The sequence below is a fragment of the Ascidiella aspersa genome, chromosome 8, assembly GCF_963924565.1.
Source record: "Ascidiella aspersa chromosome 8, kaAscAspe10.2, whole genome shotgun sequence".
Lineage (NCBI taxonomy): Eukaryota > Metazoa > Chordata > Ascidiacea > Phlebobranchia > Ascidiidae > Ascidiella > Ascidiella aspersa.
Genome location: NC_139454.1, coordinates 5,322,318 through 5,394,020, shown reverse-complemented (window position 1 = coordinate 5,394,020; position 71,703 = coordinate 5,322,318). Strand labels below are relative to the sequence as shown.

Below are 71,703 nucleotides of genomic sequence, written 5' to 3'. Positions count from 1 at the left end.
TCTGAAAAAATTGAAAAGCAACGTTTTATTCGATAAATATTTATTTTTTTCATTAAATTTCTAACATGGATAACTTGATTCTCTAAATACAACTTGCGACGACATGCTGGAGTGAACCTCTTTTTTAACAGGTTCGGTTTCGGTTAAGGTTCAGGTGATTTCAAAATATTCAATTCAGTTCCGGTTTAGCTCCTTAAAATCTTACGAAATACGGTTCAGGTTCAGTTACGGCTCGGGAAAAAATGACCCAAAACCGGTTCATAAAGTTCCTGTTGGGGTTCGAGTTCGGTTCTGGTTTTAACAAAACGTTTTAAATCACTTATCAGTTGCGGATCCAGGAGGTTTGACAAATATACCATGCCGATTTTGGCATGATTTAGCCAAGGGTTTCTCAAAACCTCAGTATATTTCGAGGGTGCGCGAGCAATTTAATTTCAGTGAAACTGTGACCGCGTTTAAAGGAATCGTTGTTCACGTTGATGTGGTGAGCGATATAAAAGTGCAGCCTTTAAGTTAAAACATTGTACAGGTCATACGTATGACCTGCTGCTAGACATCAACAAATTACTGTCATTGGAATCCATATGTGAGTAGCAAACTATTAAATTTTTCCACCCTAACGACCCTTGTTTGGACACTACTTTTTAGCCCAGGCAGTTCCTATTGTCTATTTCGTAAAAAACGAGTTTAACATTGGAGCATAATGGTTGGAGGTTGTAGTCAGACGTAATAAGAATATCAAAGAAAATGAATAAAGAGTTATTCGAAACGTTCAAAATGATACCTACTTCTGTATGGGCTTTGATATTCTTATTATGAGTTTAACATTGTTTTGTGACGTTGATCGCTGTAATCACAGTAACGGTAATGAATTTATGTTTATCTACTGGCGTACAGATGATGGAACCCAGGGTGTTTTAGAAAAATTCTACATGCGACATCCGATCGAAGATAAATTCGGGCAAAGTTTATATGCTGATTACACTTTCCGAAACCTGCTACACAGCAGCCACAGCATATTTTTGCAGTTTATTTTTGTTGATGTTTCACAGTCGTGTGGAACTATTTCCTCTTTCTGCTTCCGTCAACCATCGAATTATGGTTTTTGTTAACTCAAAATGAGGAACTCTACGAACTAACTGTTACTATAGCTAGCCTACTGCAGCATTTGTTCCATGGCTGTTTTAGGCTATCGTTTAAGGCGATTTTAATTGGTGAGGAATTAGAATTTGCTTTAAGAATTTTGCTTTAAATGTTAAAGTAATTCACTCCTACCTCTCACTGTGGTTATTCTAATAAACTAAAGATTTACATGCCAAAGAAAAATAGAAAAAAGAAAGAAAATAGAAAAAATCAATAAGTTTCAATTTTCTAACAATTACCTATATGTGGAGACATAAACGATTAAAAATTAAAAAGTCAAAATTACCTCACTGACAATTCTAGTGCTAAGATGACAGCACTAAATTTGTCATTATTGTATATATGAAAAGAATCCTCGTCTTCCATAAGACAACAGAAGTAATCGGCCATCATACTAAGGTTCCACCGGCTTTGGACAGTCAATGCCTCTATATATTTATCGTTAGAAATAACTTTATCCTACTTCTGTTGTTATACAGTCTGTTTATCATCATGTCCGAATTATTACCTCAAATAACAAAATGTTACACACAAATTATTAGTAGTGCGATTTAGCTATAAGTTAAATTTTATATTAAATATTTATCCAATAATTTGCACAAAGGTGTTTTTTTGTAATAACCTTAATTCGTTAAAGGTTGTATTTGTTGGATTTAAAGGTCGGATCTCCTTGCGGTATTAACATTAAACCAATTTGGCATGCTGTGTGTTTGTTGAAAAGAAACGACTAAACGCACAACCTTGGCTTCGTCTCACGTCTCAAATATTTTACGTAAAGGAAACAGGTGGCATTTATCGATCGGAAAACTCGGTTAGGGTTAATGGACGTTATTTGTGTAAGTGTATTGATGGCTGATAAAATAATGTAAAAAAATGGTGCAATAAACGCAACAAAAAACGCAAATAAAAGCGAACGTGGACTATCGTTTAAGTCAGGGGCGGGCAACTTCTCCAATCAGCGGGCCTGATATGGGAAAATAAAGTACTTGGCGGGCCGGATTCCTGATCGTGTATTGCCATAGCCTACATGTTTTGTCAAATAATGACGACCAATGCTGTACTTTTTAAATCAGGGCGGCGGAGTCGGGACTCGGGACTCGAGTAAGACCTTGTAAAACTACCCGAGTCCCGAGTCCGACATGCGCATGCACAGTATCTAATTTTAAAACTGATATGGGCGCCGATGTTTGACACACTGATTACTGGTCAATATGTAAAGATGGGTATATTTTACTCTTATATCAGAGCATCGTCAAGACATCGAACCAAAACAAAACAATACAGCAAAAGACAGGCAATTAGAAAATAGTCGGAGTGAAAATTCTATAATATAAACCTGGCAGAGCGTCACACAAATATCAAAACAACTTTTATATAATAGGGGGTATGCTCATATGCTATTCAGCCAATACCTATAAGTTCATCAGAGTAGCCTACCAAGTCCAATTCAAACGCCGGGGGATAACGTTGTTTATTTAAAAGAAAACGCGTTTTTTTCCACGATACTTTTTATATGTTATACAGGATTTAAAAAATGGGGTTTACTGCAAAACATTTAATCCGATTAAATAAAAATTCATATTAAACATTTACAAATTTGTAAACTTTCCTTATAAAAAACTTAGTTATACCTTGGCTGTTACTGGGTGTTGGGTAATACGCAACACGACACAAATAATGTACGCTGTATAAATAATTATAATACGGGAAATATGGAAGTCAAATAAAATGTACAATACACACTGACCAATAAACAAACAAAAAAAACACTTGTTATTGCTTTTCATACCGTGCAAATTCAAATTAATTTGTAATTGTTTTTTAATTTTCATCAAATTTAATTTTTCCTCGTTGAATTTCTGTTTAAGGGATTACACTGTTAACGAAGAATAATGCTGCCTCAATAACGCGGTAAAATATAGTCGCAATACGAAATATCACTCAAATGTCAATTACAATGCACAATACACCGTGGTCAATAAACAAACAAACGAAGCTTTTTATGTTTTTCATACTGACAAATTCAAATTAAATTGTAATTTGTGTTCAATTCTTACCAAATTTAATTTTTCTTTGTCGAATTTCTAGTTTAAGGGATTACACTGTTAACAAAGAATAATACTGGTTAAATAATGCGGTAAAATATAGTCGCAATACGAAATATCAAATACAATGTACAATACACACTGGTCAATAAACAAACAAACAAGCAAATCTTTTTCTGTTTTTTCATACCGTACGCGTTTAAATTAGATTGTAATTTTTGTTTAATTGTTACCGAAATAAGTTTTCCCTTGTTGAATTTCTCGTTTAAGGGATTACACGGGTAACAAAGATTAATATTGGCAAAATCACTTTACACCCTACAATGTACCGATGTTGGGGGATGTCGTCTATGAACTACTTCCGTGTATTATTCTATTATTGTTGTTGGAAGAAGATGAATCATCGGAACTCGAACTTCCTCTTCTGTAACTTGGCTTTGGCGACGAAGTTGATTTGCAAACTAAAAGCACATAAAAGGATACAAAATTTGATAGGGTATACAAACAATGAGAAAGTCATATTAGTGATGAAGGTGGCAATACGTAGAAAGACTATCAAAGCCCATACAGAAGTAGGTAACGTTTCGTTTCTTTATTAATTTTCAACATAATGATAAGGCACAGCTTCCAAGTAAGTATATACTGCCGAGGCGGACTACCAAAAATTAGGAAACAAGTATGAAAACACACTTTCTAAACCGTAGTATTTACTGTACAGAGATAAGAATATAGGTGGCCGATAACAGATAATGCCCATCGACGTAACTGACCCAACCAGACCAAGCCCTAATACCACAATTTCTTTTCAATATCTAAGTAAGGTGAATGTGTTTTTTAAGAAAGTGCTACCTACTTCTGAATGGGCTTTAAAACTCCTAATACGTCTTACTACAACCTCCAGTCATTATGCTTTAAAGGTGGATATAGTTTTGTTTGTAAAAGGTTGTACTTTTTCTGGCAATTAAGATTGGATTCCGACGCAGTTCATATTTCGACTTGTGTCTTATTCTAATTCAATCTTATACCAACTTTGTATTTTGACTTATGTTGCTAGCTCAGTGTTTCGCAGCCTTTTTTTGGCTTGCTCAACCTTACAGAATTTATGCAAAACAAAGGTTGACATTTTTTTTGCGTTTTTATCATAACAAAAAATTGTAACAAGATGCTCACTAATAGAGCAAAAAGTAGAATCTTGAAGAATTTAAAATATCTCTCGGCACCCTTGAGCGTTAAAAATGGCACCCTAGAGTGCCGCGGCACCTCGGTTAAGAACCACTGTGTTAGCTTGTATACAAAGTATTCTCACCTTGGGTTTCTGACAGAGCAGGGCATTTCTTGCCGCTTCCCTTCGGGGAGATTTTCATCCATCTTCTGCGTCGTCTTACGTTCGCGTATTTTCCGTTTCTTTGCCTCTGACGAAAGCAGCGTGAGAAACGGGTCCAGCTCGACACTCGGCAGTCCACCGAATTCGTGCTCGGACACCCTGCGCGAAATAGTTGGAAGGTTTAGTTACGGCACAAAAGCTAGTTTTTTTGTGTTTTATGGCGTTCGCGTTGCATTTTGCGACCATAACGGCCCAGTCTTCACAAAATACCTAATAATATTAGTTGTAATGCTAAAAATGCAGTCTGAGAAAGTTAACGCATCGCTTACAAGAAAAGTGCATACGAATTGTTATTCTACGTAAAGGAGAAAATCCATTGTAAAAAGGATGTAGAGAAGTGTTTTTACCTTGTTTACAATCCGTATTTTTTAATTGAATTTTTTCCCTTTATTAACTAAAAAAAAAACTAAAAAAAAAAGCTAAAAAAAGAATCGTTTTGCAATATTTTTTATTTTTAGCCTATTATGAAACAGATGTTTTTGTAGATAAACTATAGACTAACCCTGCGTATTTCAACAAAAAAGTTATAGTGTTTCTGGATAAATTCTTCAGAACCCAATACTGAATAAGAAAACATACAAATTCTGGATAAGACATAGAATCATCGGCTATATTTAGAATAATTCTCAATCAATATAAAATCCTGCTTACTTTGAACCTCAACAAGTTTCGGGCATTTTTGTCCGCCATCTTTAGCGGGGACTATCACCATTCTTTTTCGCTGTCTGACGCTCAAAGTCCTGCCGTTCCACCTCTTGTTATAGCACCGGGACCAGTTCCACCATTTGCTCACCCTGCAGTTTATTGGCGCCTTGGTTGGCACTGGAGTCGGGACAGCGCATTCTGGTGAAACAATTACATTAGGCTACTGAAAGTGCACAATTACTGTATATGCCATATACTGAGAAGTAGTTTACTCTACACCAGTGTTGTAATGACTTTAGATAACGACTTGACTTAAATGCACTTAAGTCACTGTTTTAAAAGACTTGATTTGACTTAAGTCTTTTGGAAAAAATAACTTGACTTAACTTAATTCTTTCGAACAAATGGACTTGACTTGCTCTAAGTATGACTTGACTTGGCCAACCGATGATTCGGACTGGGACCTGGAACTGTTCTTTATGCATATTGACCTGATTAGACTTAAGTTATTTTACGAATGACCTTACTAGGACTCAAGTCATTTCAAAATTACTTGTTTACAACACTGCCCAACGCTAATTCTTTCCTCGGCATTTTTCCTTCGTAAATCACTAAATACGACGATTTGCGACGTTTGGGATTTAAATCGTTTTGACTAAAGTTTCTAAACACTATTTCCACCTGGAACTAAATACTGCATGGCAGATTGGCACTTACGCTACCAAAAAATGGTTTGTAAATGAGAAAGTGTAGTATTTCTACAGATTAAAACACTATAGCCTACCTTCGGTTTCAATTAGCACTGGACATTCAGCGCCGCCATTTTCAGTCGGCACCTCAATCGTTCTCGATCTTTCTCTAGCCTGGATGACGTCACCGTTATCGATGGTCTCTGCACGGCATTGGGAGAATTCGGTCCATTGTGATACTTGGCAGTCGACGGGGGTTGGTGGGGTCGGTATTTCACATTCTGGGTAAAAATAAGCAGCTAAATAAAGTGCGATACCTAACTGATATTTTCAGTGTTGTAAACAAGTCATTTTTAAATATCCCAGTCAAATCATTAATAAAATAACTGAAGTCATGTCTTTTTAAATAAATAAATAAAAGTCAAGTCATTATTAGAGCAAGTCAAGGGTCATAAAAATTAAACTTTAAACTAATACTGGCCATAAAAATTAAACGTTTTACTAATAAAATAGGTGAACTTGTTTAACTATGACTCAGCAACTAAAAAAATATTTTATGTGCAAAATTTGAGATAAATTACTCAATTTAATGCAAAAATTCCTTAATGAAGCCCTTCGTTTTAACACAAGTCATTTGTTCAAAAGATTTATGTCAAGTCAAGTCGTATGAATTAAGTGCACTCAAGTCAGTACAACACTGGATATTATAATAGATGAGATATTTTTTTCTGTTGAGTGTATAGGGTCCATGTTTAGCATCCATCTCTTCAAAATATATTTGTTTTAAGCATACTGTTACGGTTAAACAAGGAATATCCTATTTTTTTCACAATTCAAGCAACAACATTGTAACAGGTGATTCAGTAATTACGCACAACAGCAATGATTTGATTTACACTGTTGAAACGCATTAAAAATTAGTTTGTGAGGTTTTTGTCTGGCTTTACCTGGAATTTTTTTAAATTTATTTAAGATAAATATGTTTACAGCTACTAACTTTTGTAACTGGACTTTTTCTAAAAATAGTTGAGTACCCTGAACTAAATGCTCTTTCCACAAAACTAGATGCCGTACGGCAGATTGGCATTTACACTACAAAAAAGTGTTTGTAAATGAGAAAGTCTAGTATTTCTATTGTTTAAAAAAAAAAATATATATATATATATACCTTCGGTTTCAATCAGCACTGGACACTCGGCGCCGCCATTTTCAGTCGGCACCTCAATCGTTCTCGATCTTTCTCTAGCCTGGATGACGTCACCGTTATCGATGGTCTCTGCACGGCATTGGGAAAATTCGGTCCATTGTGATATTTGGCAGTCGACGGGGGTTGGTGGGGTCGGTAGTTCGCATTCTGGGTAGAAACGACGGAGTTTAAGTACAAAATGTACAATCCTGTAGCTATTAGCCCATTGAAATGCTGGCTACTCAAAGGCCGATTTTTGTAATAAAATAAATATTTATCGATTTAAATTGATTCTTGTTGTTGCATCTGCACTGCGGCGTTTTTTTCTCTAAATTTACGTTTGTTTTTTGTGCACGTTATACCTGTCAATTTAAATACGTTGTCAAACGCCTAACAGGGTGGTAAACTTATAATATTATAAATTATCCAGTTTAACAGTAATTTTTTAATTTTAGTTATATTTTTGGTAATTTGATTAAAACATTTATGCAAAACACGTCTTTTAATTGTTGAAAGCACTCCAAACCATACAATTTATGTCTATATTAGCCATAAAATATTTGATGTTATAGAGAATGGTTGTTTGGCCACAAGGCTTTTCAGGTTGTACCTTGTTAACCAGCTATCAACATTTTAAATAACAGCTTGATCCTATACACGGATCTCTAATTGTAGTTTGATAATAAATAGCAAAGCCCAAAAGGTCGAGTAGATCGACAGCATCTTGATTGTTAAGACGTTTCGATACGAGCACATTAACTGAAGATGACACAAGGTCGTATCGTAAAGTCTTATTTAAAATGATGTCGATCTACTCGACCTTTTTGGCTTTGTAATTTATTATCAAGCTTTATCTGATCAAATACGAACCATTTTATTAAATGAAAACTACCCCGAGTTGTTAAGGATGCATCTTTTCGCATTGACGGTGATTTGCTTTTTTTTTTGTTGGTTTGTTTACCTCCTAGCCTTATTAAGGCGCTAAAATACTATCTTGGTAAAAGTGGGTTTCTCGGTAGAAAATCGGCAATAGGGGACCGCGATGTAAAAAAGAGAAGTATTGCTTCAACGTTCATGACCAAAAAACGGATTTTTGTTCAGGTAAACTTTCTCGTCGAGCGTATACCTTCAGTTTCGACGAGAACCGGACATGGTCGACCTTCCCCTTGTTGGTTTACAGTGACCAGTCGGAATCTCTCCCTCGCGCTAACCGCCCTGCCGGTGTCGAGGGTTTGTGCAAAGCAGGTTGACCACTGCTGCCATTCAGCCACTACGCAGTCCTCAGATATAGGTGGTGTCTGAAGGGTCGGTTGCTCGCATGCTGTTTGAGAAAGGGTTGAAAATAATGTGTCAGGAACGCAAAACAACATCTCCGTTGATACTTGATTTAAGTTTGTATTACATGAAAATGTCTATATAGCTATAGCAGAGGTCTAGCCAGGGTATTTTGCGCCCGGGGGCAAACTATAAAACTTGTTCCCCCCTCCATGTGTAATCACATTTTATATTACATTAACATAATATACCGTACTTTATGCAAAAAAACAATTCAAATTTTAATACAACGTTGTATTTAAAGAAGAAGAAGTCTCATTTTGGCATTTTAAGGCCTCATTTTGGCGCCCCATGTACCTTGGCGCCCGGGGACATATCTACCCCACAGTTGCATATATAATTGCGCATGAAATCAAAAAATAATTTCAGTTTCCCCAAAGACGTTCCGATATGACGTAACTTTGTGACGTCATCTTTCAACATTTTTAAGCGTTTATAGAAAAATAAATCATTGTTTTGGTGATACTGCAATAAAGTCTAAATACTTCATAGGTTAAAGCGTTTTTTCAATAATCTCATTTATTCTTCTATTTTTTAAATTATTCACCAATATTTTTATTCGGGTGCTATGGACCCCTAAAAAACGTCCAAGCACCCCCATGGGGTCCACGAACCCAGCTCCGGAAACTCCAGTATTACCCTAAGCTAATCTATCTGTCGCACACCTTAACCCTTTTTTACCTTCTGTTTCGATAAGCGCCGGGCACGCTTCACCGCCACCATGCGGCTGAACTGTTTCCCCTCGAAACCTTTCGCGGATGTTGATTGCATCTGGTGAGGTGGTTTCCCTAAAGCAGTAACTCCATCCAGACCATTGGCTGACTTCGCAATCGACCGGCGCGGTTTCGCCTGCCAGACATTCTGCACAAAAACAAGTTCATTTTTATTTTGAATACGGGCTATGCCATTTGAAGGTGTATGGATATACGTCCAGCCGGCAGCCTGCGGGCAATTGCTGCCCAGTTAAGCTTGTCTGCGACCTACAGTTGATATCTTGACACCGATAAAGATTTAGAAAAAAAAATAAAAAAAATGTGCCAACAGTTAAAGTTTGTTACTAATTATTAGGGCGGTCATCTTTAGACTTGGCCAAAAAATTCAAAATTTATGCGTTACCGTTATTTTAAAACTATTTCAAGTCAAAATCGTTTCCAAAATGCACAACAATGGTTTACAAAGCCAAAAATAGCAGTGATCTTTTTGTATTGTCGTTCATTATATTTTTCCTTTAAATTTGGTTTTGAATTATATCCAACCACATTTTAACGCTACTATATATTCATTGGAGCAAAATAATATGTACGTAAGTGTCGGCAGAATTAACTATACACAGGCCTGGTTTATCCTGTTAGGTTCAACCCTACTTTATTTTTTACCTATAATGAATCTCTCATTTCGGCAAATATTTTGAACAGTTTTTGCTGTGTACTTTTTTCGGTGGTTATTTGCAAATATCCTATTTGCTATATCGATAACATGCTAGTTCAAAAAAGTTGCTCATAGATTTGCAGGCTGTTTTATCCCGAAATACAAGGTATGGCCTTATTACTATTTCTTTGTTATTGTTATTTTTCTTACCTTCGACCTGGAAAATACGGGGACATCTCTTTCCCTTGCCTCTTGGCCTCCTAAACACGGGCCTTCGTCGGGACCTCAACTTAATATTAAAGAAAAATGGGTCCATGATGTCGAACTCACACTGGCTCCAAGGCCGCCAGTCGCCCACAACGCAATCAACTATTAAAGAGAAAAACATCGCTTCAATTAGTGGTAAATCGAAACACTTTGAAATGGATTTTCGAATAGAAAGTTATAACTAAAACTAAATGACAACGAACGTCTGTGACAATTGGCGGCGCTGGTCTAGAATCCTCACACAATGCACAATATTTGTAAAATTTGGTTGGGGACTTAGGGTGTGGGTTAGCGTTTGGGTTTGGCGGGTTAAACAGATTATTATTAAATAATAATACTTGACCAACCCACAGCTAAACGATAACCAGATCCCTAACCCAAACATTATGCCATGATTTAATAATTGTTTGAACGCTGTGGTAGGATTCTAGACCAGCGCCAAATTGGCTGCAGTTCCCGAGTCGATTGTATAGTCACAAGACGCATGCGAGATAAGCACTTGATTTCAACGCTTTGAAACAAATATTGCAGTAACACATTCTTACCATCTGGTGCTTTTTTGGGAGTAGAACCACGAGCACTGGGAGTAGAACCATGAGCAGTGGGAGTAGAACCATGAGCATTGCAAGTTGCAAGTGCTACCAAAAGGACTGACAACAAGGTCAATTGGGACGCCATCTTTGGTCCGGCGCAGAACGTACAAGATTTCGATTTAAATAACTACTAATAGAACTGCTATACTTGGTTGTAAGTTTTTGCTTTTTCTGCTGTACTCTTTCGAGTGTGATTTACTAGAGGTTCTGTGGGGCCTTATATACTGTTTCGTGTAAATTAATTAGGGAAGAATTAGCAAAAATCGACAACCTACATGACACGAACTAAACAATTCGATAAACGTTTTGTCGTGGGTTTGTGTATGTCATCTCGAATAAACCTAAACAATTGCATTGTTACCGGACAGAAGGTACTCAGAACTGAGCCTGTAATTACAACGTTGCGCGCGTCTAATTGTCACGACCATTTCTCCATTTGAGAATGTGGTAACATCGACTACGTTGTCACTTAGTTGTCAAAAACAACCATTACAGGTGGAGACGTTTAACAAGGAAAATATTTAAAGCCGTTAAGTAAAAAGGGTGAAACTATATTTAAAAAGGCTTCGTCACTTATTGACAAAGTGAAACCTTATGAGAAATGTTTAGTGCAACTATGGACAAAAACGTAGAACAACTCGAAGTGTTTCTTGTTATACAGCGGTTGTCTGTCTAGGTTCGACTGAGCTAGTTGTTAAAAAATTACATGAAGCTTTTTTTACGCGATAACAACTTTTACGTAAATCTCTACACTTGTAAATATTTTATTTAGAATATAAACATAATAGACCTAGTATTTTGGGGCAGCTTTGTCGTTTTTTATATGATATGTTTATCCTGGGCCATACGTATCATTTTTATTTTTCGAAATTGTTGCTTTTTGGTAATAGACTTACAAAAGAACTATTTAATTGCAATTATCTGCATTTTTGGAAACGTTGTACATTAGAGAACTTTGTTTTTTAGAAAGAGAGAAAATTGTGTTAACTGTAAATATTATTATAGAACGCCGGATTCCAAAGGGGTTAATCCAGGGGGGAAGTCTACACTTGGCCATTTCCGCCCAAGACTGTATTTTTGCCCGTTTGAACTATCCTAAATACAAAACTTTTTATCGCCGTCATGCTAAGAGTGTTTTTATCACACATTTTAATAAAATCGTTTTAGCCCAACGGCGTCCTGTGCAGCGCACTCAAAATGAAAACTTTGTCAACTTAAAGATAGGAAATCGATTCTGCTTTGTGCTAATCGACAACTTTTTTGTGAACGCAGTGTCACAAGGCTAATTTTTTATGTCGTCCAGTTCGAACGTATCTTTGTGACGCAACAGCACTTCTGTATTTTTCATGCCAGATTTTGCACGTGGCTCACAGTAAGGTGAGACGGCAAACAGCGTAAGACAAATTTAGTTTAGTATTATTAAAAAAGTGATAAGCTTGTGTATACTAAACTCAAACTCTTTCTTATGTGAAGGAATAGGAGTGCAGTTACCTAAATAAAATATTAGGCCTATATAATTTACATAAATGTTTTTTGTTTGAATTTTTTTTCTTTGCGAAATATAGTAGAAAATAAGTCGGAAACCGTTAATTAAAAAAATGAATCAAGTGTCAACCTTCCCATAGTACACGGTAGAGATGTCAATCGCGAAGCGTTTGCGGCCGCTTGCTCGGTTTAGCCAAGTAAGTGCACAGCGGCGTGTAAATAAATCTAAAAAAATTTGCGCCGTGCCGCATGTCGAAGTTTTACTTTTTGTTAATTGAAAGGAAATAGCAAGTAGTTTACTCATGGGTGTTTCATTCCTAAAAAGTTGTTGTCCGTACTTTTATGTTTGAACTGGCTTTCTAGGAGTTTGTTAGTCTTGTTTGTATAAGTGTTGGAATATATATTGCTTATATAGTGCTCAAATTTTGCGATCAGCGCAGCTTAAGATTTCGAAATTAATTTGCGGTGCACCGCAGCTTGCGAACACCTTATTAAAGTGCGGTGCGGGCAGCGAACACAAATTTCATATTTTTTACCATCTCTAGTACACGGTCCACCTTCAGAGCAAGTTATGTTAGGTCAGAGTTTCTTACGCAGGGGCGCGAGAACTGTTCCCAGGGGAAGCGGGGATGCTGAATGGGACACAGAAAATCTACTACTGTAATTTATTTCATTGATTAATTAAATGTAAAACAAACCTACATTTTGGCGTTGTGTTCTGTGTAATTAGTTACCTTAAAATAACATTGGTTTTGTTATTTAAGCAACTCTAGAAGGGGTTGCGAGAATTTTTTGGTGAAGTGAGGGGTGCAGCGAGTTAAGGAACCACTGTGTTAGGGCTATCGTGTTAAAAGCGCTGCTCGAACTATTAAAAACGTTGTTTCTTCTGTTTACATGTTGATAAAGCTTGTTCTAGTCTGAAGTTTTCACACTCATTATTATTAAACTAACTACGGTGCCAAACTCAAGGGATTTATATCAGCCTACCAACTTGACTAAGGATTAGTCGTCGTATGTTCTTTATGTTTCTGTGAATTTCCTGGTATCCAACAACAAACACACAAGCTGGAGCTGATTTTTAATAATTTTACTGTGCCTGGTAGCAACAGTTTACAAATAAATACACAAGCTGTCATCCCAAAAGTTTATTTCCCTACCGCGGGACGCATTTCGACGGCGCGTGGTACAACAATAGCAAACGAGGAGCACAAGATAGGGAGAGTAATCCACCTACATAGCCGATCATCTTCACTGATCTTCTTGCTCCATAGGGTCGCTCCTCGAAACGATGTGTTTCGCTCTTTCGGGAAGGTGAGGAACAGAGCCTGGCCGGCTGTGCGCGCGAAGGTTCTGGATCCTGCGAGCAAAATCATGAATCTTTTATCGACTGCTGGGTTTGGGAAGGTTGTAAATAGAGTTACATTGAATATCAACGAACTTTTAAGAGCCAGTGATGAAACAAAAAACGGCAAAATCTTCGCATAAAATTAGCGTCTTTGAACAACTTAAAAAAGGAGAGAGTCATAAACTTACTTCTTTCTCTGTGATTCCTTCATTAGGCGCTTCTCTTTCAGAGCGTTGTATATCGACTTTGGCACGTGTCTGACAATGGCAATACATTAAAGTTAAATATGAAAAACAGTGTTGTTAACAACTACTTTTAAAATGACTTCAGTCCAAGCCAAGCCAATGGTAAAATAACTTAAGTCTAGGTCAAGTCTTTAACAAATAGATGTCAAGTCATAATTAGAGCAAGTCAAGTCCTTGTCATAAAAATTAATCGTTACACTTTTAAAAACTGGTAAACTCGTCCGATTATGAGTAATAACTCAACCGAAAATATAAGATAATATTTTTACAAGCACAAGTTAATAAAAAATAACCCAATTAAAAAAGCACTTAATTTTACCACAAGCTTAGGTAAAGTCAAGTCAATTGAAAAGAGTGACAGTTAAGTCATTACTTCATTACAACACTGATGAAATATATTTCAAGTAAAAAATTCAATTAGAAACCTGTGTTTTGCTATTCTCCTGATTTGCGGGTGGTGGGCGAACTTTTCTCGCAATCTCGTGTTGTATAACTTGGCTGTAGTTTCGCGAGGCGTCAGCTGTGAACAAAGAACAAAATATTTTAGATACTATAAAGAAGTGGTTCGTAAGAGGGGGCGCCAAACAATTCTAAGGGGGCGCGAGCTCTACTTTAATATTTAAATGTTTCACTTTTTTCTGGCTTCGTGCGATCGCTTTATGGGAGTAATCGAGAAATGGAGTGATAGACTATTCTTTACGTTCCATGTGTGTAAGACAGGGCCGGACTCTGGACTCGAGGGGTCGGTTTATTTTACTGGTGTCGGACTGTAAGACCACGTAAAACTACCCGAGTCCCGAGTCCGACATGCGCAAGCGCAGTACCAAATTTCAAAGCTCATGCAGCCAACGGAAAATTGTAAAAGTGGAATAGCATATGGTGGAATTTCCAACCAAGAATTGTGAGTGAATGAACACGTCACCCCGATAAGTGGATTTTAGTTACGTAAATTGGTGAAATAAAGGCTGTAGAATTTGAGCCGGACTCGTAACTCGACGAAATCGCACATTTCACCACAGTCGGACTCGCACTCGTGTTTATTTTTTGGCTGGATTCGGACTCGGGTTATTTTTAACCGACCCCGTAGCCCTGGTGTAAGGTGTGGCTGTTTGCGGTTAATCAAGTGAGGAATGCGACTCTTGGTATCTCACTGGCTGGCCATCCCTGGGCTATACAGTGGTGAAATAGAAAGACATATATAGTATTGAAGTTGCTAACGCAAGTCGACAAAATAAAAATACTTACCTTTCCTATTTTCTCAGACGCTTTCGCCTTCCATATTCGAACGTTGGTTTCATCCGATCCTGACAGGATGTAACTGAAAAAAAAAAATCGAAGTTTTAAAACTTGTGCATAATAATTTGTTATGGTAAAACCCTATGGCACACAGACCCGGCTATCAGTAAGAGTATGGATGTACGATACTTGGTATTTTATACCGATAGCTCATATTTTGGGCAAAAAGTATCGCGATCTGATCAGATACCAAATGACGTCATAACTAAGGTCAAACAAGCAAAATCGATTAATATAAAAATATAAACGGGAATGATTTTCAGGTTATTTGGCTGAAAATTACTTGTTTGATCTCCGGCTTTTAATAGAATATTTTCTTAAATAAAAATAAAAATTTATCTTTTAAAGTAGAAACTCTACATTAAACCATAAAACATGGCTATAAATCCCAGATTAATATGGTATCGGATCGGCACCGCTACGATCCTAGTATCGGACGAGTACCGCTACGACCACTGAGTATCGGACATCTGATATTATTATCGGACATCCCTAGGTAAGAGCATATCTAAAATGAAAACAAAAAATATATATGACCAACAAATTAGAAAGTTACGATCTCAAAAAAAAAAATACCATACATAATACATATTTGACCTCGACCAATCGGTTTATTATGCGGGTTACACAAAGCCTAGTCCAGTTAGGAGTAAGAAAATATAAAGTAGCCAACCGATTATCAGACGACCACTTGACGCAGAACACCCTTTGCATTCGTTTTGTGTGATAAACTTCGCGACTTCTGTTAAGATTGCAAGGGAAGATTCTGACTGATCTGTGTCGAAAAAAAGAAAATAAATTTTTGACATGAAGCAAACCCGGCTAATAGCAAGTTGTTTTTAGCTACCTGTCGTAACTTCCAGTCACAAATTCTTTTCCCGTTGGTGCGTAATCAACATCAAGTACGGCGTCAACGTGGTCTGTGTGGACCTTCATTGCAAAGTCGAGGTTGCGCATGTCAAATGTGTATAAACTGGAATAACAAACGTGCGTGTATAAATTGGTTTTTACTTGCATATTTAAAAAGTTTTGCAACGATTTTTTTTTCACATTGGTACAAGAAACTCAAAAAAAAAACCAGCTGGAAATAGTTATAAGCAATTCAAAACAATATTTGTTACAACTCTAAAGTTAGAACACTTCATGTTTAATGCAATACTGTACATTAAAATATAAATGTTTTATATGAGTTTAATTGAACAACTATTTTAATTTGATTTCAATATTGGCATTTAATAACTAATAAATATGATGTTGAAACTTTTAAAATAATGCAAATAATCAGTTAAATTTGAAGTACATTTTTAAGACAATTTACTTCATATCAACAGCTATTTAAAAGATATATAATTAGAAAAAATACTTGTGATCTTCATTTGCTGCAGTGAACACAAATGCCTCCATAGGATTCCAAACTGCGACGTTACTTCGCATCTTTAGAACAACTTTGTTTAAAGGCACTGGTGCTCTAATGTCATATAAGGCAATGCTCCTAAAAAAACATTTCCTTCAGCTATTAAATTGCAAATAGTTCTGATTTATATGTTAATATTTTTGATTTTAGCGAATACACAACATACAAAAACAAACATTTATTTAATATGAATTTGCATTGACAGGTTTTTCACAATGCAAGCAGAAATCACCATTCTTAGAAGTTATCTTGACTACCAATCACTAGTATAAATATATACATATAACTCTAAGATTATCATGTATAGTCAGAATAACCTTCTGACATACTTTACCGATAAACATACACAGAGATATTTTACCTGTCCGATATTGTGCTAATACACAAGTTGGTTTCAACAGGGTTAAATTTGACACTGTTAACAGTGTCAGTTCCCAGCTGGTAGGAACGAATCGGTTCTGAACGCTCGTCTGTCCATATATCAACTGTTTGTCCACATGTGGCGAAAATCGGCTCCAGCCAATTGTGATCCACGCCTGTGTATAGGGACTAAAACATGTCAAGGTTAAAACAACAAACCATATCACAAAACAAGTGTTGGTTTCTTACTATTAAAAAAAATGTTGTTTTTTAAACCTTAACAAAATTGGCAGTGAAATCTCTAAGATGAAATAACTCTTTGTTTAAGTATAGTTTAAAAGTTTCAATAATTTTGATGAAATTCTCTACAAAAATTTGCAGATTGCCAAGTTAAGTCTTTATAATTGCAAAAAACAGGAAGCCAATGATTAGTAATCTTAAAAAAGGCTACAAAATATTTCTGAAATACCTTTGTGACAATGGTGTTCAGTGGAGTGTTCCTTTGATCACTAAGGGCGTCAGTTGTCCAATATTTTATTGTTTTGTCATCGCCAACAGACACAAAGAAGCTCCCGTCACATGAGCAACTCAAGCCTCGTACAAAACCAGTGTGAGCCTGCACGGTTCTGAGGCAATGACGGTTGGTGAGATTCCACTGACGAACCTGAACAAACAATTTCAGGCATTTAAATATTAGCCGGAAAATGAAAGTAACCTATTAGCTGGAAATTCAGGCTGCTTTTTGTCAACGTACTTAAAGTTGGGTTGTTTTATGACCAGATATTAGTTTTATGTCTTGGTTTGTTCTGTGAGAAATACCCTTTGGCTGTATAACTTTGATATTTATAAGTTCTATTGGAAAAACCTCACACTGCATAGCAGTGTTGTAATGACTTCAGTCAATGTTTTGACTTAAATAACTTTTTTCAGTCAATGTCTTGACTTAAATAACTTTTTTCAGTCAATGACTTGACTTTAAATAACACACATAATTGTAAAATGACTATTACTGTTTTCAAATGACTCGACATGACTTAAGTCTTTTGGGCAAATGACTTGAATTGAACTTAAAATTAAGTGTTTTCATTAAGCAGATTTTTGTAAACTTGGGTTGTTTATTCAATTTTTGCACATAAAATAATCTGTTTGCGGTATCCATATACATTATACATATTTTTAACACAAAATAATGTTAATTAAAAGCAATACCTCTCCATCGCAAGATCCCGTGAAAATTGAATTCAATCGCTTCTTGCTTTTGCTCATGCAGCAAACCCCATCCCTGTGGCCGTCCAATGAGGCTATGAAGGGCTTGGCAAACACACGATCAAGTTTTGTTGCGTTTAGCGCTCTCACATATTCTCGTGGTGCCTCGAATGGATGGAGGGCAGGATCATAGTTTCTGAAAACTAACAGAAACATAATTTTATTACTTGATGGTCTGCATTCTGCGGAAGGTGCATCCCCGAAATTTTTAAAGCAATTTGACTGCACACTTAAATTAGTAACTTACACACAGCTTAATTTTAGTAGAAAATTGGGTTCTGTTAGATCCCCAACCCCAACTTCAGGTGTGCATAAAACTTTTATTTATTTGTCTTAGGATCTTATATTTTAATACCCTATCTTACCTCTGTGTACATCCCGTTTCGTTTCTCTTATGTATTCGTCCGGGTTTCGGGATAAAACCTTTATTTTCATTATATAGTATGAATAAATTCTTTAACAAAATGGTAATGTAAACAGAGTTTTTTTACTCGTGTGTATTTCTAGTGACGAAATAAAAAATATGGAAACGGCACCATTTTCAGTTTACCACATTGAATATATTTTCAAAAAATACTAACATTGAAACATATATTCACATGAATAAATACAAATTAAACAGTCCTAGGTTTGTATTTTCCTAACAATATTTATATTTAGTAGTAATAGCAACATTTCTTATTCTCATGGTAAGTGGAAAAAGTTTGAAAAACAAAATGTTAAGCCGGTATGATTTAGTCATGCGTAACGATAAAAACGTTTGATTTGCTAGTAGCACCTTACCAATATGTTTCGTTCTACGTTGTTATTTCAATGTCTAGAAAGCAATGCCGTTTTGCGAAGACATTTCGGTAAAGCATGTATGACAACGTCTAGCCAACACTTTCTTACAGACAAAAACATTCGCCATTCAACTTTAAGCAAAACTGTTGCACTGCGGCAGTGTTTGATATACAAAGAACGTTCATCAGTTTTAAGGCAGTTTTCATCGAGCTTACAAAATGACGAGTCGGAAAGACTGTTATACGTTGGACCCGATGGAATACGCCTAAAACGTTTGTAAATTTTATTATTTCGCTCAAGTTTAGTTGACTATATAAGAAACACAAATATATTGATTTAGCTGTCATATTAATTTGCAGCTGATCTAGAATCCTTCCTGATTTTCTTTGGGTGGGTTTATGTTGCTGACAGTAGTTGGGTTATGGTGAAAGCGTTCCAGGGTGTCAAGTATTATTATAAGAATTATTCTTAAATATTTATGCCTTCCTTGCTATTTCAACTTATCTCATTAGTGTTAAAATATATGTGGTACGATTCTAGGTCAATGCCATAAACTTTGGTTATTTTTTGGTAAGCGGTATATTTCATCAAACTTTTCGGTTTCTCCCTTAAAATTAAATAAATATGTTGTTTCAGGAATGCTTGGATGCTTCTATTTCTTTGGAAGTGTAGTTGGATCTTTTTCTTTATACCACTTTTGTTATTCCGAATTATCTACAGCTGCAGTAAGTGATGAAATTCAGGTTGTATTGTTGGCCTGTGCAGGGGATTTATTGTTGGCACTCCCAGCCACCGCTGCACAATTCATAAAAAATGCGATGAATTGCATTCAGTCACGAAAAGTCACTCAAAACCTGCAAAACTTTTCGTTTTTTTGTACCAGTAGTACTTCATTGGATTATGTTTCCAAAATTTGTCTAGTAGAAATCCCAAGAACCTGTGAGTTTTTTCCAAAAGACTAAACCTGCACCCCGATATGGCTTTCTGGGTAATAATAATGATATGTAAGCCATAATCGTTGGCCAAAAATCAGCTTCAGAAGAGCTAGATCACAGTTGTTGAACAACTATGTGTGTAAATGCAAATGTAACTTTTAATGCAAATTAAAGAATATTTGTTTCTTTCGGTTATATTTAGATTCTAAAATAAAATTTTAAGATTTAAGATATATATATCTGTAGATTAAGTGGTAACTAAATTAAAAAATATAAAATACTAGTTTTTACAAGCATCTGAAGCTTGTGATATGTGCACAATGCACATTGTAGAAAATTATATTTTGAGTATATAATAACATTAATATCAAGGAAATCTCACAGTAAACATGCTCTTTTGTTTTCAGATGATTCTAATGGGAATTAATGTTTCGTGCTTCGTTGTCTTAAACCCACTTGGACTGTATCAGTTTGGAAAACGCTATGTGAGCAAACTTTACCACAATCACAAAACAGACACGTACACAGTGCATCTACTTTCACCACTCCTTTTACAGGACAAAATGTAGGAAATGCATACTTATTGCTTAATAACATGTTTAAAAATGATTATAAAGTTGGTGAGTTTTGTTACTAACTAGGGTGAATCATCAACAACTACCTAAAACTTGTGCTTGTTAATTTTTTTTAACCATTCACCATCTAGTGTCATTTTACTTATGCTGCATGCCATTTGGTTTTCTTAGTTTTCTAAAATTAAATTTGAGATAAAAAAACTCAAAACAAATTACCAAAAGTATAGCTCTAATTTCTATGTAAATAAGCAAGATTATAAGGTATTACGGCTTATTTTTAATGACACAAAAATGTTTCACTGTTGTAATAACTGGACTGCATATCCACTCACTTTAATGATGTGGGTTACTGTTATATTATTTTAATATTGTGCCATTTTTACTTTAAAGAAATCTACCCTAAATTTGGCATACATTTATTCAAGTTTGCTTGTTAGTGCAAATTAGTTGGTCAATTTAACGTTTTCAGTGTTTCAAATTAATAACAAAAAAATGTTTCGTTATTCTTATTTCTTTTATTAGGAGCTATATACTAATTTAAATGCTATTACAGGCTTAGCTATTCGCCAGAGGACTGTAAGATGCCACCACATCCAACTATGTTTACCTCCTATTTTGTCAAAGGCCACCCGTTATTTGTAAACTCAGATGAAATGGACTATACAGCTTATGCCAAGATGCTAAGGTGGAAAAAATCAGTTAAAATCCACTCTGTGTTTTAAATTGTTATTCAACAAATTATATTTTAAGTATTTATTAAGGTTCATCATGAATGTTGTTTAAATAAACCTATTGGAAAAATATAAATTTGCTAGGTGCAAGTTTATGGGTAAAGAAACCTAATGGTGTTACGTTTTTGTTTTAACTTAAGTTCTATTCTGCTTTATTTTCAGGTATGCGCAAGATTTAGATTATGAAAATCCAGAGCGACAACAAGAATATAAAAAAACAGTTTCTCAAGCAGTAAAGAAAAAACAATCTCGCACGGACAACCCCGAGTCAAATTAATAAAAGTGTTGTTTTTAGACGTATTTATATTGAAATAAAACCATTATTTAAGCGTTTTGTTATTGGTTATTATAACAAACTAGGAACACCGTAAAACGTTGCATGGTGTTTATTCTGGATATATTCGGTTATAAAAACAACAGTAATATTAAGTATTTTATTGGCGAGTTAGAGGATTGGGAATGTTTTAAAGTCAACAGAATGCCTCTAAGTAAAAAACATTTTTTTAGTTGTTGTCATGTGCGATAGTTGTAAGAATGGACTAATTTTATCTTCAAACAGTTCCAAACGTTGTTTAATGCCATTGACTTTAGTATGGCGAAGTCAAATAATTCCTACAAATAAATGAGTTGATCAACTTATTAGTTCAAACATTTTTACGCCAATGAGTTAACTTACTACACAGCAATGTCTTTACTTCGGTAAAGAGAAATAGGTAATAACATTGTGTGGGACTTTTTTATTTTTGAATAATGCCTTACTCCGAACTTAATTTATTGTAAAGTATTTTTTTTAAAACACTGTTCATACTACGTGCTTATTTAAATTATGTTAACTACGAAAAAGAAAGTTAGCGCTCCTCCGATTTTTGACGTTTGCATCTAGCTCTGATCCGATTTTACATTTATTCTTCCGACACTCCCAGACTCTGCGCTGTTTCCGGAAAAGCTCGATTGCAAATCTGATTTGTGCCAACTAAAAGGCGATCAAAATGATTCTGTTGGAGACTGAAAATCGAATTATTGCCGATACCTTGACGTACAAGTTCGAAACTGCCGTTTCCGGCGGGAAACAGGACTCCATCGAAGTTACAATAGCTGACTTTGACGGTGTGGTCTACCATTTTTCAAACCCAGATGGCGATAAATCTAAGCTTCGCCTTAGCATTGGCCTGAAGTTTTATAAAGATCTCGCTCAATACGGCGCTGAGGATAAACTAAAAAATGTCTATGGATCCCTTCTGCAAAGCAACTCTGAAGATGGTTTTAGTGCAACTCTTCTTTACGATTTGACTAGCATTCCACAGGATTTTAAACCAATGGTCGAGCAGGCCAGCCACTTAAAAAGAAACTGCTTTGCATCAGTTTTTGAGACCTACTTTGATGCCCAGCAAAAAGGTAAGCTGTTGTATGATTGCTTTTAATGTAAGGAGAGTGGTATAGTCTAGTGGTTCTTAACCTTTTGACACTTGTTGAAAGGTTAAAATGCAAATTTTTTTTCCGGGACTGGTAACCAGAATCTTGACACAATGCTTTACTGAGACAACAATAAGGCTATTAATTTATAAACAACACTTTTACAAAGATTGGGAAGTAAGGATTTATCCCCCGCACAGTTTCCCACTCGGCCACCATCGTAGCCGTGCATTTTTCAGTATAGTACTCTATTTTCGGCCGTGCAAAATTTACCATTAACGTTATATGGCTGCGCAAATTCAGGCAGAAATGTTATTACAGTAACGCAATTTTAAGCTGCAACATCGTCTCCCCCGTGCAAAATCCATAGTTCCAACCTGCTCCAAAGGAATATAGTATTATAATACAGTGTTTCTAGATAGCTTTTAAATGGTGATATGAAATTGAACATTTTAGAAATACTGATTTTATCATAATCCTTGTGAGGCACCACAAGTAAGCTAACTTTTCCTGGTGCGTGGGCAAAATCTCAAATACATTTCTATATTTTATGTATAAATATCTTCTAAGAATGCCAACAAAAACTTTCCTGTAAACTTTGCTTATGCTGATTGGATCAAACACTTAAACAGCTTTCGCAGAAAATCCCACCACATTTTTGTCAGGGCTTGTATTTTGCCAACATTATGATTGGTATAATTATTTTATTCTCCATAACTGTGAAGCAGCATAGGAATACAGCAAAGGAAGTTGTGTCCTTGTAAGTTGCAAAATTTTAATTTAGAGCTAGGATGGCACGAACTACTGATCACGCTTGCATGCTAAACAGAATGAAGGAAATGGGCTTAACACACTAAGAAGCGGAATTTATGCGGAGCGCTAAATTTGTTGCTTTTACATGGCTAAAGTTGGCAAAAAGCCAGTTTGCGTAGCCAAATAAAATATAAATGTCAAAAAGTTGTAATGCACATATCGGCAATTAAGAAACACTGTTTTATACCATTATTGACAGTCTTTTGCATTTTTATATGGGGTCGAAAACAATGGGATAAACCAGGGGTGGGCAAATGTATTCAATGGAAGAGCCATTTGCAGAAAATATAAGCACCAAAGAGCCTCAAAATTATTTCAATACGAAAATGGTTAATAATGCAAGGCCAGTCGCAATACCAACAGAATTGTAATATAACAAAACGGTAATATTCAACACAATAATAACGGCAAAATAATACGCACAATATTTATTAATATCAGTCTTTTATTGTTAACTAACTCTTAGGCCTCTATGTCTAGTGTGACGCCATAAACGAAATGCTGGCCTAAAATAAAGAAAAGAAAAAGAGAGAAACATTTTTGTATTCTTGGTAACCTTTAGATTTTTTTGAAATATTACGATTCAACTAGAAGAGCCACAAAAACATGCCGGAGAGCAGCATATTGCCCACCCCTGGTATAAACCCTGGACTGAAAATATTATGCCTTACACCTGATATCTCTGCATAAAAAGGCTAAGTTCCCCCCCCCCCCCCCCCAAAAAAAAAAAAAGGAAATAATAAATATGTATATACAGAGAGGTACTAAATTACAATCAGACTTTGAAAGATTCATGTCAAAACAATACATAGTATGCATATCCTACCAAAAAGCATTTTGGTTTATTCTGCCAATAATTCGTTACGCAAAATGTGAACGGTTGTAGCGTTTTGGGTAGGCATTCTACACCAAAGTTGTTCTGTATATGTAGACTGAAATGCAATCAAAATATATTGATAAAATCATTTGCTGATCTCATTTACCACTATCACATCTTTAAACTTCTGCCTAGGCCCAGGGAGATGTGTTGGCAATTGTCAATTTTCCAAACATTTTAATACACAAACTCTCTAATATTGTTTGCTTAAAACAGAAATAGGCTACAAAAGCTGTTGTTGGAACTAAAATAGAAAATAGTAATCGGGATGTTTAGTTCCTAATTGTACATTTGTATACATTTATTTTAATATAATATATCTGTGAGAAAAACACATGATACACAATGCAAGCCAAGCTTAAATATACTAATGCAATTCTTTAGTCTTGCAAAAAATAGAAATTTTTATCAATAATTTTCAGGCGAAGTGGGGAAGCGTGCAGTTATTAATTATCGCGATGACGAAACCATGTATGTGGAGGCAAAGAAGGACCGTGTTACAGTAATTTTCAGCACGGTATTCCGGGATGAATCGGATGTTACTTTTGGCAAGGTGTTTATGCAGGAGTTTAAGGAGGGACGTCGGCGTAACCAGACGGCTCCACAAGTAAGTTTGTGGCACTTGAGAAGCTGTTTATTTTTTAATATAACCCAACAAAAGTCTTCTCTTTGTACGTATCACTAGTGGGTTTTTCAGGTGGTAAGCGAGTAGCTTCCGTATTTTTACAAAACCCTGGATTCACAGCTTTATATTTTGTTTATGTGGTTTTGTTTACATAAAAAAAATTGACACTACAGAGCGTCCAAGTGCTGCGACACCATAAAAAGGTTGGGAACCCCTGAAAATGGGATATCCAATACTTATCTGGAAGATAAAGTATGGCTGTCTATTCTGATAACCAAATAATGGTCTTAGCTTGGAAAGCAATATTATAAAAATTGTGACATCCAACGTATTGTTTTCCAGGTTGCTCGGGCGAAAAAGCAAGTATTTTTTTGTGCTTTGCGTTAATCTTGTTCCTTCATCGAGTATATATTGCAAAATACCCTAGTTTTATCCCTGATGAACTGACGTTGGTGTCATTATAAGATGCGTTAAGTCTACACACCTGACATATAACGGCCGGGGTTTGGGCCCGCGACTAGAAAAAGTTGCCCACCCATTACATAATGCTTTTCTCGTGTCAACGCAGGTCCTATACACCCACAAGGAAGCACCACTGGAGCTACAAGGCCAGGACGTGGCAACTGGAGAAAATATCGGCTACATCACCTTCGTGCTCTTCCCACGGCACATGACCGCCGCCGCGCGCGACAACACTATCAACCTGATCCACATGTTCCGCAACTACTTGCACTACCACATCAAGTGCAGCAAGGCCTACATGCACCAGCGCATGCGCGCCAAGACCAGCGACTTCCTCAAAGTGCTCAATCGTGCCAAGCCAGAGGACAAGGCCAAGGAAAGGAAGACAGCCTCCGGGAAGACCTTCTCGTCTCGCTAGAGTTCTTACTCTTGGCGGCACAGAACCTCTATCTTGTACGTAACAAACCGAAATAGATATTATACCGCTATCTGTTTTATTCCCTCCGCGTAATGATTTGATTTGGATACGGTTTCGTGCTTTTTTGGAAACAATTGAATTACGTCTCCTAAACACTCCTTTATAGTCAGATTCTTCTACGAAAGAGACAAAATGACAATATAAATATTTTTTGTAATCGCACTATCGATTAATATAAATCTGTTTTTTTTTGTGCTTTGACAAAGTACCAAAGCCTACGTTTTGGGTCAGATCCTTGTTTAATATAAACATTGTACAACTATCTTTTTAAATGCCAATGCAGTCTTAACTTAAGCTCGAATCATGTTCTTTTCGCACCGCTCGGTATACAATTTCGCTTTTGTCGTCAACTTTAAGAAACCCTTTGCAGCGCATTAAAAAAAATCGCGATAAAACACTTATTTTGTGTCACTGTCCGACGCTTTCAAAATTTTTACGACAACCTGACTGTTACAGTTAAGTTACACTTTTAAAGACTCTTTCACTTTAAAAGGAGTTACTTGCTGCTATTTCAATTCGGGCAAATGCACTTATATCATGCTGTGGCACAAATCATAATTGTGTGTGTGTGTGTCTGTTTGTATGCCACGAAAACACTACCCAAATATGAAAAGCTAAGTGTGTGTGTTACTCTCTCGCAAAACTTAGCTTGTAATTTCCCCGATGATATATGATTTTTCATGAGTTTGCCCTAATTGCTTATTTTATTAACCAAATATACAGAAGAGAATACGGAATGTGATATTTTTAGTGAGATGAAGCTGCTTGATGTACAGAGTCCAGTTGAAATTGAAAATATTAGCTACATACATTTAAAGCGTGAAAAAAACCTGTGCCACAATGTTAAAAAAAAAGGTACAGTGAAAAGCACTGGCAGCCATTTAGACGAACCCATGCGTAAGTTGAAATTAAATAATTAGTAACATTTATTTAAAGTATAAAAACCGCTATACCATAATGTTAACATTTACAGTAAAACGCACTGGTAGCAGTATTAAGGAAACCTAGCGTTTTTTGCAGCGCATTTTACCGTAATATTCATATTTTACTCAGCTGAATTAACAGGTCAAACTGATCATTTTACTGATGTTTTCCGTAAAAAAGTACGTCAATTTGACCGTACAATTTACGACAAAACTCCCTAAATTTACCTTAAGCTCTGGCGACAGTTCGTACACTCCAAAAGTATATAATATATATTGTACGCGCCCAATACAATAAAAGTCAGCAAACATGCGAAAAGAAAAATTTGTTTATTAAGCATTTACAAATCCATATATGTTACGTTTTCTACAAAAACAGACCCAATGCTGACAAATTCGAGATAGCCAAATTATTGACAGGCCAGGCCTCTTCAAGCTGGCCAACAGCTCTGTCGTTTCTGCCGAGGTGGCAAAGATAAAGGTCAATACACTATTTTGGACAGCGAGGTATAGGAGCTCTATGTCTACCCGATACTTTACATCAGTCGGAAACATTCAGGGCGCTAGAGGAGCGGAAGACCCTGGTCTATTATGGCAAGAAGCAAATGTTGTCCAAATTCGTTTCCATAAAATACATAACACCGAAAAGCTCAAGGTACAGACAGAAAACGCGAGAATCGTTAAGTTAAGGGAAGCACTGAGCGTAGGGGTTAAAGGGGAAAAAGTAACCACATTTGCGAGGACGGACTACTGTACCGATTGTTGCAGCACCCAAACGACGGCATCGGACTCGGGACTCGACGGAGTCGGTTTGGTTTGCTGGAGTCGGACTCGGGACTCCAGTAAGACCACGTAAGATTGCCCGAACCCGACTTGCGCATGCGCAGTACCAAATTTCGAAATTGATAAGGCAGGAAACAGTAGATTGTAAAAGTGTAAAAAGCATATGGTGTAATATTTACCAAATGTATTGTGGATGTATCATATCGCAGCACTATGGGTGGATTGATTAGTATCCACCTTTTTACTTAGTTACGGGAATGGTTGAAATGCAGGCTGTAGAGTCGAAGCCAGACACGGGCCTCGGCCAAATCTCGCATTTAGCCGGAGTTACATTTTTTGCCGGGATCGCACTCGGGTTATTTTTAACCGACTCCGCAGCTTTGCCCCAAAACACATCAAAGTAGAACGGATGAGACAACTTGTTGCGCCTAGTAAGCTAAAATATAGCGTCAATAAAATGACAGAAAGAAAATGTATCAAGAAGTTTACCAATAAAGTAAAAAAGGTATCTTAAAGAATTTGTAATACCTTATGGCACACTTGAGCGTTAAAAATGACACTCTGGACTGCCGCGGCGCCCTGGTTGGGGACCAGTGGTTCATTGGCTGGACCGGCTACTACAGATCCCTATGTAGGCTACTCGTCTATGGCCAAGTCTCTCACTGATGAAACCAGGGCTGCGGAGTCGGAGTCGGACTCGGGACTCGGAACTCGACGTAGTCGGTTTGTTTTGCCGGAGTCGGACTCGGGACTCGAGTAAGACCGTGTAAAACTACCCGAGTCCGACGTGCGCCTGCGCAGTATCAAATTTTAAAACTGTTAAGGCGGTAAAATGTTGTAAAAGTGTAGCCTAATAGCAAATGTTGAAATATTTTTAACCATGTAAAGCGGGTTGATCAATAATGACACCAATATGAGTGGATTGCAGAAATTCCACCTTAATTTAGTTGCGTAAATGGGTAAAATACAGGCTGTAAAGTCAAAGCTGGACTCGGGACTCGACAAAATCTTTTGGCCGGAGTCGGACTCGGGACTCGGGAGTCGGACTCGGGTGTATTTTTTTGGCCAGAGTCGGACTCGGGTTGTTTTTAACCGACTCCGCCGCCCTGGATGAAACAAACAAGAAGCTACCGATGAAAGTTGAATGGAGCCTTGAACAAGAAAAACTGTAGCAACTCTTTATCTCTGTCTTATGGTTACTCTATCGGCCGATTTATATTCCTGTTATATATTTTATATATCACCTTGATTATTATTTTTGCCTAAAAAGTATTATTTAAAACCAGCATAACGTTGCCTTAGTTGGCAGGTCGAGTTGCTTGTTAGATTTTCTTTTATCAGTTGTAATTAAGCACAAACTCGCATGGGACATCGGGTTTGTGGTAATTAATTGTAGCCTAAAGTCCTATACGGACAAAAAGAGTTAGCTCGACCCACTTTTTTCTGCTGACCTGTATTCTTTTGTGTCAACTGTAAATAGTGCAATTAAACCCATCATCAATTTAGGTCATCCTTATCCTTATTTCGTTTCTAATTTTAAAACAAATAGTGACTGGAGTTGCCTAAATTTGTTATTCCGGTAAAGCAGAGGTTCCTAACGTGGGCGTACCGCCACCTTGTGCGCGTTGGCGAGTTACAAGAGGCGTTTTGGGTGTTTTTCTCATTTTTTAAGGGTGGGCTGAACGCAAGTATGTTGCGATATGGAATAATATGGGGCTAAAGGGGGCACTAGTTTAAAAAAGGTTTGGTAACACTGCGTTAAAGCTTATAATCGCCTGAAAGGCTAAACAACAATGGTTTCCTCTTTCATGAAAACTTAACCACAGCAACACTGTTCTCTATCAGATGAAGGAATAACCATCTTTAAATAAACCAAACATTTTTGATTTTAAAAACATCTTTTGTTAATCGTATTAGATCATAAATACAGTAACGAGTTTCGCCATTTTTCAAGGACATTGAAGCCAAAGCATCATACAGCCATCAAAATAATTTACAACGTATACTGTGTAAACAATAAGCAATACTGTAAACAATAAGCAATACTGTAAACAATTGAGCAAATAATTAGTATATTGCGATTAAAATTCGATTTTTAAAAGCATGGTAAGGCGAAAGATAATAAAATTTGGTAAGCTTATAAGTTTGAGAACAGTTGATGCTAATGTAAAACAATTAATATGCTTTCGAATTTCTATAAACGATTAAAGAAAGTATCAGGGCAGTTAATTTTATTGAAGTGTGTCCAATTTTCATGCTAGGCCACAAAGGAGGGTCAACAATAAAAAATAAATTGAAACCCGCGTTAAAAAGTTTACGAACCCTGGGTCTTTTACAACATTTCAGTTTTATTGTTTTTGGGAAAGTCAAAAAACCAAATAAATTATTTGCCAAAAAAGCATTAAAAAGGCATGATACGCATGATACGAGCTACACAATTTTATAATTGTTAACGCAATAACACTTCATTAATTACAGGAGGGGAAACATCAGTAACAAAGCATCCAATTTTGCGAACAAGAATTGTACTTGCAGTTTTGCAAGTAGTAACTTAAGGCAATTTACAATGTAAAGGGGCAGGGCACCCAGAAAAGCATGAACTACACATAGATATTGAGGAAGATTTACATACTGACCAATTGGGCGCCTGGACGTATAGCTGCTGGCAACAGCAAGTTACATTTTCGTTTGCATCTCTTTATCAGCATCAAAGCCTGAATTTATGGATCCCTTAGCTTGGTCAGCCCTTTCCTTCATAATCTGCAGGGCTTCTACCGGTTCTGACATGTTGGCATATCTTGTACCGCGGTGCTGTTTTAAGTAGGGTCCCCAATCAGCAGACGGTGAGCTCGCCTGGAGTTTTTAAATTTATTTTAATTAAATCAAGTTAGGTCGTTCACGAATAGGCATATTTTTATGAAAATAATTTTGCGTCATGCCGGTTAATGGACAATCCAGGGCTGCGGAGTCGGTTAAAAATAAAATGGGTGTTAAACCAAGAATAGGCCTATCAACATTATTAAAAAATAATTGGTTTTTCATAGAAAATCGTTAAGTTCAGAAAGTACTCCGTGTAATCATGAGTCGTACTAACACTGTTAAGTCTTATTTTATGGATTAACTAAGGGCAATCAGTAACTGTATATTCAGGGTATTACCTTGAAAATGTTTCCTTTGTTTTTGACTATTGCCCATATGGCGAAGAGTGGTATAAAGATGACAGCAAATGCGATCATTAGCCAGCCGAGAATGTTGGCAAATTCGGGGTAGGTGTAGTCGCCGTAGGTTGGACTTGAAAAGGTGACCAACGACCAAACTAGGACCGCCTGGAAGAAAGTTACATGATTGAAGTTGAGAAATTGCATCGACAGCCATATTCACCCTTCATGAATTAGAGATATGCTAACAATGCTGTTATATATGGCGCTGGTTTAGAATCCTACCGCAATGTATATTGTTTGGGTTAGGGTGCGGGTTAGTGTTTGGGTTTTGAGTGGGTTAGGCATTATTATTAAAAAAAATATATAATAATATTTCACCCACCCACACCCAAACGCTAACCCGCACCCTAACTCACGTATGTGCGTTGCTATATAATTGTTTAAAGTGGTAGGATTCTAGACCAGCGCCTTATATATATACAATGAATATAACGTCTAAGAATTAAATATTACCTTACTTAATTAAATAAAGAAAAAAAAAAACACGATCGACAGCAATGGTTTAATCTTGATTGTGTGGAAAAAACATTTTACGTAATGAACAGGAAATAAATTATTACTTCTACAAGGAAACACACTTTTCGTAACATAAGGTTGACCGAAGCCCATACAGAGGTTTAAGTAGGTATTATTTTGAACGTTTCGAACATTTATTCATTTTCAACATCATAATGAGGTATTCTAAACCTTCAAAATGTTACCTATACCTTTGTATGGGCTTTCACATTCTTATTACGCCTTTACTGCAGCCTCCAACCATTATGCCCCGAAAAGATTGACCATTTCTTAGGTGACTCATTGCGTCACCCGTCCATGCGTGTAATTTTCCAAGCGTAACGTTTAGCAAAGGATTGTTCGAAGTTAACGAAGCATGACGAGACGCAGGAACGCGTGCAAGACAGATTTACCCTCCCGCTTTCAAACACGGGCGACGCCCAAGTTGGTTAAACTATTCGTACTAAAAATGCACACATTGTGCATGAGTTGAATTTTAATTTAACGGCTTACATCTGCGCAATTTGAAAAAGTCACCTTTTGCGTGCAAGAAAGATCCTCCGTAATATAGCATATTAGGCTAATATTATTATATATTTTTTACCTTTTTTAAATTTATTTTAAAAAGAAGTCATTTTCAAATGACTTAAGTCCCTGTCAAGTCATTTGTAAAATACCTTAGGTCTACGTCAAGTCATATGTAAAATAAATTTAGTTCATAAAATAACGAGACAAGTCCCAGTTAAATGTCCAAATATTAGTATAATCAACCAAATTTTTACGAAAAATTGTTTAATAAAAACACCTAATTTCAACCCAATTTTTGTCTAGAAGACTTAAGTCAATTTAAGTCATTTGCCCGAAAGACTTGAGTCAAAATCAAGTCATTTTGTCCAAAAGACTAAGTCAATTAAGTCATCTGAAAACAGTGACTTAAGTGCACTTAAGTCAAGTCACTGATGTAAGTCATTGTAAAACTGTATTCGAGACTAACCAGTAAGAGCAGTGGTGAGATAAAGAACCAACAGGCCCTCCAGTACAGCCAGAAAAGCCAGCTCTTTTTGCCAATCATCATTTCGATGTCTTCGATGAAGCGGTTTCCTCCGTAGATGTAGCACACGCCAATGAGCTCAAACACTGCGACCAGCAAAAGACCCCAACCAGCTGCGTAATGATCAATCAGGTTCACCCAGTAAATGCCCGTCTGTAGAAAATAGATTGTTTCAATTTATTGGGAACAGCAATGTTGAAAAACAACGACAGTATAAGTGAGCGATAGTAAAAATGATTTCTGATAGGCTAGATTGTGTAATGTGCATAGTGTGTGGCACTTGTTGAGGAAAATAGAAAAACACGCTTAACACATTTTTGTTGGACATGTAACGTAGGATAAATAATCTAATCGTAATATTTTTTGTTTGTCTACCTTTTCAAGCATAGAAAGTCAGTACTTAAACAACTTATGAGATTTGCTGCACGTTTAAAATCCTGTACTAAAACATTTTTTCTCCTGGGCATAATTTCCAATTGGCATTAAGTACGGTTCGCATTCGATATGACATCGAGTGTTATTTTTAAATGACTTAAGTCCCAGTCAAGTGATTTGTAAAATAACTTAAGAACCAAGATATATAACCAAATTTAAAAAAAAAGAAATGAAAACATTTATTTCAACCATTTATATTCAGGTCGTTTGTTCAAAAGACTTAAGGCAAGTCAAGTCATTTGTCCTAATGAAGTCAGGCAAGACAAGTCAGTTCATTTTGTCTAAAATACTTGAGTCAAGTCAAGTTATATGTCCGAAAGACATAAGTCAAGACAAGTCATCTTGCCTGAAAGACTTGTGTCAAGTCAAATTATTTTGAAAGTGTGACTTAAGTCAAGTCAAGTAATTTGTAAACAGTGTCTTAAGTCAAGTCAAGAAACTTAAAAAACAGTGACTTAAGCCAAGTCATTGCATCAAGTCATTACAACACTGGTATTAGTGACCACTTACGTTGGTGACACAGACCAGTCCAAGCAGGAACATAATCACGGACAAGAAGAGCATAAGTTGCCACCTCCTCGATCTCAGCTGCCGCGGATAGGCGTCGATAATTGCCGTGCTCACTGTTTCCAGGATGGTGAACTGGCTGTCCAGGCCCAGGGTGAAAAGCATAAGGAAGAAAAGGATGGCCCAGATCGGCGAAACTGGCAGCTGAGCAATCGCCTCAGGGTAGGCGACGAAGGCCAGTCCGAAGCCTGGAAGATTAAATAGAGCACAGGTTCGTAAACTGGGCTCTTGGGGGTACGTGGAATCGTTTTAGGGGTTCAATGGAAGCCTAATTGAAAGATTATTGTATATTTAGGAAGTAATCAAAATCCGAAGCCTGGGAGAATAAATAGAGCAAGGGTTCACAAACTGGGGTCTTGGGGATACGTGAACTCGTTTTAAGGGATCCAGGAAAGCCTTTATTGAAAGATTGGTGTATATTTAAAAGGTAATTAAATTTTCAAAGAAAAGAGTTCAGCTAAAAATAAAACAATTTTGCACTGAATGTATTTAGACACCCTTTCACTTTCATATTTTGTCCACGAAACAGCAGGTTTCTAAAGTTCATTTGTTTTGTGACGTATATTTATAACGCCATCTCTAAAACTTTCGCCAAAAAAAATCTTTAGGGGACCGCGGTGAACAAAGTTTAGGAACCACTTAAATAGGGAAACTTGAAAACTCAAATGCGTGTCATTAGCACGTATTTTGGTTCAGCAAGCCTGCTCGTGCGTTATACACAGCGCCGTGAACTGAAACTATTTTGGTATTGTTTTAACAGAAACAAGAAAACTGTTAACCCGACTATTGTATTCGGGCCTCAGACGCATTTAAAGTCAACTAAAGAATTTAAAACATCGTAAAATTCATGGAGTAATATGTTAAAGTTATGTTTTACCTTTTTGAAACGAAAAAGACGACAAATCGAGCTTTGTTCATAGGAGGCCGTGATAACAAAAAATGGTAAAAAATCTAACTGGATTTGTGCATCCCAAGCCCGATTTAAATATGTATAGTCTATTAAAGTGAACAGGTATATCGAAAAGCAACAGGCCGCTTTAATGCAATGCTATTCGACATGAAAGACCAGTAGTAAAACAGAGACGCTCTGACGCCGCCGTCTGCTTTCGTCACGTAGCCTAAACACTCACTTCTGTCCGTTTCAAAAACAAGTAGTATAGAACCTTTCCCAGGGGTTCTTAAAGTGGGATCCATGGAACTCTTGGGGGTCCGTGAAATAGTTTTAGGGGGTTCATGAAGGCCAAATTGAAATATAGTGTGTATTTAAGAAGTAACAATTTTTCAAAGAAAACAGTTTAATTAAAAACACAACGGGTTTGCACTGACTGCGTTTAGATTCGATTTCACTTTCACATTTTTTGGACCGAAATCAATAGATTTATGAAGTCTATTTGTATTTTAACGTCAATATATGTCGTCATTTTTTTTAAATCCTCTTGTCTACCGTGGTCCACGTAAAGCAAAAAACATTTAGGGGTCCGCAGTAAGAAAATTTTAAGAACCCCTGGCCTAACCATAACAGAGTTAAGTCACCCTAAAACCGGGAGCTCGAATTTCATTATCGCGCCATTCACTCACCAGAGTCGACCACTTCGTTCACGGACTTGCCGAGGCGGAAAGCCATGTGTCCAACCACCGTGAAGATGGCGAAGCCGGCGAAAAGTGACGTGCAGCAGTTCACCGAACACACGATGAGAGCGTCGTAGAAGCAGTTGTTGTTGAACTTGTTGTAGGAGGAGAGAGCGATCAACCCACCCCAGGCCGCGCTCAAGGAAAAAAAGATTTGTGTGGCGGCCGCCTTCCAAACCTGGACAAATTTTTATTGCAAGATTTGGAACAAGAACATAAGCCTAAGAAATAAGCTATTGATGTTATGCATAAGTTATAACCGAGTATTGCTCATCCAGCAGTTTTATTATTTGACAATTAGCATTTCGACGTCCTGTACAAGATACTTTCATCAGGATAAGCAAATACTCAGTTATAAGCCTAAGAAGTTAAAGAAATTGTTCCAAAAAGATGTATTCGAACAAAACAACATCAAAGAATTAACAGAGAAACAAATTGATCCTTACACAGAATCCAACAAGAAAATACATTGAGTTTGAATGAACGAGCGATTTTTGCCTGTGCAATCAATTTCTCGTATTCCGAGTACAAGGGTGTTTCGCCGGTTTGTTTTGAAGGCCAATGTTACAACCGCTAACTTCGAAACAAGGGGCATATTGCGCTAGGGCAGTGGTTCTCAATCGTGGTGACGCAGCACCCAGTTGTGACATTTCTAATCCTCAAGGGTGCCGCGACATATTTCGGAATCTTTAAGAATCTGATTTTTGCTCAACTCTTACAAGTTTTTGTGTAAGATTAGAGTGGAATAAATCCAACAGTTGCTTTTGTTCCAGTTCCGTTTATTGTGAAATTTTAGTGAATTACCTACGTAAAAAATTTTGGGATGCCGCAATCTATTTATTATTCCTGAGGGGTGCCGCTAGCCATAAAATGCTGATAAACACTTGAGCTATGGGCTTGAGGCTGAGGCAGGGTGGGCAATCAATTTTGACAGCGGGCCGAATGAGAAACAAAAGATGTCTTGGCGGGCCATGTAAACAGAAGGGATCTCGAATACAGGTGTGTTTCACTCAACGTAGCAAAACATGCCCAGCTGTGAGTGATAGTGTAAGTGTTTTTTTTAAAGGTTAAGAAATTGTCTCGCAGATTTTACGCATTTGTAAAGCTACCCAGTATGTAATGTTAGTATTGCTATATATGTCATCTGGGTAAAAAGCACAGCAAGATAACAGTTTTCCAGGTTTTACGTTGCAATCAACTTCGTACTAAACAAATAAGGCAAACAAACGTCACGTAGACGATCAATATAAACTAAGTGAAGTGACTCTGTGTCATTTCCTTTTACACTCTGTATTGTACGACTTTTATTTAGCGTATACCCCTATGTTGGTGAAACGCCTCACTTAATTGCAACTTTATTTTTGATGGTGCTAGTTTTAGGACTTGACCTAAGTCGAGAAGAAGAATAACTTGACTAAGATTTGAGTGCTTTAATTGAGTTATGCTGAACTTTGCTTATTTTTTTAAGATTTTTTGCTTGTGATACAGTTTTCTCTTTATACGTTACGTTTTTATTGTTTGACATTTAAAATATCGCTTAAATAAAAACATTAATTGCCATTTTTGGAATGACTTGGCTTAGACTTAAATAATTTTAAAATAACTTGTTTACAACCCTGAAAACACGTTACAGTCTTTCTGTTAACTTACTATGCTTTGCTATGGAAAGCTGCAAAAAAGACAATGTTTTCTTTTTCTACATTTAATATCATGACATTATCCTTCAAAATTGTTCATTTCAAATAACGGATAGAAAACTGATCAATGTAGGTCTTCTCCTATGTAAATAGTCTCATTATTCCTAATCCTCAATATTAAAGTTAAACCCATTTTCATTTTAAAAGTTTGAATTCATCTTTACTTTTTAAACAAATACAGCAAACAAACGTCACGTAGAGGCAAGGTTACTGCCCGCATACTAGAATGTTTATCCAACCGTGGTCTGGGACGTTTAGTTAACTTCTAATTCCTTACAAATTGTATCCATGACTATGGAGCATTGCTGACATGGAGTCAACAGACTGACATGGACTCAACAAAAGCTGCATGGCCGTCAATAGTGCGAAGTATTGTTCGCTGTTTTTTTAACTACATAAGGATTATTGGTTGTGCGAGATATGGGCGCCCCCACGGAGGGGCAAGGCCACCCTGGAATCAAAATGCGATTATTATTATTGTTCATAAGTGCAATATGTAGTACTTATGAAGGTTATGAAATAATATTGATTTGTATAGTAATTTCTACTGTTATAAACTGGTATCTACATTTTAATATCATGGTTACTGAAGTTAAATTATGTAAAAATATTAATAAAATTTTCTGCGGGCGCCTCTGGTGCGAAATAATTATTCGTTGAAGACAGATCGTTTGGCTTATGATTTATCAAGCTCGATATGGATGACTCAAAAACATCAGCAGGTTGATAGTAGCAGCAAATCATGTTTTAGGACAATTGATTGATTGACCTTTAAAGCGCTTTGGAATTCAATTCGCGGAAAATTGAGCAGTAAAACGAAACGTGATGTTATTCCTTTGAGGGGAAACCAAGCCCCATATAAAGGTGCACGTTAAGCACGTCTCTCGATGAACAATGAACAAGCTACACTCATATATTAAACTTGATCAACCAATATAAACAAACTTTGGGCAGCGAATAATATTTGGCTACACTAAAAAAACGTGCACGTTTACCAACTTATTAGGTTTAGAAAAAAAAATAGGTAAAATGACTTTTTAACCATAAACCCTTTTAGACTAGCAAACGCTGCAGCTTAACGCGTTCTGGTTTCCGTCGTTTTTAGTTTTTCAGGCAGCTCTACGGTAAGTTGACCTTAGGGTTTTCTATAGTGTGTCTGCGCTACGAAGGCGTTTTTGTGGATTGTGGACGAATTGTTTGTGTAAGGCGAAAGGGCTGGCGGCACGTTGAACGTCACAGCACGCTCTGTGGGAATCATTCACCAAGCAGAACAGGAATTGTGCTTTCCCCTTATCTTCTACGCTATTGTGCTGGGATTTGGGGAAAATCTGGGCGAGTTTTGGCGACGACCGTTCGATAAAAGCCTCTTTTTGTGGAACTTTTGTGCGACAACAATGCAAGGGAATCATTTGTTAACAGCGTGGTGCTGAATTTTTTCTTTTGAACAGTGGTATTTTTTTATTAAATTTTAACACTTGGCAGTATGTTTTGTAGACCTTAGCTTATATTTTCGCTATGCGCTGTTTTAGTAAAATTCACTTTCGGTTCAATTGGAACGTGTTTAATAGAGCATGAGCTCTGCAAATACCGACATTGGTTTTATTAAAATGGAAAAGTAATCTACTTCATAAAACCCCTGTGCTTTAGCTCCCAAGTCATGGTCCTAGAAAAAAAAAGTAATCAAGATCTGCACGAAAAAATATGAACAAAATTGTGGCTGTAATGTTTATAAAACGGGTGAAAATAAAAAAACAAACATAGAATAAATTTGATATAAAGCAAAATTAAAACAACATCAATATATAGTATTAAATTAAATCTATATATAAGATAATAAATATAAAAATTATTTTAAATAGGCAAAATTTAAAAGATAAATTAAAAGTTAAAATAAAAAATGACTGTGGTTACTTTAGATTGTTAACCACACCACCCCTGAGTTACCCTAACACTCAAAAAAAAAAAAAAACTGTGGTTACTCTACCTCTGCATCGGCCAGTTTCTCCAGGTTTGATTGGGATCCGATGTAATACTGAACACCGTCGTATGCGCCCTCTAGTGTCGCTCCTCGGATGAGAAGAATGAAAAGCACAGCGTAGGGGAAGAGGGCAGTGAAGTAAACCACCTTGAAGTTTACAAAAGTTGTATCTTTGGGGTACCACGCGGTCAACTTAACCAATGACTTGAATTCAGTCACTATTAGTTTTAATGGCAAACCGAATGTGTAAATATGAAGATATATCCTCGTCTTTACACGTAAATATATGACGACAATGACTTCAAATGGCAGCAAATATTCTTAAGACTTTAACAATAGAAAATAGTTACTATTAGTGTTGCATTTAGGCCGAATTACTTAACTCGACCTTGGTCAAGAAGAGAAATGACTTTACTTAGACTTGAGTGATGACTTAAAATTTGCTTATTTTTTAAGAATTTTGTTTGTAAATAAATTGCTCGATGTATGTTAGTTTTTTTGGCCGGTTAAAATATCGCTCAGGATTCGCTAAGTTTATCAACTTTATTGAATAAAAAAAAAATTGAATTGCCATTTTTGCAAATGAATTGACTTGGACAAGTCATTTTAAAATAACTTGTTTAACCGTGATAACACGTTACAGTCTTTGTGTTAATACACTAAGCTTTGTTCTGGAAAGCTGTAAAATTTCGTTGTTGAAAGCTGCAAAAAATACCATGTTTTTCTACTTTTGATTTAATGAAGTTATCCTTCAAATGTTTTATTTTAAATAAAGGACAAAAAAGTAAATAATATAAGGCTTCTCCTGTGTAAATAGCCTCATTATTCCTAATCTTCAATATTAAAGTTAAATCTAATTTAATTTAAAGATGGGTCGAATCCATCTTTACTTTAAAAAAATGTCATTTCTTAAATAGTGAAAATCACTCAAAACAATCTTCGGCACATTTAACCTACTTTTCCAGACGACTTGATTCCGCGAATTAAACTGTAGAAGACGACAATCCAGGCAACCAACAAGCTGAGCGCTAAATGGGTGTTCACGTTGCCGTTGCTTTCGGGATAAATGTCACTCGCCAGGTTGAGCGCGTATTTGCTGAACAAAACACGTTACATTACATATACCTGAGTTAAAAAGAAGTGTAAATAGCGTTGACAATTTCAGGATTATTAGAAAAGTGGATAAAGTTCGCTTTTAAAGAATATAATTTTAAAATATTTTATATCTTATTTAATGTCATTAAAAGTCAACATTTTATTTATTTATTAAGCTTCATTGCGACTTTCGTTCTGTAGAATAAACTGTGTGAAGAGTAGATGTGTAAAATACATGTTTTGTGTAAACCACGTGTTTGATGAAGTTAAAAAATAAATTGTGTCTGTTAAAACCCCCTTTTAGAGTTATTAAATATTTTACAAACCTTTGGTGTTAAAAAATCGGTTATTCTGACACCTGTCAACTGTCTTGACCAGACAGAAAAAAAGTACAGGATGGTGAAATACAATTTTAAAAGTTCCAGCCCAGCCTGCCTTTCGAGTGCCAACCTTTTGTTGACCAATACAGCAATATCGCCAGAGTCCTGCTGTTTAAAGAATGTCGCACAGCGGGCGCCCATGTAGGTTCCGGCTAATTAGGCACAAAGCTTGGATTTCCTTTTAAAAAAAACGTGCCTTGCATATTCAAGCTGATCGTGGACTAAATCAGAAGGGGCAAACTAGACTGTTTACATTTGTAGATAAGCATAGGTCATGTTGAAGCCTGACTTTAAAGCCACCGCGTCTGTTCAAAATCAAAAACTGCCAGTCTTAACAAAATGCTGTCTATAGAGTCTAGACCAGGGATGGCGAACAGTTTTCATTTCGTGGGTCATAAACGAGACCTTAACCCCCGAAAAAGACACGCGTGGGTACATTAAGTTCTATGCTGCGAAGCATGCTACTGCATCTTCTCTACAAATAATATTTTCCTTGGCTGATAACCCATTAGTTTATCAAGACAATTCTGCGTGATTAATTGTACAAAAATTCAGTTCTGAAAATTCGGGTTTGTAGGCTTCTAATATTAAGAACAAATAGGCTAAAGTTATCAAAGTTACAAGATATATTTTCGTGGTGCCAATACGAATTTAGACGCCAACAAGGATTGTGGTTTTACACAGCTTAAACAAAAATGCCTTGTTCTATATATTTATTTTGGTCACTTTTTGTTGTTTTCGAAGATATTTTTGTGCGTTTTAATAATTAATGAATATACTGCTGCTGCCAGGCATGGTTTCAATTGTAAAATTGTTCTTCCAGAAAACATTTTATTAAAGTACCAACGTTTCAACCACCTAGCCTATTCGGGAAATATTTTTCAGAATATATATACCAGACAAAAAATAAAGGAAAAATAACAATTCGCATTGTCCGATTATTATCGGGTGTTTATCTCGTATTTCGCGTCTCGTTTTTAAAACGTGGACCATTGTTGTTATTTGTCTGGTATACATATTCCCCCCCCAATAGTTGCAGTAAAATTGCCCTGAAGAAGATTGCCCGAAAAGGTAGTCACAAAGTGATAGTTTACCAAAATTTCCCGGAAGAAAAATTTCTCAATTCGAAGGAAAAAGATTATGTCATGGTTTGCAGGAGACTTAACAACCAAACCAGCAACTCTTAGAGCGTTTATTTGCTGCCGACTGGGAAAATTCTTACTTCCAATATTCCTCGCTTGGGCTGGTTCCTCTTTCCTTCGAGAAACTTCCACAACCGAACATGCTCCGGTTCTGAGAAATCAATTTGGCAACTTCCTCCGCGTCCACTTGCGAAACTATATTTTGGTGAAATTACGCTGTTTAAAATTGATTCGATTTCACACGAAATGTCACTTAAAAACGTTTGATTAAACCTAATCAATCTAAGATTACGGTAACAAGGGTAGAATGTCTTTGCGGTAACATTGAATATATAAGGATTGGCTGTAAGGTTTAATTTGTTGAGTACAAGAAGAGTTTTGGTTGCACTTTTAAAAGGATGGTATTTATTTTATAATATGATGTTAGTTCATTAAACTGCTATAATATAGCTTTTGTTGCTACATTAATCTATATTATAAATGTACTGGGCAAAGTACATCCATTCTCTACCTTACACGTTACATTATTAACAGAATACATGTTATTTTTATGCTGGGTTTTGAAATGTTTTAAATTTAGGCAACTTAATCTAATCTTAGGCCAATTACAGTAAAGCTTTTGCAAGCCCTTACCCTTTGTGTAAACAGGACCATTTCCCACGAAAGTGTTCCCGGCCGTGTTAATGTAACTGTTGGCTGCTGTAGTGTCGATTCCAGTAAAATTCGCTGTACACACTGGCTCTGTGGGTATCAATGTGATTTTAAGCGTTGTTTTTCTGATCAAAAATACTTTACAATTGGTTAGAATTGAATACTATATTTTACAAATGGTGTGACAAGCGATGAGCGAAAACTCGACTAGCAATTGAGTACCCTTGTTTACCGGCCGAGAAGAGTTTATGAAGGTATTTCAATATATATGACCTTAAACGTAAAACATCAGGTGATATTTAGCAACTTTATTGCAACAAGTTACAACAACTGAATCAATGCAAAGTTTGTTTTCGGGCTTGTTCAAATGTGATCCACGCGAAGGAATTCTAACTTTTTATAGGATGCAGTAATCGGTCAGACGTTTTAGACTTTTTAACTTTACTCCTGTTTAAATGTGGTGCTGTAGGTATCGGGACAAACAAAAAAGCACAAAATAAAAAGAAACAAAGTAGCACTAACAAAACCAAACAAAATCCGCTTTTTGTTGCCGTTAGAGTAATCGTTTAAATTTCACATTTCGAAACAGTATACTTACTGAATGTTGTGCTGCAGGTATCGGGGTAAACAGAACAGCACGAAATAAAACTAATATTATTATGACGTCATTATTCAAGAACGTCAAACGGAAAATCCCTAAGTTGAAAAATCGGGACCGCCACCCCTTTTTTTAATTTTCTTGATACGCCCCACAAGCAAAAGACCTAAGACACTTTTAAAAATTGCCACAATTCAAACAACAGAATAGCATTATATAGAAGCAAGCAAAATCCGATTTTAGTTGGCGATAGAGTAATCGAGAAGACTTTCAACTTTCGAGCTACTCCTTACTGAATGTTGTGCTGCATGTATTCGGGTCGTTCCACCAGTTGTCGCAGCTCTCCCAGGGCAGCATCGACGTAAGTGACGAGAAAAAGTAGAAGACTGTGTAGGCTATGATCACGTTGTAGTAGATTCCCACCATAGCGCTAAGAACCACCATACACGCGCCGACACCTGCAAACAATTAAAGTCCGAACTGACAAAAAGTGGTATACATTGGGAGACTGGAATTGTATTGTTCTGCAAATAGTTTGCCTTTGGGATAATAATTATTTAAAAAAAATACTAAAGAACCACCCTACACGTGCCGACACCTGCAAACAATGTGGAACACATAGTAGGACCTAAAAGCAACCTTAAGCAGAAAATCTATAAAACCATGGTAATAAAACCAACGACAGAATAATGTCTAATACACTGTAACATTCACGACAAAATAACAAATTGATTGCCCGAATAACACATAACCCTGTCGGAATAAGTCCTATATTCATCGGAATGAGGCCTAAATAACTCCTAAAACTGTAGGGAAAGGGCATGGTGAAGTGTTGATTAGGCCTGATTCTAGCCATAGGTCATATTCTAATTTAGACGGATCTTTTAATCTAGTGCTGTTTATAAATTAATTTTGTAAAGATTTGACAGAAAAAATAATTAGATTAAACTCGTACATTTCTTTGCAGGAGTAAAAAAAACAGGTTCTACTGCGAGCGACGTTTAACATTGCCACACCCTAATCGTTAGACCATTACCTGGCTAATCGTTAGACCATTACCTGTCTAATACGAAATTACTAGAGTTAAAGTCTGGCCTCGTTATTTGCTAAAATAGACCTTTCCTCATTATTAGAAGTCTTTACGGACAATTTAAATTCTATTTTTATTGGCATATACTACACACTGTTTCGCACTAACGTTTTTGAGAATTTGCTTTTAAATAAAACGGTTTGTTTCGAAGAACACGAAAATGTACCGGCACATAAAATTAAACCATACAGCAAATTTAAATTTGATCACACTACGAACAGTTCCCAGTTGGTAGAACAGATTCGCAACCCACTCACCTTTGAATATCGGGCTAAATTTCCAGACAGCTGTCGGACCCAAACTGGAAAACTGTCCCAAGGAAACTTCCATAAAGAAGATGGGCAGGCCAGCAAAGGCCAACATGATGACGTACGGAATCAGAAAAGCTCCTGGAAAATTAAAGACAACAAATCTGGGAAACAATCTTTAACTCATAATTTTATAGCTTTTGTAATATTTTTTCGTTCCGTCTTACAAAATTTTGCGAACAACTTTGTTCAGAATGTTGAACCCGGAACAAAATTTGCAATTACGAAACAGACTGTGATTTCGCGAAACGATATTGGTAACAATGCTAGAAGCACAATGCAAATTCCTATATGAGGAATCTCCCAGTGTATTTACATAGGTATTAATGTGACATACGAATTTATAGTAAGTTAGAACAAAACAAAGAACCGCCAAAATGCAATCAATTTTTTTTTTGTCAAAATGCGGAGGCGTGTTGTATTTAAAAGTTATCAGGTTATTGTTATCTGACCGAACATGCGCTAGGTTTAATTCCTTAGCATTGGGCTGCACAGTGCTGTGTTTAAAAGTTCATTGTTGTCCGACGGAAAAAGCACTGGCCCGCTTACACATAAAAGTCAGGTAAAGCAGAAAAGTTAACGAACGACCACCACTTAATCTACAGTTCTCTTAACCACGAATTACCTCCGCCGTTTTCGAATGCAAGATACGGGAACCGCCATACGTTCCCCAACCCAACGGCATACCCGATGCAGGACAGGAGATAGTCGGCCTTTCGGTCCCAATTGCCACGGTCCTGATTTTCGTCTCCCTGAATTTGTCAAGAGTCCGCGTTAAAATTTGCATGAAATCTATTCTGATTTCCACAAAACTTTTCAAGTCTTTATCGCATATCGGGTTTTTTGTCTTACGTGGCCATAATCAATCATGCTTGTCAAGTTACTTACGTATTGTTATGATAAACGTTGAAATTATGTATAGATAAGTTTGTCGCACTTAACAAAACGATGGTGAATTACGAACTTTGTAGATTGCAAATTCAGCAGACCCCTTTCCTAAAAGTTACACAATTTTTTCATTAAAAATGCGACACATTTGAAAGTCATAAGTTATGACGCATATAATCACAAGGCTGTAGCTTGCAGATTGCTTAGAAAATCAAAACAAAAAGGCCAAAGCAAAGCGCTGAACCAAGCTCTTACCTGATTTGTCATTTTCCCTGTAACGTTCTGCACGGAAGTTTCAAAGCAACTGACTGGCAAAACATTCGCTGTTTGGCGTAAAAGGTCTCCGGCTTAGGCGAGGGAAAAAATAGGAATCGGCCAAGCGTGGTGTTTTTTGTTGGAAACCCGAGATCTGTGATGAATAGAAGCTCTTGAAACGCACGACGTGAAAGCACCTCGCCGCAACAACGCACACAAGACCTCATTCTGGTGCAGGTATCCTGAAACTTGTTGATACAAAGTTGTTTATCTGTTAGAAACGGGTTTTTTCAACTTTTTGCACGATCAAGAAAACTATTATATTTTTTAATAGTGGGGCTTCCAGCACCTTACAATACCACTGCTGGCCAGGTTTAATAACCTCCATCTTTAGCAGAATTAATTGGGTGCCGCCAACTGGCAACCAACCGTTTTAGGCATGAGCTGTTTTCGGTATAAATCAATCCAACCACTTAAACCTCGTATCAACTTATAACAAAATTATCGTTTTCTGCCGCTAGAAATAACAAGTTGTTAACCGCTTGGCTTATCATAAGCTGCTTATAATAATGTAACAGTTGTAATAGTTGATGGGGTTTAACAATACAAAAAAGCAGACTTTAACCAAAAAAAAAATGCAATCTACATCTTGAAATCACAAAAACGCGTGTTGTAAACTGAATGCGCCAACCGGGGAGATTCAGGAACTAAGGCTTTCTTATGAAGCCAAAATTACTCCAAATTTTGACGTGATTTCTCAATTGCGAATTTACGACAATATAAACTAAATTTAGTAAATTAGCGACACTAAACAATTTCAGAGTTGTCAATAAACCACAGGGCCGGGATTTCGTTTGTCAGATAAAAATAATAGGTAAACAGGTAAAAAGTGGCATTATTTGTTATAACGTTATCAAGAATACCGTTCCCCAAAAGCTTAAAAACACAATAGCTTGTTCGCCGCTCCACAGAATATAAACCCAGAGAGAAGTAAGCTACGGATTTTTGTGTGCTGTAATGCGGTTACCAGATCCACAACGCCAGAAACCCATAGGATCAACAAGGCGTGGTAATTCCATATTATGATCAAGGAAAGCATTTTTGCTATGCTCGGTTGGTACTCTGCGTGTTCAAAATTATAATAAATTTAACAGACTTGCGGGTAACCCCAGTCTAAAAAGTTTTATGAAGTTTTGATCACAATTCGGTGATAAAGGATTTTGTTGTTTTTTCAAATGGCATCTGTTGTTATCAATATAAGTTTGCTGACCTGCTAACGCTGTAAACAGATAGTCTATGGATGACGCCTAATCTTTAACGCCATCTCCCGTGCATGGAAAAACATGTCACATTAAAACTCATTGGCAGCTTGTCAAAAATCGCAAAAAAAGTGTTGATACTGACTATGAATTATATAGTGCCCTGACCCAATGTTATCTAGTGCCCTGACGCAAGTACTAATTATATAGTGCCCTGGCGCAATGTTATATAGTGCACTGACGCAATAATCGTTTCCAGATAAATCTTAGCCCTGCCCTACTGGATTTTCTGACTAAAACTGTAAACCTGTTTGATGAAAATTGGTTTCATCTGTTTCTTAGTTATAAATGTTTGCCAACCAACAGGAATAATAAAAAAAATTGTTACGGCAAAGATAACAATATTTAAAAATTAAAAGCGATTGATTTATGGAACACTTTTAATTATATTTTAGCTTTAAACGATCAATGTCGGATTTATTGAATAACATTGGAAAAAATATTTTCTGAATATAGTGCCTTCACAATAATTTTTGAATTGGCAAATAGCACTAGAATTACCGGTGCGGTCATTTTGACCGGTTTTGAATTTTAATCGCTTACATCTCCGCGTAGGTCATTATTAGAATATTGAAACTATTAAAATTGCCTTTTTAAAAGACAGCCTTTGATAGTGCTTTAGCTTAAAACAACCATGTAACAATTGCTGTAGTGTCTGGTAACAGTTCGTTCCATAGTTCATAATTTTGAGTCAACGATTCATCAAAATTCGATGGTTGACGCTGCTATTTTTTGTTCTTGTATATCCTTTTGACTTGTGGTCCATGTAACAAGCGGCACAATGAAAAGGCAGTTTGGTCTTTTGAGCGTATTTAAGTTGTAAATAAATATGGAACATCAAATTCCCTTTCTGTAGCTAAAAGGCAGGTTGGTGATCTACAATGCAGTTCGTAGAATCATACTCCAAAACTTGATATTATATTTGGCCTATATACAACGTATATTACACACCTACCTATATTCAAGTCTCTCAATAGTTTAAAGAAAATTATTGTGAAAATAAAGCTAAATTGTTTTGCAATTTTTTCTTGATTGGACAAACTGTCATTTTGACCGCTCGCGAAAGTTCTAGATATAAACAGTGTTGTACTTAACTAATAGCGACCAACAGTGTCAAATGGTATATGACTACTCCATGTGGGCGTTAGCACACTTCTACAACATTTGCATGTGAGACATTTCTTTTCTGTTTAGCCCTGGCGGTGCCTTAGGGCGTAGTGCATAAATAACTGGCAGTTGTAAACTTGCTGTTGAACCAACGACTAGCATAAAATAGGCTGTCAGTTTTGTTTTTTTGAGCGCTATTACATATGGGTGTAGCTTACCCTACAGTGTACACTTGCACAGTATGCCTGATCACAAATGTATTTTGTTTTCGTCTTAGATTTAGCCTAATTAGCTTGACAAAGGTCAGTCAAACGTCTTGTGGAAAAGAAGACAGTTCAAATATAACGATGCTGGTACAGATAGGCCTACACAGCAACTGTAGGTGCGGAATGCAGCCCTAAGTAAAACGATTTATAAATATAAATATGTTTTTATTGCAATATTATTTTTTGTTCTTAATGTTGGCAAACGCGAAATGTTTTACAAATTTGCAGAAATATGCAGTTTTGCTGGTTAAAACGCTCAATATATTTTATTTAACGTTGGTGGCAGAAACTAAAATTGTCAATAATTTTACAAAACGCATACATAAACAATGTATGAAAGTTTTACACAAATCTAGATATAATATACTTGCTCTTACACTGAGCCCCCTTTCAATGAAGAAGCAATGTTGCATACTTTACAACTTTTAATAGTCGGACAAAAGCGTAAGAAAAAATGAATGCTTTAATTAATATGTGCCTAACGAAAGAAATGTTGGTTATAAGACTGTCACTTCGCCAGGCTACTTTTTTCAGCCGCTCAAGACTGTGATTAAGGGGCGAGCGGATATGTCAGTAATACGAGTAATGCACAACAACACGTTCATGGCCTGTTGTTGATTATTATATGTGCGCGTGATGCATCCGTACTGATTGACATTTTAACTAACGAAAACGCTGTAGCCTATACCGCATGCGCCTATAGCTTAGTGCTGTCAAAGGGTGGCCATAATGTTTATGCAGCAAATAATGAGATACTATCAAAACAACCTTAGAGACAGATCCATGTCTGCAACTAAAATGTATGTATATTTTTGTATGAAAAAAACTGACTATCTGAAAAAAACTGACTATCAAATTTTTTTGTTAAAACAATTTGCTAGTTTTATGATTGAGTTAAATAAGAAGTGTCGAGATATTTTACAGTTGCTTCTTACAAAGCATGTGGCAAATATAAGTACTTAGATTTTGGCCTTCCTTTCGTTACAATTGCCTAAGTTGCGGTATGACTTATTTTCGACGAGGTGTTTACAAGTGATAATACATTTATAGTAGAATGGCACCAAACAGTAAGGCGGAAAATCTTCTGCGCAGAATCTGCTTTGACACTTTATATTTATTTTCATTAGCAGGAAGGCTAAACTAATAAGTAGCTAAACAGGTATTTGCGAAAGGTAATTCCGGATAACGTTTAAATGGGATTGATAATTGCACAAGCTGTCCTGCTAGCTGTTTTGACAAGCCTCTACACAGCAGCCTACTCAGGCCCTGCAGTCGACATCAACACGACGTTACATGGCAAGCCCGATTGTACTTTTAGGTGCAAATGGTTGACTAAAAACTGCATCACTGAAGCCCAGATATGCGACGGCGAACACGATTGTGTTTATTATGACGAGGAGTATTGCGTCGAGTGCAAGAACGACGCGTTGTTGTGCGGGACGGCGTGTATCTCTCAAGCCAGAATGTGCAAAGGGGAATACCGAGGCGAAGTATCTCAATGCGTCGGTCGCACACTGAAATGCGCGAAGAAGTGTCCGAGTGGATGGTGGTCGTGTCAGTCAGGTAACAACACTTGCATTGCTCACAGTTTGGTTTGTGACGACAGGACAGACTGCGACGACGGCAGCGACGAGTCAAACTGCGAAACTTGCCCTAACGATCGGCGCTGGAAGTGCGTCAGCGGAAGTCGGTGCATAAAGCAAAGTCGTGTTTGCGACGGTAGCGCGAACTGTGGTGACAGTAGCGATGAGACCAACTGCACGATTTGCCCCAAAGGTCGGCCCTGGAAGTGCAAATTTGGAACTAAATGTATCGCCCAAAAACAGGTTTGCGACGGCGTGGAGGAATGTGGAGACAGTAGCGATGAGTTGAATTGCACAAACTGCCCGGATAAACGATCATGGAAGTGTAAGACGGGAACCCGATGTATCGATACAAGTTTGGTTTGCGACGGCAACTTTAATTGCGAGGACCGTAGTGACGAGTCGAACTGCACAAGCTGCCCCCAAGATCGACCTTGGAAGTGTACAGACACAACTAGCAAGTGTATTCGCGAAAGTAAGTTGTGCGACGGCAAACATGACTGCAGCGACAAGAGCGACGAGTCGAACTGCACAACTTGCGCCAAAACAGCGTGGAAATGCAAATCGGAAAACAAGTGCATCGAGCTGAGTGCAGTTTGCGACCGCCAACAAGACTGCCCCGATGGGAGCGACGTGCGAAACTGTAACAAAACTTGTCCCGAAGGCGAGTGGCTGTGCTTGGACGGCATCTTCTGTTTTCCGAACAAGTCGAGATGCAGCAACAATATTTGCTGGGATAAGAGCGACCGGCAAAACTGCACCTGCAAGAACAACGAGCAAATGTGCGAGTGCATGGACGGAAGCACTTGTCCGCCCACCGGCCAATGTGTTTACGATGACCAAATGGCAAACGGTGACAAAGACTGTCGTGGCGGAGAGGACGAACCGTGTGAATTTATCGACGAGGAAGTAATGCTTTGTTCCGACGCTAGACACAAAAACATCCTTCAATCATTTCAGAACTACAGAAACTCTACCTGCTGCGAGATCCACCGATCGCAACGGGATAACCGAGATGAGGTGGTGGTAACTAGAAGTTGGCTGTGCGTTAAAACTGGAGATTGCCGCTCCTATTACTTTTGCAACAATAACAGGGCGCTTCCCACTTGGCAGTTCTGCAACAACCGCTTTAAACCCAGGTGCAAGGATTCGACCAGCGGCTTCGGGTTCAAGTGCGCCGGACCCAGCAACACGGGAGTGTGCATTTTGCCTCAAAGCAATCTCTACGACAACACGGCGCAGTGCGTCGACGAGTCAGATCTATGTTTCGTCGATGGCAAGTTCAAATGCTTCCTGTGCTTGGACAAGCGACTCGTTATATCGCAAAGCCAGGTTTGCGACGGGGTGATCGACTGCTACGATCTTTCCGACGAGTGCTTGTGTGGAAATCAAACTGTTTGCGACGATATCCTGGGCAACGCTAGGGACACTTGCCCTTCCAATCAAATGCACTGCCGCAACGAAACGGACTGCGTTGACATGGACAGAGTGCTGTGCAACGCGAGCACAAACTGCGAAAGCAATTCCACACGGCGGCGATGCCACCACGGTTTGCAAGCTGTAAGCGGGGGGAATGAAACAGTGACTTGCTACAACACCGCATTCAGCGAATGGCTACAACACCGCAAATTGGTGCGAGCGGTGAAATGCGATGGAAGGCCCGAATGCTGGGATTTGTCGGACGAATGTTCCGGCTGCCAAAGTCCTCCAGCCTTGTGTAACGACTCGTGTGTTGTCGTTGAATCGCAATTCGGACCTGTGTGTCTCGGATCGCCCGAACTCGCAGGGCCTTTTATATGCGCCATTAATGAAACGCTTCTCTGCCCAAAGCGCTACATATGCTCCAACGGTGACCTCACGAGCATTGACGTCAATCTCTTTTGTGACGGCATAGCAGACTGCGATGACGGCTCCGACGAACTCGAATCGCGTTGCAACGCGACACGGTTTTATTGCCGCAACAAGAAGCCGATTTCCGTGGCCAAGAAGTTTGTTGAAGACGGATTCAAGCAATGTTCGGACGGAAGTGACGAATGCCCGGCTGTCAGTAAGCGAAACTCGATCTTTTCCAATCAAAAGGAAATGATCGCGAACCCCTTTTTCAGGGCTTGCTTTTGGATTATGGGAAGTTTAGCTTGCGTGTTTAACTTGCTAGTTTTTGGCACCACCTTTAAAGAATTTGTTCTCCATCGTGATGACAACAACGTGCTGAAAGAAAGCACACACGTTTTTATAATGAGTCTGTCGGCTGCTGACTTTATGATCGGTTGTTATTTGCTTGCAATCGCTGTCAAGGGCCTTCAGTTTTCGGGTGATTACTGTTCGGTGGATGCTGCTTGGCGCACAAGTTCTACTTGTGCCGGGTTGGGATTTACACTGGTAGCTGCTTCCCAAATCAGCGCGTTCACAATGACAGCAATGACCACCTTTCGCCTCTACACTGTGTGCAACCCATTTAACTCCAGATCACTTAAAATGAAGTGGGTCTATTTGAGCTGCGTTATTTGTTGGGTTTTAGGTTTGCTTTTAGCCGCTATTCCGTTGTTTCACTATTCGTCTGGTTATTTCGTTGCTTACGTTTGGTTTTCGTCTAGATTTTTTCGATCGGACAGAATATCTTCCGACGCCATGTTCCAACTGGCGCACAGAATACAACGCAACTTAACCAGCCCCACTTGGTTTGACGTAACACGTCTTATAGGCAAGACCTTTCCCAACCTTCCAATAACTGGCATCTTTGGTTACTATGGCGAAACTAGTGTTTGTATGCCCAGACTATTCGTTTCTGTTAACGACCCTTCCTGGCAGTACTCTGTGCTTCTTATCACGCTTAACTTTACCATGTTTATTTTCATGCTTGTTTCGTATGTTATGATTTATATACAAAGCAACAAAATGAGCAAAGCAAGACAGAGTCAAGTAAATAGCAACATGCAAAAACGTATCTCTCGTTTGCTTATTACTGATTTTTGTTGCTGGATCCCGTTGTGCGTTTGCGGTTTTCTGGCGGTAGCTGGTGTTCCCCTTACTAACGATGTTTACATTATAAGTGCTGGTATTTTGTTGCCCATCAACAGTGCTTTGAACCCGCTGCTATACTCCACGTTTCTAAAACAAATGTTCACTCGAATTAAAAAGCGTGCGAGCTCTTATAGTCAAAAGACTACCAAACAAACTGAAATGAGTGCAGTGGGCACACATAGTTAAATTTATTTCTCACGTTATTTGTAAAACACGTCTTTAATGTGTCATTTTTGTTGTCACTTTGTGTAATTTATCGTCTATATAAAACAGATTTGTAATGTCGAACTTAAGCTTGAAAAAGCGTCCTATTATCTCCGTACTGTAATGTTTTTAAAACCTTAAAGGTAGCATAAATTTAAGCATATATTTATTTGTATTTGTTCTATACACGTATCATGTATAATCCATTTTGTAAATTTGCTTATTTTCCCATATTTCACGCACTCGTTTCACATGAATATATTGGGAAGTTGGATAACTTGGAATATACAATTAAATGTAATTGTAACTTAGTAAACATTTACCTTAATATATCGTAAATTAATTTTGCAAGATATACGTTCAACCGATTTTGTGGATCGTCTCTGCTGATGGCGATCAGTAGTCCACATAGTATACATTATAACAAAACATCCGCTTGATCAACATTAGTAGGTGCCTAATCTCTCGGTTACGAAGCCATTCCCCCTAGAGAAAACTAGACTTTCTGCCTTCTATACCTTAATTGCAAAACATTTTACTATCAGTATGCTACAGTAGTGTTTCTTAAACAGGTGAATGGCTCACCCCAGGGTGAAAAAAGAATTGAAATTTGCAGGGGTGAACCAATCAAAACGTGTGAATAAGGGAGAACCGTTAAAAATGGATGATAGCTCTGCAGTAAATCGACTGCTGAACTGTTTTTTTTTTTGCTTATTGTAATAGTGAAGTTGGTTTGCACTGAGTGTTTAAGTACAAAAAAATTGTGACTGTGTTTTGTGTTTTGTAGCTTTATATTTCGGGACTCGAGAAATTGTAGATTTGTAAAACTTAGCTTGAGTTGATCTTAACCAAAATTGAAACAACCTAAGTCAAATTGTGATGTTATATACATATAGACGAGATATTTTTATCATATCACAATACAATGGTGAAATTAAATCTGGAGATAGATGCTAGGTGTAAACAAAACTAAAAAAGTTTAAGAAGCACTGTGCTACAAGATATTCTGCTTTGACAATCGTCCCAGATCGAAAGTGCAACCAATGGCACAAAAAAGTAAATAAATCAAAGTTAAATAAAAGTGCAAATTGATATAAATGCGTTGCAAATTTAACGACTTGTGTGAATCTTTTACGTCATATCATTAAATACACCTCCAATGCCATTGTATCATGCGTTGTAAAGTAACACATTTCCGAAGGTCCAATAATAACGATGGAGGGAGTTTTCATATGGCCATTAAAACCGTTGCATGCTTTTCGCTTGCAGATTCCTATTTCCATGCTAGTTCGATCTCTCTCAATGCAATTCAATATAACATGGGTTTGGGTTTTTCTTCTCCGGCTTTATGCTTTTAAACACACTGGTAATTCACAAGCAAGGATTATTTTCCGAATTTGTAAATATAGTACAAAACGTGCAACATGTAGCATTTAGTTTGCTAAGTTTGACGTAATTAGCCGGTAGAAAATATTTTTAACTTAATTAAAGTGGACATGTTTAATATCGTTATGCGAAACCACTTACACGACGATGAGAAAAGAGACTATAGGTTAATTCACCTTATTAGTCGTATAATGTCGCTCAGTTTTACCATAATAGCCTGTCTGATAACAGTTCGTTACATTGTTCATAATTTTGAATCAACAATTCATCAAAATTCGATGGTTGACGCTGCTATTTTTCTCGGATATGCTTTTGACTTGTGGTCCATGTAACCAGCAGACCAATAAGAAGGCCGTTTGATCTTTTAAGCTTATTTAAGTTGTAAATAAAAAAGCAACATCAAGTTCTCTTTCTGCAGCTTAAAAGTAGGTTGGTGACCTACAATGCAATTCGTAGAAACATACTCCAAAACTTGATATTATATTGGAGCCTATATACAACGTATATTACACACTTACCTGTCCCCAAAATTTCTCCAGCGGTTTCCCAAACTTTGGACTTGCAACTTTTTGGTATTTAAATGAAACACTTGCGGTCTCTTAAAACTACTTAGCGGTCACCCAAACCAAACATTAAAAAAAAACCTGCCTACCTATATTCAAGTCTCTCAATAGTTTAAAGAAAATTATTGTGAAAATAAAGCTAAATTGTTTTGCAATTTTTTCTTGATTGGACAAACTGTCATTTTGACCGCTCGCGAAAGTTCTAGATATAAACATTGTTGTACTTAACTAATAGCGACCAACAGTGTCAAATGGTATATGACTACTCCATGTAGGCGTTAGCACACTTCTACAACATTTGCATGTGAGACATTTCTTTTCTGTTTAGCCCTGGCGGTGCCTTAGGGCGTAGTGCATAAATATCTGGCAGTTGTAAACTCGCGGTTGAACCAACGACTAGCATAAAATAGGCTGTCAGTTTCGTTTTTTGGAGCGCTATTACATATGGGTGTAGCCTACCCTACAGTGTACACTTGCACAGTATGCCTGATCACAAATGTATTTTGTTTTCGTCTTAGATTCAGCCTATTTAGTGTGACAAAAGTCAGTCGAACGTCTTGTGGAAAAGAAGACAGTTCTAATATAACGATGCTGGTACAGATAGGCCTACACAGCAACTGTAGGTGCGGAATGCAGCCCTAAGTAAAACGATATATAAATATAAATATGTTTTTATTGCAATACTATTTTTTGTTCTTAATGTTGGCAAACGCGAAAGGTTTTACAAATTTGCAGAAGTATGCAGTTTTGGTTAAAACGCCCAATATATTTTATTTCAGGTTGGTGGCAGAAACTAAAATTGTAAAAAAAAATATATGAAAGTTTTATACAAATCTAGATATAATATACTTGCTCTTACACTGAGCCCCCTTTTAATGAAGAAGCAATGTTGCATACTTTACAACTTTAAATAGTTGGACAAAAGCGTAAGAAAAAATGAATGCTTTAATTAATTTGTGCCTAACGAAAGAAATGTTGGTTATAAGACTGTCACTTCGCAATGCTACTTTTTTCAGCCGCTCAAGACTGTGATTAGGGGGCGAGCGGATATGTCAGTAATACGAGTAATGCACAACAACACGTTCAGGGCCTGTTGTTGATTATTATATGTGCGCGTGATGCATCCCTACTGATTGACACTTTAACTAACGAAAACGCTGAAGCCTATACCGCATGCGCCTAAAGCTTAGTGCTGTCAAAGGGTGGCCATAATGTTTACGCAGTAAATAATGAGATGCTATCAAAACAACCTTAGAGACAGATTCATGTCTGCAACTAAAATATATGTATATTTTTGTATAAAAAAAACTGACTATCTTTTCTTTTATAAAATTTTTTTGTTAAAACAATTTGCTAGTTTTATGAAATTAGAAGTGCCAAGATATTTTACAGTTGCTTCTTACAAAGCATGTGGCAATTGTGGCATACATAAGTAGGCCTACTTGGATTTTGGCGTTGATTTTTTTACAATTGCCTAAAAGTTGCGATATGACTTATTTTCGACGAGGTGTTTACAAGTGATAATACATTTATAGTAGAATGGCACCAAACAGTAAGGCGGAAAATCTTCTGCGCAGAATCTGCTTTGACACTTTATATTTATTTTCATTAGCAGGAAGGCTAAACTAATAAGTAGCTAAACACGCATTTGCGAAAGGTAATTCCGGACAACGTTTAAATGGAAATCATATCTGTACAAGCTGTGCTGCTAGCTGTTTTGACAAGCCTCTACACAGCAGCCTACTCAGGCCCTGTAGTCGACATCAACACGACGTTACATGGCAAGCCCGATTGTCTTTTTAGGTGCCAAATGATGACTACAAACTGCATCACTGAAGCCCAGATGTGCGACGGCGAAGGCGATTGCGGTTATGAAGACGAGATGTATTGCGTCGAGTGCAAGAACGACGCGTTGTTGTGCGGGACGCGGTGTATCCCTCAAGCCGACATATGCGAAGGAAAATACCGAGGCGACGTATCTCAATGCGTCGGTCGCACAGACGCACTGAAATGCGCGAACACATGCCCGAGTGGATGGTGGTCGTGTCAGTCAGGTAACCACACTTGCATTGCTCACAGTTTGGTTTGTGACGACAGGACAGACTGCGACGACGGCAGTGACGAGTCAAACTGCGAAACTTGCCCCATCGATCGGCCCTGGAAGTGCGTCAGCGGAAGTCGGTGCATAAATAAAAGTCGTGTTTGCGACGGTAGCGCAAACTGTAGTGACAGTAGCGATGAGACCAACTGCACGATTTGCCCCAAAGGTCGACCCTGGAAGTGCAAATTTGGAACTAAATGTATCGCCCAAAAACAGGTTTGCGACGGCGTAGAGGAATGCGAAAACGGTAGCGATGAATTGGATTGCACAAAATGCCCGGATAAACGATCATGGAAGTGTAAGACGGGAACCCGATGTATCGATACAAGTTTGGTTTGCGACGGCACCTTTAATTGCGAGGACCGTAGTGACGAGTCGACCTGCACAAGCTGCCCCCAAGATCGACCTTGGAAGTGTACAGGCACAACTAGCAGGTGTATTCGCCAAAGTAAGTTGTGCGACGGCAAAAATGACTGCAGCGACAAGAGCGACGAGTCGAACTGCACAACTTGCGCCGACACTGCGTGGAAATGCAAATCGGAAAACAAGTGCATCGAGCGGAGAGCTGTTTGCGACCTCCTTCCAGACTGCGCCGACTCGAGCGACGAAAACTGCCATACAACATGCCCGGAAGGCGAGTTTCGGTGCTTGGACGGAAGCAACTGCATTCCTAACGCGTGGAAATGCGGTTTCGGCCTTTGCTTGGATAAGAGCCACATGCAAAACTGCACTTGCAAGCACAACGAGCAAATGTGCGAGTGCATGGACGGAAGCACTTGTCCGCCCACCGGCCAATGTGTTTACGATGATTGGCTGGCCGACGGTAGCAAGCACTGTCGTGGCGGAGAGGACGAACCGTGTGAAAAAATCGCCGAGGGAGTAATGCTCTGTTCCGACGCTAGACACAAAAACATCCTTCAGTCATTTCAGAACTACAGAAACTCTACCTGCTGCAAGATCCACCGATCGCAACGGGATAAGCGAGACGAGGTGGTGGTAACTAGAAGTTGGCTGTGCGTTAAAACTGGAGATTGCCGCTCCTATTACTTTTGTAACGAGAACAGAGCGCTTCCCACTTGGCACTTCTGTAGCAACCACTTCGATCCAGAGTGCAAGGATTCGATCAGCGGCTTCGGGTTCAAGTGCGCCGGACCCAGCAACACGGGAGTGTGCATTTTGCCTCAAATCAATCTTTACGACAACGCAGCGCAGTGTGTCGACGAGTCAGATCTATGTTTCGTCGATGGCAAGTTCAAATGCTTCCTGTGCTTGGACAAGCGACTCGTTATATCGCAAAGCCAGGTTTGCGACGGGGTGATCGACTGCTACGATCTTTCCGACGAGTGCTTGTGCGGAAATCAAACGGTTTGCGACAATATCTTGGGCAACGCTAGGGACACTTGCCCTTCCAATCAAATGCACTGCCGCAACGAAACGGACTGCGTTGACATGGACAGAGTGCTGTGCAACGCGAGCACAAACTGCGAAAGCAATTTCACACGGCAGCGATGCCACCACGGTTTGCAAGATATAAGCAGAGAGAATGAAACAGTGACTTGCTACAACGCCGCATTCAGTAACTTGCTACAGCACCGCAAATTGGTGCGAGCGGTGAAATGCGATGGAAGGCCCGAATGCTGGGATTTGTCGGACGAATGTTCCGGCTGCCAAAGTCCTCCAGCCTTGTGTAACGACTCGTGTGTTGTCGTTAAATCGCAATACGGACCGGTGTGTCTCGGATCGCCCAAACTCGCAGGGCCTTTTGTATGCGCCATTAATGAAACGCTTCTCTGCCCAAAGCGCTACATTTGCTCCAACGGTGACCTCACGAGCATTGACGTTAATCTATTTTGTGACGGCATAGCAGACTGCGATGACGGCTCCGATGAACTCGAATCGCGTTGCAACGCGACACGGTTTTATTGCCGCAACAAGAAGCCGATTTCCGTGGCCAAAAAATTCGTTGAAGACGGATTCAAGCAATGTTCGGACGGAAGTGACGAATGCCCGGCTGTCAGTAAGCGAAACTCGATCTTTTCCAATCAAAAAGAAATGATCGCGAACCCCTTTTTCAGGGCTTGCTTTTGGATTATGGGAATAATAGCTTGCGTGTTTAACTTGCTGGTTTTCGGCACCTCCTTAAAAGAATTTGTTCTCCATCGTGATGACAAAAACGTGCTGAAAGAAAGCACACACGTTTTCATAATGAGTCTGTCGGCTGCTGACTTTATGATCGGTTGTTATTTGCTTGCAATCGCTGTCAAGGGCCTTCAGTTTTCTGGTGATTACTGTTCGGTGGATGCTGCTTGGCGCACAAGTTCTACTTGTGCCGGGTTGGGATTTACAATTGTAGCTGCTTCCCAAATCAGCGCGTTCACAATGACAGCAATGACCGCCTTTCGCCTCTACACTGTGTGCAACCCATTTAACTCCAGGTCACTTAAAATGAAGTGGGTCTATTTAAGCTGCGTTAGTTGCTGGGTTTTAGGTTTGCTTTTAGCCGCTATTCCGTTTTTTCACTATTCGTCTGGTTATTTTGTTGCTTACGTTTGGTTTTCGTCTAGATTTTTTCGATCGGACAGAATATCTTCCGACGCCATGTTTCAACTGGCGCACAGAATACAACGCAACTTAACCAACCCCACTTGGTTTGACGTGACACGTCTGATAGGCAACACCTTTCCCAACCTTCCAATAACTGGCATCTTTGGTTACTATGGCGAAACTAGTGTTTGCATGCCCAGACTATTCGTTTCTGTTAACGACCCTTCCTGGCAGTACTCTGTGCTTCTTATCACGCTTAACTTTACCATGTTTATTTTCATGCTTGTTTCGTATGTTATGATTTATATACAAAGCAACAAAATGAGCAAAGCAAGACAGAGTCAAGTGAATAGCAATATGCAAAAACGTATCTCTCGTTTGCTTATTACTGATTTTTGTTGCTGGATCCCGCTGTGCGTTTGCGGTTTCTTGGCGGTAGCTGGTGTTCCCCTTACTAACGATGTTTACATTATCAGTGCTGGTATTTTGTTGCCCATCAACAGTGCTTTAAACCCGCTGCTATACTCCACGTTTCTAAAACAAATGTTCACTCGAATTAAAAAGCGTGCGAGCTCTTATAGTCAAAAGACTACCAACCAAACTGAAATGAGTGCAGTGGGCACACATAGTTAAATTTATTTCTCACGTTATTTGTAAAACACATGTCTTTAATGTGTCATTTTTGTCGTCACTGTGTGTAATTTATCGTCTGTATAAAACAACTTTGTAATGTCGAACTTAAGCTTGAAAAAGCGTCCTATTATCTCCGTACTGTAGTGTTTTTAAAACCTTAAAGTCGCATAAATGTAAGCATATATTTATTTGTATTTGTTCTATACACGTATCAAGTATAATCCATTGTGTAAATTTGCTTATTTTCCCATATTTCACGCACTCGTTTCACATGAATATATTGGGAAGTTGGATAAATTGGAATATACAATTAAATGTAATTGTAACTTGGTAAACATTTACCTTAATATATCGTAAATTAATTTTGCAAGATATACGTTCAACCGATTTTGTGGATCGTCTCTGCTGATGGCGATCAGTAGTCCACATAGTATACATTATAAAAAAACATCCGCTTGATAAACATTAGTAGGTGCCTAATCTCTCGGTTACGAAGCCATTCCCCCTAGAGAAAACTAGACTTTCTGCCTTCTATACCTTAATTGCAAAACATTTTACTATCAGTATGCTACAGTAGTGTTTCTTAAACAGGTGAATGGCTCACCCCAGGGTGAAAAAAAAAATTGAAATTTGCAGGGGTGTACCAATCAAAACGGGTGAATAAGGGTGAACCGTCAAAAATGGATGATAGCTCTGCAGTAAATCGACTACTGAACTGTTTTTTTTTTGCTTATTGTAATAGTGAAGTTGGTTTGCACTAAGTGTTTAAGTACAAAAAAATTGTGACTGTGTTTTGTGTTTTGTAGCTTTATATTTCGGGACTCGAGAAATTGTAGATTTGTAAAACTTAGCTCGAGTTGATCTTAACCAAAATTGAAACAACCTAAGTCAAATTGTGCTGTTATATACATATAGACGAGATATTTTTATCATACCACAATACAAGGGTGAAATTAAATCTGGAGATAGATGCTAGGGGTAAACAAAAATAAAAAAGTTTAAGAAGCACTGTGCTACCGGATGGTCTGCTTTAACAATCGTCCAAGATCGACAGTGCATACCAATGGCACAAAAAAGTAAATAAATCAAAGTTAAATAAAAGTGCAAATTGATATAAATGCGTGGCAAATTTAACGACTTGTGTGAATCTTTTACGTCATATCATTAAATACACCTCCAATGCCATTGTATCATGCGTTGTAAAGTAACACATTTCCGAAGGTCCAATAATAACGATGGAGGGAGTTTTCATATGGCCATTATAACTGTTCCATGCTCTTCGCTTGCAGATTCCTATTTCCATGCTAGTTCGATCACTCTCAATGCAATTCAATCTAACATGGGTTTTGGTTTTTCTTCTCCGGCTTCATGATTTTAAACACACTGGTAATTCACAAGAAAGAATTATTTTCCGAATTTGTAAATATAGTACAAAACGTGCAACATGTAGCATTTAGTTTGCTAAGTTTGCCGTAAATAGCCGGTAGGAAAGATTTTTAACTTAAAGTGACGATGTTTATTATCTTTATTAGAAACCACTTACACCACGATAAGAAAAGATACAGCGTCTATAGATTAATTCACCTTAAAACCGACGCCTAATTACCTTAATAGCCGGCCCAATTTTACGCTTGGCAGTGACTTACGAATAAAGTTTCACTATACTGACCGTTGTTTGACATTTCAGAAAACTAAACATGATATAAAAGGTCGATTTTATATAAAATGGATATTAATGCAGAATGGCCAATTAAGGGTGGTGTTTAACATAGGCCTGTCGCCCGCAGGTTTTATATTTGTATCCAGCACCTGCTCAGCTACGACACGTCAGATTTCACAATGGGGATTTCGCGAATTTTTCTGTTTTTTTTTTCTCTTGCTAAAAAATTAATCCTTTTTCAAAAAGGTGTAAATACAGGTGGTTTGGAATCATGGGAAGAGAACTAGGCGTAAAACAATATTTATATTCTACTATATATGCTTTGTTTCAAGTAAAACGTTTCAGTAATCTTTCATTTTCTTTGTATCTAAACCTATTTTTAGACTTAAATCCTCCAGTAAGACGACAGTTCCCGGTGGCCAAAATGCTTTACGTCACAGCTAAATGACTTCATACTTACCTATTTAACGTTAAAATTACATCCTTAAGAATATTTAACCGTTTATGGCATGTTAATCCACTAATTGTTTAACCTCTATCTCCTATAGTTTGTATAGATATAGTTTTTTTTTTCTGATATCAAAACTAGTTGATTGAAGGCTTTGATTGGTTACCTCCGCCAATTTTTTTAATAGCCTTTCTGAGTTTTGCAATATAGATTTTGTCCAAATTTTAGTATGCAAGACCCTGCTTGTAAATACTTTTTTGCTTTTTTACTTCAGTTTTTTTTTAGGTTTCGCCTTAAACAAATATAATTAACGTCTTTCTCGATGGCCATGTTTACATAAACAAATAAATAAAGTAACCAGTTTGGTTGTTGTGTTTTTAAGTCAAATACATTTCTGGTTAAAACATTAGAATTGTATACTAGTGAACGTTTTTCACATAAAAGCACAACAACAATGTGCATAACAAACAATAAAGCAGTATTTTAACGTGAAAAATTATAAATTGCGAGCACCACGAAAGCATCAGGTATACGATTTGCCAGTGTTGTAACGACCTAAGTCAATGAATTTAAGTGCACGTAAGTCGATATTTCACAATGATTTGACTTGACCTAAGTGTTTTGGGTCGACTCACTTCACTTGACATGAACTTAATATTTTTTTAGAAAAATTGCCTATTTCCCCCAAATTTCTGCTTTTAAAGCAGTTTTCTCGAAATATGTTACTTTTTTGTTTTGTTTGGTTATTATACTGTCGCTCAGGATCCGATGAGTTTACCAATTGTAAATGATTTAACATTTTATTTTTATTTAAATGACTTGAATTGTTATGTTAGTAACTTGAACAAAGACTTGACTTCTTATGTTTCACATTTGACTTAACGTGGGCTTAAGTTAAACTGTCTATGAATAGATTGGGACTTTGTCGATCGCTTACACGCTATACCATGGGTCGGCAACCTTTTACAACTTATAATAAAGTGCCTTAACTTATTTTAAGTACAAAATTATCAGTATAAATTTATTACGTTCCACAAAGATCTTTCTGAGTTTGGTTTTGTCCAAGACTAGAAAATGGTCGCCAACCCGAACATTACACGAATAGTAAGGGATACAGGTCACATTGCGACCATTTTCAGGCCAAAGAAGCTCATTCCTGGATCGTTGTAGTGGTGATGTGCAGCCCTCGCGATGTTACATGAGGTTCGGGCCGGCCGGATCCACAACCGAACAAGGAAGCTACACCGGAACGAAACTTCTGGTCTCGGAGGCTGTACACCAGAACATTTACCAGACTGTGAAAAGTGACACAACCGATCAGTTAAAGCTACGACTATCGTGTTACTCGTTTGACCAAACGTATTGAATGTGATTGAATGAAAAACATGAAACTAACATAATCCTAAAAGAAATTAACATCATATGATAAATCTTCTGAAAGTTACAAAAAATATTAAACCCTTTAAAAAAGTAATAAATTAGCCTAACAAATCGAAACTTTAATGTATATAGGCAGGCAAATAGTGGTTTATTTATACTTTCTTTTGTTGAAAAACTATTAGATGTAGCAGTTTATGCGGTATACCATTGGGTGGACTCTGATTTTAATAGTTGCAACATTTGTCGAAAAAATTAACGGTAGGTATTGTTTTTTTATTCAAAAATTATTGCTTATAATGTTGCAACCAGAGCTGGATCAATTACATTAGTTCAGTTCAATTACTATTACAATTACACCCTAAATGTTTCAACTACATTACAATTACATTAAAAACTGTAATTAATCCCATCAATGACAGTTTTCGGTATTAAAACTTCAATTATCTCAATATCAATGTAATGAGCCAAAATTTTAGCAAATCACAATTACAATTAGAATAACAAAGAATAAAAATGCCTCAATTACATTACAATTACAATTACATTAGAACCTGTTATTAATTACATCAATTACAATTACAGATTACAATTGATGAAAATCTGGTTGCAACACGTGTATTGTGTAATTGAAAGTCTCTCTCGAAACCGGTCGCACTTGCCTGTTTGTCATAGTAAGGAAGAAGCAGATGCAATAGATTTCCGACATGTTGCCACAATGAAGAATCCCAGCGTAGAACAGTGAGTAGCAAGTTATCAACGGCACTGTGGGCAACACATATATGTCTATTGTACTGTTTCTTAAATCATTTACCTTAATTTCTGATCAGTAATAGGAGAATATACTCTAGCAAAGCTAGCAATTCAGGTCAGACAATATTGAAATCCTAAATTTAACAAGTTATCAGGGGCGGATCTAGAGGGTATATGGTCAAGTCCCCCAAACTTTATCTATTGCCTTTTGTGACCTATACGTAAAAGCAAAAACGTCTTGCGCTTTGCTGGAATCCTAACAACGCTTCTGGTATGCCTAGTCCATTTGGGTAAAACCGATTTAGCCCTAAGTTGCCGCTGGTCTTATTGCATTTCAATAGGAAGGTTTGAGTAACTTAACAAAGGTAATTTTTAACGCTGCACACGATCAGTTGTTTGTCATTACAATATAAAAGATATTCCACGTACTTTATGACGTGTCTTATGGCGTTTTGACGTAACTTGTGACGTCACGATTTGACGTAAATTTGTGACGTTATCACTGACTATATTTTCACAAATCATGGATCCGCCCCTGCAATCTATGGTCTGCTATTGGTGTTTGCTTAATAAACTACAGGATAGTTGGTTTCCAAACGAATGTCACCAATTGCAGGAATTGCGACTTTCAAACTTTATTTGGATTAAAAGGTGTGTACCCAATGTCAGTATAAAGCCGGCCTGCATAATGGTGACAGTCTTAAAAGCTTCGTATTCCCGATTGTGGTTTGTCGCTCTGTTGTTGACCTTGCGGCCGTTGCCATGGTGATCCTCGCCCGGTCTGCGCGCAACCGATCTGCGCATGGTGATGCCCGTAGCCACGTTAAAGGTCGTCTGTTGTACATTAAACTTGTGTCAAGAACGTCGGTTCACTAAAGGTTTTATAAAGGCTAAAGTAAACCTGGTTTTACTTTTGAGGTTACAATTTAAAACTGTAAGTGCCTTGTAATTTTCCAATTTTCGCATCGCGAGAATGTCTGCATTTTTAAACCACTTGTTCGCAACAAGTGGCCAAATATCTGTATAAAAGAAAAATGATGTATTGCCAAGATTGCTTGCTTCAAGGATGTTTATGATTTCTCAAAAATTGATACGGGTCTACATTGGTAAGCAACAGCCTTTGTCAAACCGCTGCAATTAATAATATTTTTTAGTTTTTTCGGTGTTTATCACAATTTATATAAAGAAAACTAAAAGAATGAAAATTGAAACTGTTTTTTTGTATTCTTCACTCTAACCTAATATCTCAGAAATCAAAAGTTGTTTGTTTTAGGTCAGTGTTTCTCAACCGTCGCAGCAACCAAAATACTAAGCACATGGGCATAACAGAGAAGTTTTGTCTGCCCTGTTCTCTTCTCTGAACATTTTTTAAATAATAAAATACAGATGTCTTTTCATAAATAAGTTCAAGCTCAATTGAAACTAGCCGTGTATTCGTAATACTTTTGCTATTTTTTTCAAGTTTCAAATAAATCTAGCTTAGTCCATCTCAATAAATCTAACCGTATAGGCCTAAACTGCAGTCGACGACTCAACTAAATCAATCAAGTCCTATGAGTTGAAAAACACTGAATAATAACAATAAAATGATTTCACTCCTATATGATATTCACAGGTCTTCACATTTAGTAACAAACTGGTTTTCGATTTTTTTGCTGGATTAATATTATATGTTACATTTTTTTATGGTGACAACAGTCTTTAAATAGATGTATTCTATCACTGAATTCGAAACTATATTCACTTGTTTAACGCCATTAGCAATACGCTACAACTCTATATACCAAAGATAGTCTAACACAGTGTTTCTTAAACTGGTGAATGGTTTATCCCAGGGTAAATAAAATGTTTGCAGGGATGAACCAACCAAAAGGGGTGAATAAGGGTCAGAAATGGAAGGAAGCTCTGCAGTAAATAGACTACTTAACTGTTGTTTTTTGGTGTTTATCGCATATTGTAATAGTGAAGTTGGTTTGCACTGAATTTACAAGTACAAAAGTTTGGTGACTGTGTTTTGTGCTTTTGTAGCTTTATATTTCTGGAGAAATTGTAGATTTGCAATGGTAAAACTTAGCTTGAGTTAATCTTAAACAACCTAAGTCCTTTTGTGCTGTTATATATGGACGAGATAGTTTTATCATATCATGAGACAAGGGTGAATAAAATCTGGAGATAGATGCTAGGGTTGAACCAAACTAAAAATATTTAAGAAGCACTGATCTAACAAACTCACCATAATGACAAACGGTGATACGTAGACGATGCCCAGAAGGGCGTTAACTGCCGAACGACTTTCCACTGCGACGCTCCTCTCTGAGATAAGGTACATGAAGACAAGATGTTGGTACGTGAAGACGAGCTTGTCGGGAAACATAACTAGGACGTATACAAAAAAAAATCCTTGTAAAATGCGAGATCGTCCGTTTTAAGTAAAAATTATGTTTATCCTAGGAGGAAAAAATAAATTTAGCTCGAGATTTCTGTAACAATAAAACACTTCGGGGGCCGGGTCATCAGCAAAAAAAATGATAAATTAAAAGTAAATAAAAGGCAAAATATGTATTCCTGAATAAATCATTCATATTGATTTTAGTTTTTGGACTGTAAGCTTTTCTTGTGCATGTAGCTAGCAGAAAATGCTGCAAATGGTTTTCGTAAAACCTTGAACATAATTGTAAATAAAGGTAAGCTACGCTATTGTACGAAATGAAGGCTATCCAAAAGGATTTGTATAGAAACAGTAATAAACTAAGGGCGACTGTTTGAATAAATTTGGGTCAAAATATTTTCATCAACTAGTAATCGATTTGCGTAATATACTACATGCAAACAAATCAAATGGCTTGATATAGCTGATTTAAGCAGGGTTGAATATCGGGATAACGTTTGTGACCTACACAAACGATGATTCAATGGTGCTTTTCCGAGCAGCCCACGCTGAAACTCTCCTAATAATTTTCCCCGCACTAAAGTCCGAATACTTTTTACCCCAACCCAATGTCTAACCCCTACTATTACCCACCACTAACCCCAAACTGCTTGGACAAATAATCTGGTGCCAAAACAGTGGCACCCTAACGCCGACACCAAAAAGGCCGTTGCCAGACCGATGGCCCCCGATCGTCCCATATCCTTTCCACACAGTTCCAAGCGTTATTTTGCCATATAGGCCTTATTCAGCAAATTGTTTGTGTAATTGTTTCTGTAGTTTTGTATAAAAAATAACTTGAAAAACGGATTTTGAATAATTGGTTCGAGCCAAAGAAAGCTTTGCATCAAACCCTCATTTTACCCTAATAACTATAGGGGAATATTTTTTCAAAATCAAATAAAAATGCACATAAATCGTATACAAAATTAAAAGAATATATAGTCAGCTTTTTGAAATTCGTCGTTCATTTTTTTTTTTTTTTGATGTTTATCGTTCAATTTTATCAAAACAATTAAGTTTTGATTTGTGTTTAAAGTCATTTTAAGCGTATTTTATCTTTATTAGAGCAATATACGGTATAAAAAACGCTTGATTAATGTCGCCTAGCTCATTTAAATCAATGTATTTCTAACAGGTCAAAATTTTGTCAAAATAAATTATATTTAGGTTAAAATTTTTCAAAATTTTAATTTTGCAGGTTAAAATTTCCTATTTTTTAGGTCAAAAAATATTCGCCCTACTAATAACAATAACCTGGAAGTGTGGCGAAAATCAAGCTGCAGCCCCAGACAACTCCAAGACCCACGAAGATGTGCCAATCTTCCTGCATCTTATAGGATATCGGTCGGCTGACGGCGTACAAGCGCTGAAGGCTGAGATACGCCAAGTGATTGAGTGAAGAACCGAAGCAGAAAAGAAGGGCTATTCCTCCAAAAGACGCCTGTAGGGAGCCGAGTAATCCCAGTTGCTTTTCATAAACCTCTACCGACGTGCTGCGCAGCACCCAGCTGAAGTTGCGCGGGACGATTAGGCTGATCTGAAGCCCTGTACAACAATATAAAAGAGAACCTTTTATTCATCAACGTTGTAAAATAGACATATGCAAAATGAGGGCAATATTTGGTTCTCTTGAACATCAATTAGTTTCAAAATGTGATTAGATAATTTGAAATTAAAATAAAGTAAGTGAAAAAGATAGTGATGTTAAGCACTTCTATAACTATAATGCAAATGTATAAAGTTTAAAGAGTAAACTGTCTTTTTCCCTTTTCAGTTTAAAAGTGATGATAATAAATTAAAAAGATAGCAAATTAAAGGTGAAGCAGTATTCTTGAACACAAATAACAGCCTCACATACTATATGAGTGTTTCCCAACTGTTCTTGTACTTATTCCCAGTGTTATAAACAAGTCATTTCAAAAAGACTTAAGTCCCAGTCAAGTCATTTGTAAAATAACTTAAGTCAAATTCAAGTCTTTTGAATAAATAACAAGTCAAGTCCCAGTCCAAGTCATCAGTTGCGCATGTCAAGTCCCAGTCAAGTCACAATTAGAGCGAGTCAACTTTAAGTCACGTTCTTGTTATAAAATAAAACGTTAAGTTATATTAATATTTAAACTAGTCCGATCATGAACAATACCTGAACTAAAAAATGAAACAAAAACGCAACATATCAAGCGATTTGATTTATGTGAAAATTCGGATAAATAGATCAATTTTTTTACAAAACATACTTAAACGAAACACTTCATTTTAACCATGTAAATTTATTTGCTGATACTGTTTCAAAAAACAAAATAGGGATGAAAATTTAATCAAAATTTAGCATGTCCAAGTAAAGGCAAACTCCCCCAAAATACTTAAGTTAAATCAAGTAAAGTCATTAAAAAAACACCGACTTAAGTGCTCGTATGCTTACCAACCAACATGTCGGCCACCGCAAGTGAGGTCTTGATCTTGTCGAAAATGCTCTTTCCTCCGTTTTTTCTCACCACCGTGATGACCATTGCGTTTCCCGCCATAATGGAAAAAGCCAGAACCAGAACTCCGGCCAAGAATGCCCAGGCCCGGCCCGTGCTACACTCGCTACACTGATTTAACTCAGTCAAAGCACAACGCTCGTAGGCCAAGTTTGAGCAGAAGGTTGGGAATCCACACGACTTTGTGAGATACAGCATCTGCTGGTTTCCAGTCAAGTTTTGGTCAGCTTTCGACACCACCGCTTTAGCATTCGCTCCAAAAGATATCAGAGGAATACTCCCGGCGGCTACGGCTGAGCCAAGAAGGCTACTGTTCCTTTGCAGGGAAACTGCCCCACTTCCTGAATAGAAATCTCCACTCGCGAAAGTTGCTGCCTCGTCCGGAGTCGTGAAGTTTTGCATGGTGATGCTTGAAGAGTTGTGAGACGAAGGGCTGCTGGCGTCCATTACAACTGACTGGACTGTTACAGTGCTTTGACTTGCTGCATAGTTTGACATACTACCTGTAATGGTTGAACGTTTAAGCAACAGTGTTTTTAAAGTTAGCTGGACAACTTATGCTTTGTTACAATTCTGTTATATCATTAAAACGTAACATTTTATGGAAATTTTAGCCGACAAGTGGCTATTGCAAACTACAATATGCGGCGACTCTTCAACTTTCTCACAAATAGTTTTTTTATGGCTTTTAATTCCTTATTTATCTTTCAATAATTCTAAGCGTTATAAAAACAAATCAAACATTTTCGTAAACGCCCTTTAAGAGGATAAACACGACGGTTTTGAAATTGCTGCGCTTTGTTATAATAACAACTGTCCAACACAAAATCATACAATCTAACTTAGTAAACCACCATGTTAAATTGGTTGAATATCGTTTGTAGTGCAGTCAGTCCGCTTTGGATCAATTATATAAAATGCACTATTGACGATCCATTAGCACTACCGCAGCGTTGATAACTGTCGGTAAAGTCACTAAGATGAATCCATTACCTGGGCATTCTGGTACGAAGAGTCAACTGGGTTTACGGAGCAAATGTTGTTGTTTAAGTCAAGCGTTTTTTTAACAGTTTAATTTAAATATTGGTTTACGATGTATATAATTGAACACGTACGAAGAATATCAAAGCCCATATGGAAGAAGGTATCATTTTCAACATTTCGAATAACTCTTTATGTTTGTTCAAGATAGTCATGTGGTCATGGACTGTTGGAAATGAATAAAGAGTTATTCGAAAAGTTCAAATTGATAACTACTTCTGTATGTTCTTTCGCACAACCGTGCTTCATCAGGTCAAAGTATCATACTTTGACCTGATGAAGCACGGTTGTGCGAAAGCTTGTCGAGAATCAAATACAATTTGTCTTTATACAGTGCCACCTGATTTCTCTATTTAGAATTTGGACAAATACGGCCATATACAAAGATGTATGTTCTTTGTTACTCTTGCTACGGTTACTACAACCTTCGACCATTATGCTCCAAAATTATAATTGAACAAAAATCAATTGTTTTACAAAAATATTCCTATTTGTTTACCCAAAAACAAAATGCCTTTCTTCATAAAAAAGATAATAATTTTTGTCCAATTCCGGTTTACAAAACACGTGTGTTATTCAGGGATGTAAAAGACCGGCGTGAATTACTATAAATTGTAAGGAAGGTTAAAAAAATGAATTCGCAAGGTTATTCAAAATAAATTTAGAAGCGCTTAGCGACGTACCACAAAACGAAACACCACGAAATACGTATGCAAATGGAAATTAGTGCGTTTGTTTGCCTATTAGTGTAGCTAAAAAAATGTAAAATAAGCCTCAGTTATTATTTTGACGATCCTCGTTTATTAGAATACAACATGAAGCTTGTTCAATATTCCGTCTTCTGCGAGAACGTAACACGATAGGCTTGAACGCTGTGATAAAATCTTAAGCGGTAAACCCTTCTGGCGGAAAAACGTGGCGCAAAGCATAAGCCTAAAATTGTTCGGACATTTTAAAACCGGGTGTGCGTTACAAAAAGTGAGAGTTTACAAAACAGACATTGCGGATCTTGGACAACTTGGTTTTGATTTCTAATTGGAAGATATTTTAATTTTTTTTCGTTATGTGAATATCGTTCTAGTTTGCTTTCCAGTTCCTAAGGAAATAATTCAAATTCATCGAAATAACATTTTTTGCGAAATTAGTCGGCAGTGTTTTTTTAAACTAAGCAAGCAAAATGTACAGCGTATATAGGAATGTTTGTCATATTCATTTTGTTTGAAACAAAAGTTTTTTTTTCTTAAATTCTATAAATTACAGAAAAATGTCAACAACAAAAGCAAAGGCAGGGGCTTCCTAGGCAACATAGATTTTTACGTAAAATAAAATATGTAAAGGAGTCTGCCGACAGGTGGAATGAGCTCCAATCAGGCGGGCCTCTAAATGAGTAATGCGCCTTTTCTTGGCGGGCGTTCCTATTAACGCGCCTCGGTACTTTACGAAAACGTGCAGAATCGCCCTTGCGTCTCCATTACACGTTGTTTTAAAGATCGTAAAGGAGATAAATGAAACTCGCGATGCCAAGCTGCGATCTGCTTATGCCCTTGGGCAATTCCACGGCATTAGGCTACGCTTGTTTCCATGTAGAGCGCCTGAGCGGAATTTAAAGCAGGGCCGTACACACAGTGATTTCGGTAATGCCGCAATCAGTATTAGTTGAGCGTTTAGAGGGCCTTTGTTTGCGCGCTGTTTGGCCTATTGAGACGAATTCGATGATAAACTGTAGTTTAACTGTTGCGAGCAATACATATTTTGGAAGTTTTTTTGAGATTTGAAAGGTTTTTTCGGAGATAACACTTTTTTATATAACCGTTGTGAAAAGGTTTAAATAAAGTTTAAAAA

The 71,703-nt window shown here is 37.4% G+C and overlaps 6 protein-coding genes across 6 annotated transcripts; 4 read left to right on the top strand and 2 right to left on the bottom strand.

Moving 5' to 3' along the window:
• Positions 1 to 13,296: 13,296 nt before the first annotated feature.
• Positions 13,297 to 18,501, bottom strand: LOC146135321 (DDB1- and CUL4-associated factor 13-like). Its single transcript, XM_083395150.1, has 11 exons — positions 18,432 to 18,501; positions 18,010 to 18,209; positions 17,270 to 17,464; positions 16,802 to 16,989; positions 16,390 to 16,518; positions 15,874 to 15,999; positions 15,700 to 15,801; positions 14,976 to 15,048; positions 14,156 to 14,250; positions 13,674 to 13,742; positions 13,297 to 13,497 (listed from the first exon to the last, which is right to left on the bottom strand). Exons 1-11 carry the CDS (start codon positions 18,499 to 18,501, stop codon positions 13,389 to 13,391), a joined length of 1,356 nt encoding a protein of 451 aa, XP_083251276.1. The 3' UTR covers positions 13,297 to 13,388.
• A 330-nt stretch (positions 18,502 to 18,831) lies between these two features.
• On the top strand, positions 18,832 to 21,413 carry LOC146135320 (transmembrane protein 70, mitochondrial-like). Its single transcript, XM_083395917.1, has 5 exons — positions 18,832 to 19,121; positions 19,486 to 19,574; positions 20,192 to 20,349; positions 20,913 to 21,044; positions 21,253 to 21,413. Exons 1-5 carry the CDS (start codon positions 18,854 to 18,856, stop codon positions 21,365 to 21,367), a joined length of 762 nt encoding a protein of 253 aa, XP_083252043.1. The 5' UTR covers positions 18,832 to 18,853; the 3' UTR covers positions 21,368 to 21,413.
• Positions 21,414 to 22,010: 597 nt separating this feature from the next.
• LOC146135319 (actin-related protein 2/3 complex subunit 2-like) lies at positions 22,011 to 26,490 on the top strand. Its single transcript, XM_083395082.1, has 3 exons — positions 22,011 to 22,485; positions 24,616 to 24,800; positions 25,387 to 26,490. The coding sequence occupies exons 1-3, from the start codon at positions 22,080 to 22,082 to the stop codon at positions 25,696 to 25,698; spliced, it is 903 nt and encodes a 300-aa protein (XP_083251208.1). The 5' UTR covers positions 22,011 to 22,079; the 3' UTR covers positions 25,699 to 26,490.
• A 2,860-nt stretch (positions 26,491 to 29,350) lies between these two features.
• Positions 29,351 to 45,004, bottom strand: LOC146135318 (sodium- and chloride-dependent neutral and basic amino acid transporter B(0+)-like). The gene is made up of 13 exons (XM_083396027.1): positions 44,945 to 45,004; positions 44,427 to 44,553; positions 43,751 to 43,882; positions 42,697 to 42,861; positions 41,788 to 41,895; positions 41,235 to 41,349; positions 39,495 to 39,633; positions 38,544 to 38,684; positions 34,812 to 35,040; positions 33,177 to 33,421; positions 32,175 to 32,384; positions 30,623 to 30,790; positions 29,351 to 30,317 (listed from the first exon to the last, which is right to left on the bottom strand). The coding sequence occupies exons 1-13, from the start codon at positions 44,954 to 44,956 to the stop codon at positions 30,141 to 30,143; spliced, it is 1,968 nt and encodes a 655-aa protein (XP_083252153.1). The 5' UTR covers positions 44,957 to 45,004; the 3' UTR covers positions 29,351 to 30,140.
• A 3,825-nt stretch (positions 45,005 to 48,829) lies between these two features.
• LOC146135317 (uncharacterized) lies at positions 48,830 to 53,115 on the top strand. The gene has a single exon (XM_083395752.1). The coding sequence runs from the start codon at positions 48,830 to 48,832 to the stop codon at positions 52,424 to 52,426; it is 3,597 nt and encodes a 1,198-aa protein (XP_083251878.1). The 3' UTR covers positions 52,427 to 53,115.
• Positions 53,116 to 56,071: 2,956 nt separating this feature from the next.
• Positions 56,072 to 59,920, top strand: LOC146135316 (uncharacterized). Its single transcript, XM_083395751.1, has one exon. The coding sequence runs from the start codon at positions 56,072 to 56,074 to the stop codon at positions 59,669 to 59,671; it is 3,600 nt and encodes a 1,199-aa protein (XP_083251877.1). The 3' UTR covers positions 59,672 to 59,920.
• Positions 59,921 to 71,703: the final 11,783 nt, after the last annotated feature.

Coding starts and splice junctions, on each gene's coding strand:
- LOC146135316 (XM_083395751.1), top strand. CDS start 56,072: ATGGAAATCATATCTGTACAAGCTGTGCTGCTAGCTGTTTTGACAAGC.
- LOC146135320 (XM_083395917.1), top strand. CDS start 18,854: ATGTTTCGTTCTACGTTGTTATTTCAATGTCTAGAAAGCAATGCCGTT. Junction 20,350..20,912: donor CTCCTTTTACAGGACAAAAT/GTAGGAAATGCA, acceptor ATGCTATTACAG/GCTTAGCTATTCGCCAGAGG. Junction 21,045..21,252: donor GCTTATGCCAAGATGCTAAG/GTGGAAAAAATC, acceptor CTTTATTTTCAG/GTATGCGCAAGATTTAGATT.
- LOC146135321 (XM_083395150.1), bottom strand. CDS start 18,501: ATGAAAATAAAGGTTTTATCCCGAAACCCGGACGAATACATAAGAGAA. Junction 17,465..18,009: donor CGGGATCTTGCGATGGAGAG/GTATTGCTTTTA, acceptor TTGTTTGTTCAG/GTTCGTCAGTGGAATCTCAC. Junction 15,802..15,873: donor GTGACTGGAAGTTACGACAG/GTAGCTAAAAAC, acceptor TTTTCGACACAG/ATCAGTCAGAATCTTCCCTT.
- LOC146135319 (XM_083395082.1), top strand. CDS start 22,080: ATGATTCTGTTGGAGACTGAAAATCGAATTATTGCCGATACCTTGACG. Junction 22,486..24,615: donor CTTTGATGCCCAGCAAAAAG/GTAAGCTGTTGT, acceptor AATAATTTTCAG/GCGAAGTGGGGAAGCGTGCA. Junction 24,801..25,386: donor GTAACCAGACGGCTCCACAA/GTAAGTTTGTGG, acceptor GTGTCAACGCAG/GTCCTATACACCCACAAGGA.
- LOC146135318 (XM_083396027.1), bottom strand. Junction 43,883..44,426: donor TGCATTCGAAAACGGCGGAG/GTAATTCGTGGT, acceptor TTAATTTTCCAG/GAGCTTTTCTGATTCCGTAC. Junction 35,041..38,543: donor AGAAACTGGCCGATGCAGAG/GTAGAGTAACCA, acceptor AAATTTGTCCAG/GTTTGGAAGGCGGCCGCCAC.
- LOC146135317 (XM_083395752.1), top strand. CDS start 48,830: ATGGGATTGATAATTGCACAAGCTGTCCTGCTAGCTGTTTTGACAAGC.